At 45.0% G+C, this 70,812-nt stretch overlaps 3 protein-coding genes across 5 annotated transcripts; 1 reads left to right on the forward strand and 2 right to left on the reverse strand.

Moving 5' to 3' along the window:
• Nucleotides 1-6,560: 6,560 nt before the first annotated feature.
• ACP6 (acid phosphatase 6, lysophosphatidic) lies at nucleotides 6,561-27,476 on the forward strand. The gene is made up of 10 exons (XM_061408819.1): nucleotides 6,561-7,235; nucleotides 14,615-14,746; nucleotides 14,867-14,997; nucleotides 15,789-15,868; nucleotides 19,523-19,610; nucleotides 20,990-21,122; nucleotides 22,122-22,222; nucleotides 25,101-25,196; nucleotides 26,465-26,630; nucleotides 27,279-27,476. Exons 1-10 carry the CDS (start codon nucleotides 7,017-7,019, stop codon nucleotides 27,420-27,422), a joined length of 1,290 nt encoding a protein of 429 aa, XP_061264803.1. The 5' UTR covers nucleotides 6,561-7,016; the 3' UTR covers nucleotides 27,423-27,476.
• Nucleotides 27,477-48,100: 20,624 nt separating this feature from the next.
• Nucleotides 48,101-63,525, reverse strand: BCL9 (BCL9 transcription coactivator). Of its 3 annotated transcripts, none has more exons than XM_061408842.1 (7): nucleotides 63,441-63,525; nucleotides 62,397-62,491; nucleotides 60,556-60,745; nucleotides 59,569-59,668; nucleotides 53,284-55,525; nucleotides 51,804-52,064; nucleotides 48,101-50,461 (listed from the first exon to the last, which is right to left on the reverse strand). In XM_061408842.1, the coding sequence occupies exons 1-7, from the start codon at nucleotides 63,491-63,493 to the stop codon at nucleotides 49,344-49,346; spliced, it is 4,059 nt and encodes a 1,352-aa protein (XP_061264826.1). In that variant the 5' UTR covers nucleotides 63,494-63,525; the 3' UTR covers nucleotides 48,101-49,343. The 3 variants fall into 3 exon arrangements, with proteins under 3 accessions (XP_061264826.1, XP_061264816.1, XP_061264821.1); XM_061408832.1 differs by having other exon boundaries at nucleotides 62,175-62,491; XM_061408837.1 differs by having other exon boundaries at nucleotides 62,175-62,488; nucleotides 63,441-63,524.
• A 9-nt stretch (nucleotides 63,526-63,534) lies between these two features.
• On the reverse strand, nucleotides 63,535-63,741 carry LOC133242709 (uncharacterized). The gene has a single exon (XM_061408849.1). The coding sequence runs from the start codon at nucleotides 63,739-63,741 to the stop codon at nucleotides 63,535-63,537; it is 207 nt and encodes a 68-aa protein (XP_061264833.1).
• Between the last annotated feature and the right edge of the window lie 7,071 nt (nucleotides 63,742-70,812).

Below are 70,812 nucleotides of genomic sequence, written 5' to 3' on the forward strand. Positions count from 1 at the left end.
GGGAAGACAGACTGTTTGTGGGGGTCTTCCTCTGAACCATAACTTTACACATCTTCTTCAAATTCTTATTCTGATATAAAGACTCAGTTTGGACATGTTGCTGAAAAATGTACAAAATAACTTAGAAAAACCAGTTGAGGTCAAATGTTGTGAGGCCACTACTCATACCTGCCAACTCTTGATCTGAGGAAAGTTGATAACTGTCATGCAAGGCAGAGCTGATGGTAGGACAGCCAAGAGTTCTCCAGTTGGGAATTCCTTCTCTGAAGAAAAACAAGCCCTAGTCAAGTCTGAGGTTTGCAATTGGCTGACTGGATTTCCTTCATTACATTGCTCAAAATAGTGTATACATGTACATACACACTTAAAAGCAGTTCAGTGCTAACTCCTTGAGAGAGGAGTTGTACAAAAGAGGGTTAAAACTCTCAGTGAAGAAAGGCTAAAATGTGTCCTATTGTATAAAAGCTCTTCCCTTGCAAGAAATGGGAATAAAGCTGATTTTGTTCCATTTATCCTCTCTTTTTTTTTTGCAAAACAAGTCTAATTGTAAGATAGTCTTATGATTCCTAAGTAACATTCTGATCTTGTGTTTCTTCCTCAGGATAACCAGAGCAAAATGACAAGAAGCAGATTCAATAAAGCTTTGCTGTGGCTATCCAGTGGTTAACCTTATTGTTGTTCAATTTCTCAGTTGTGTACAACTCTTTGCAACCCCATGGACTGAAGCACTCCAGGCTTCCCTGTCCTTCACCATCTCCCAGAGCTTGCTCAAACTCATGTCCATTGAGTCGGTGATGCCATCCAGCCATCTCATCCTCTGTCGTTCCCTTCTCCTCCTGCCTTCAATCTTTCCCAGCATCAGAGTCTTTTCAAAGGAGTCAGCTCTTCACATCAGGTGGCCAAAGTATTGGAGTTTCAGCTTCAGCATCAGTCCTTCCAATGAATATTCATCCAACGATCTCATCCTCTGTTGTCCCCTTCTCCTCCTACCTTCAATCATTCCCAGCATCAGGAAATTTTCTAATGAGTCTAACTCATTACAGTCAGTCTAACGAGTCTAACTCTAATGAGTTAACCCTATTAGCCAATTCCTAACAGATAAAACAATCATAGACAAACATATACAAGCAGAGAAATCCAAAGACCTCAGCCTCTAACCCAAGGCTTTAGACTTTAATCCTCTTGAGCACTTTACTGGCTGTAACCTTTTATACTGGCTCTCTTAGGGAAGGACTCTAACCCACAAACTGGACTTGCCTCTAGAAATACTGCCACTAGAGCCCTTTACTAAGTGAGAAGTCCTTCAATAAGGAAATTCTGGCTTCTAGCAGCACGAGTAGCTTATGGGAACTAATTCAAGACTAGCCAATCAGCTTTCACATTTGAAATTCCCCCAACCCCTTAAACTTTTCCCTTATACTAGGTCAAGGAGACAGGTTTGAGAGCCTTGCCTCCTCATCAGTCAACCCCAAGATAAAGTTCTTTCTTTTCTCAAAAGCCAGTGCCTTTTTATAGCTGAGTAATATTCCAAAGGGGTAAGATGGGGAGAGGGAAATAGCAGCCCACTCCAGTATTCTTGCCTGGAGAATCACATGGACAGAGGAGACTGGTGGGCTGCAGTCCATGGGGTCACAAAGAGTCAGACATGACTGAAGTGACTTAACAACAGCAAGATGGGGAGGGAGGTTTAAGAGGGAGAAGATGTGGTTATCGGAGAAGGCAAAGGCAACCCACTCCAGTACTCCTGCCGGGAAGGTCCCATGGATGGAGGAGCCTGGTAGGCTACAGTCCACGGGATTGCTAGGAGTCAGACACGACTGAGCAACTTCACTTTCACCTTTCACTTTCATGCATTGGAGAAGGAAATGGCAACCCACTCCAGTGTTCTTGCCTGGAGAATCCCAGGGACGGGGGAGCCTGGTGGGCTGCAGTCCATGGGGTCGCTAGGAGTCGGACACGACTGAGTGACTTCACTTTCACTTTTCACTTTCATGCATTGGAGAAGGAAATGGCAACCCACTCTAGTGTTCTTGCCTGGAGAATCCCAGGGACGTGAGAGCTGGGTAGGCTGCTGTCTATGGGGTCGCACAGAGTCGAACGCGACTGAAGCGACTTAGCAGTAGCAGATGTGTTTATGCCTGTGGCTGATTCATGCCGATGTATGACAGAAACCGTCTCAAAATTGTAATTACCCTCCAATTAAAAAAAGAGAAGCCACTGCTATAGTATTGGCTTCTATGTGCATTGTACAGTGAGCCCTTGCTTGGTAACACTCAGAGTCCTGTTTTAGCCTTCTGTTTTTCTCCTTCTACTCTATTTGCTCACCTGGGAATCTTATCTGCTCCTTTTGTTTCAATTAATAATTATGTGCAGAGGAGTTCCACCTACATTTTCCTAGTCCAAATTTATCCTGAGGGATATAATCTAGAGGGCATTTCTATTTAAATGCCTCACAGGTAACCTCATAATGTACATGTTCAAAATTAACTTGCTAATCTCTGCTCAATCTCCTTCCAAAAGTCATTCTCTGAAAGTTGTCCAACCCAGGAACTAAGAAGTCATCCTTGTCTCCTTCCTCCCCTCTCACTCTCTATTGTTAACTCTCTGTCTTAAAGATTTCACACCTGGAGTCCTGCAACACCCTCACTGACCTTTTTCCAGTTTTGCCCCCTTCCAATCCAAAGACAGCTGAGCACTGTAAGAATTTATGCTTTTGAACTGTGGTGTTGGAGAAGACTCTTGAGAGTCCCTTGGACTACAAGGAGATCCAACCAGTCTATCCTAAAGGAAAGCAGTCCTGAATATTCACTGGAAGGACTGATGCTGAAGCTGAAATTCCAATACTTTAGCCACCTGATGCAAAGAATTGACTCACTAAAAAAGACCCTGACGCTGGGAAAGATTGAAGGCGGGAGAAGGGGCCGACAGAGGATGAGATGGTTGGATGGCATCACTGACTTGATGGACGTGAGTTTGAGTAAGCCCCGGGAGTTGGTGATGGACAGGGAAGCCTGGTGTGCTGCAGTCCATGGGGTCACAAAGAGTCGGACCTGACTGAGCCACTGAACTGAACTAATCCGGGGTGATTTTTCTGGAGGAAAAGATCACAGTTATACTAGCTATTAGATTCTAAATATTTACTGTGGTCAAGTTTAAAATTAAGCCCCAAGCTTCCTGTCAGCCAAGGCGAAAACGAAGGAAAAGTAATCTTTATATGTTTTGCTGTTTGTTCTAATGCTACGACTAAAACAAGGTTCTCAAGAGGAGATTCATATAGGGAGCAATAAGTGCTGTAATGAACAATGTCTTCAACACTATTCCTATGATATAACCTATAATTTCATCCCACAAGTATTTGTGGGGTACTTATGAGTCAAGCATTATGCTCACTATTGGAGATAAAGCAGTGAATGTGGTTGTTTCTTACCTAATCTCATAATTCAACCTGAGTTTGGACATAATACTAAAGCCAACCCTCTGAGGACAATTTGGGTGGAGGAGGGCTTATTTCCCAAGCCAAAGTTGTATGATGGTAAAGCCAAGGTCACAATATCAGTTGTTCAGTACCAACCCTTGGGGCTCTGCAGTCCCAGAGCATGATTTCAGGATTTCTAGTCTTTCTTTTATCTTTTTAAAAAAAACTTTTAATTTTGTATTGGGGTATAGCCAATTAACAATGTTATGATAGTTTCAGGTGGACAGAAAAGGGACTCAGCCATACACATACATTATATCCATTCTCTCCCAAACTCCTCTCCTATCCAGTTTAGCCTTTCTTTTAAAATGCAATTTATTAACATGACCAGGACCACTGCACACAACACACCAAATATTTGTAGGATTCCCCAAGTGTTGTCTCACATGTGCTGACAAACAGGGCTTTTATTAATAAACGACCTCAAGGAATCTATCTTTTTCCAACCTTACTCTCTCTGGCTTCTGGCAAAGATCTGCTGCTAAGACTGCTCCCCACGTCAACCACACACTTGCGTCCTGACAGCATGCGCTCCACCAGGTCAAAGGTGCTGCTCACGATGTATGACAAGACTGTGCTGAGGCTGTCAGGGAACAGCATGTGGACTAGGCTGACCTGTCCATTATGCAGAAGGGAATGGAACCCGGATGCCAACATTACATTGCCCTGGAGCTGCTCTGACATCCTAGAACGGCCAGGACTCCTGTAGCTGCTCATATGCCAGGGCCCTTCTGTACTCAAGTCATACCACATTTTCGCTCAACTGCTGAGAACATTTTTCCCCACTGAGGTTACATTTCATCACTCAGTTTCCGAAGCAGTATTGTCTAGTGCTGCTGATACCTTACTTAGCCTAGAAAAACAGCTTTCAGTTTTTAATAATATCAGAACACACAATAAGACTCTAAGAAGTGAGTCCATGGGCTAGGCCAGGGAGAAAACTGTGACAACATGCAGTGTTCCAAAATGACCCCTCCCAAGGGTAGGACATTCAGAATTTTCTAGCCTGATGTAGAAGTTTAGACTCAGGTCAGGAGCCATACTCCGTAAGTATGTTGCCTTTACATCTGACCAAGTTTGACACAATGATAGAATTCAGAATGGTAAAAGAACTGGTTGGATGTTGTTAAAAAGAAAACTACAAGCCCCAAATGGCATCGTTTGTGTTGCCAAAATCTTGGCTCTCTGTGTACCAATACCAGACAAATACAGAGACAGTTAAGGAGGAGAAGGAAACTGTGGCTTTATTATTTTGCTGGGCAAAGGGGGAACACAATAGGCTAGTACCTCAAGAACTGTGCCACCCTCCCTGGTGAGTAGGGAGAGATTATATAGTCAGGCAGGATATGTGATAAGGCAGTAAGTCTTCATTCTTTCTTCTTTAAAGTTTCAAAAGTGTGGGATTGCTGACAAGATTAGGGTGTGTGCAGGGTCTCAGGTGGCTCATCTCCTAATCCTGTCCTTAGGACAGTAAGGAGATCAAACCAGCCAATCCTAAAGGAAATCAACCCTGAGTATTCATTGGAAGGACTGATGCTGAAATTCCTATACTTTGGCCACCTGATGTGAAGACTCATTGGAAAAGACCCTGATGCTGGGAAAGATTGAGGGCAGGAGGAAAAGGGGGCAACAGTGGGTGAGACGATTGGATGGCATCACTGATTCAATAGACACGAATTTGAGGAAACTCTGGAAGATGGTGAAGGACAGGGAAACCTGGCAGTGCTGTAGTTCACAGGGTTGCAAAGAGTCAGACATGACTTAGCGACTGAACAACAACAACTGGTCCCTTTAATCTTGCTCAGGTGGTTTCATTACTCTTTCTCCTTTGATTAGTAACTGTTCTGCCCTTTGGAACTCAGAGAAGGTCATGGAGGCTGGAGTCTTGCCTACAAGGAATGACGGACAAAAAGGCCTCCAGGCCCAGGATCCAACAAGGCCTTGCTCAGCATCACTTGTACTAAAGTCCATGGTACCAAACCTAGATTTAGTATCTCTGTCAAATTGCAGTTTTAACCTCCCCTAGAAATGTAATGTTAACGGACCAGTCTGGAATTTTCTGGTTAAGCACCAGTAAATTAAGCTGTCACAGGGTCCCTCTCCATCAACTCCCCCATCCCCAGCTGCAGAAGAGGCAATCTGCATGATAAAACCCTTGCCAGTTCCCTTCTCCTCCCTCTTCCCACTAGGGGAATCCTTTTTTTCTTTTATTACTACCATCTTTTCTTTTGTTAATACTTTCTTGCTCCACCCTATGAAAAACCTTCCATTTTGTACAACCCTATCCAGCATCCTTCTAGTTTCTAGATGGGGTGCTGCCCAATTCATGCATAGTTGAATAAAGACAATTAAATCTTCAAATTTACTCAGTTGAATTTTTTTTTTTAATGTTAATATACTCAGACTCTCTTCACAACTTGACCTTTGCCTTGAGGACACAGATGTGTCCTGTTGCAAAGACCTGGAACAGAAGTTTGGAGCCGCGGTATATTCATGAGAAACCAAACCAGCAGCTGGTTTAGGCTAGCAAGGTGCTTACTCACTGGGACATCTACAGACAAGGCCTGGATTTTTCCACAAGAAATATTCTGGATACAAGTAACGCATCAATGGGCTTGAACTTCTATACGTTTGCAATGATCTAAACCTCTTTAAACATAGAAGTGGGATATCAAATGATTAAATATAAAGCCCCCACTCCCCGTGTAGCCAAGAGTAATCATTCAGTAAGTGGTGTCTTGGCTCTTAACTCAGTAACTTCAACTTCAAGGAAGTCCTCTGTGCTCCCTAGACTCCAAATAGATGATCTACATCACTCAATTCTATCTACCCCTTTCTTCATGTCTCCTACCCAATTAGCCTGGCAAGCTCGCCAATTCATTCCCACACACTGGCCACCCTGCCCCGGAGACTTACAACCTGCTAGCCTACCAGGCTAGGCCCACTGCGGAGGGCGGGGTAATACCTCCAGCTAGGGCCCACGGCGCGCAGCCTTGTGGGAGTTGTAGTTCTCGAAACTTACAGTCCCCGGACAGGCGTCACCATGGGACTCGTTTTCCCGTGCTCCTTTGCATGGATCCACTTGGGGCAAGTCCCTGGGTAGATGAGAAAGTGGCCGGCAGCTTGCTTATAAAAAAGTGGAGTTCAGCGGTCTTTGTTAATGGAGCCACTGCTACGGAGGAAGTCAGGGCGTGTTTCTGTCCCGCCAAGAGTGCTGGAGGCCGAACCTGAAATATAAGTTTAATGTTCCCTAGAGGACGAAAGATCAGGAGCTGAGCTCCCGGCTCCGGGTATCCCCGCCCAGTCTGCTGCAGGAGCGGCCAACACCGACCCGGGTTAAAACTCCCGGGAAGTCTTCGCTGCGCCCAATCTGGGTCCCCTTCAAAGCTGGGAGTCGTAGCCGTCGCAGCCTGGGCGGCTGGATGTGTGCACCCTCCGGTTCCTGGGAACTTAGGGGAGGCTGCTGAGCCCCGTCGCGCGCGGGGGACTTGTATTCGCTTTCCGCACGCTCACCCCGAAGGGCAGACGAGGGGTTTCCACCATGATCTCCCGGGTCTTCAAGCTGCGCATGTGGGCCCCCGTGGGCGTCCTGACCTCGCTAACCTACTGCCTCCACCAGCGGCGGGTGGCCCTGGCCGAGCCTGGGGGTGCGGACCAGCAGAATCCTGTCGACCGAAGCCTGTTGGAGTTGAAAATGGTGCAAGTCGTGTTTCGACACGGGGCGCGGAGCCCTCTCAAGCCGCTCCCTCAGGAGGACCAGGTGAGAGAGACCGGCACGGTTGGGGAGCGAGAACTGTGTGGCCAGCTAGTGGCGGGCCAGGGTCTTTGCCCCAACGCACACCACCTTTGGAATTTAACTCTCGCTGAGCGGAATTCGGACTGGGTCCTGACGAAGGGAAAACAGTGTGAACAAAGGTGCTTATCATGTACCCCCAACCCCCCGCCCCCCACCTCACCAGCCCCCTCGGACACCCGGATTGTGGGACAGCCCGGAAACTTCCCATGGCTGTGATGTAGCCCAGCTAGTAGTAGTGTGCTTCCCTAGGTGCGTATAAATTGCCTAGGGATCTTGTTAAAATGCGGATTCAGTAGATGTGGGAGCCTGAAACTCTGTATTTCTAGTGAATATTTGTGGGAACTTGAATACAAGGGTGTAATGTAGTTCTGTGTGACCATTTTAATGGTTGTCAAAGAGTTGCAGGGACCTTTGTGACAGGAACCAACCTGATTAGGATCACAGTGGATAAGAGGTTAATAATGCCTTTGGGAAGGGACCTCCCTGGTGGCTCAATGGTGGCTCCTGCCAATGCAGGAGACAGGGATTCAATTCCCTGGGTGGGAAAGATCTGGGCAGAAGGAAATGGCAACCCACTCCAGTATTCTTGCCTGGAAAATACCATTGACAGAGGAGCCTGGCAGGCTATAGTCCATGGGATTGTAAAAGAGTTGGAGTGACTTAGCGACTTTTGGGAACAGATTTTACCTCAACTTTCTCTCCGGGTTTGCTGGAGACCGTTTGAGATCCTGAAGATTTTTTGGGCAACAAGTGCTGTATCTTGGGGCTCTCCTTTTTCATTCTGGCATCCTAAACTTACTGTAGAAGGGATCTGAGGCAGGAAAAAACAAAATTAATTGACCAGTCTTAAAATCCCCCTGGTTTTGCTCAGGATAATTACGGTTAAAGAACAAATAGCTGGTTTTGAAGATGATTACCCTTTCTGGATTTGATTCTTGGGAAGACCCAGTAAAGATCTCTGGCCTTTCATAGCAGGCAGGCCTGTGATTAAAGAATTGTCTTCCTAATGAAGATAAATAGGCAAGCTGGAATTCCCAGGCATCCAGGTGGCAAACTTGCCTGTGGGATGCTTTTGCATTGTTGGTTCTCCAGGTTGATGTTGGAGCAGGTTCAGCAGGATGTCCAAATTGATATTAGGCATACTCATAACAGTTGCTTTTAAGAAGTCCTCAGGGTTCTACAACTCACGGTGTACAACTGAAAACCCAGTTTTTAAAGCTTGCCACACGTGAAATCAAACCTCAAAGCATTTCCCACATAATGAATCTTTGTAGGCACTTAAATTCTGTTATCAAGTTTCTAGTTAGCCTTTCTAGATGGCTATTCCACATTCTATCTGGAACCTGAACTTCACTCCTTTCCTTCTCTTTCTTTCCTTATTTGAATATTTGGATCTTTTCTCAGTCTCTTACTTTGCCTTTTTATATTAGGTCACTAAATTTTCCTTCTAGTTTTGTACATAGCCCATCTCTTATGTACTCCCCTTTCTTCTCCATTTATTCTTGGTACAGAATTGTTGTTCAGTCGCTCAGTTGTGTCCAGCTCTTTGCGACCCCATGGACTGCAGCATGCGAGGCTTCCCTGTCCTTCACTATCTCCTAGAGCTTGCTCAGACTCATGTCCATTGAGTCGGTGATGCCATCCAACGTTCTTATCCTCTGTCATCCCCTTCTCCTCTTGCTTTCAAACTTTCCCAACATCAGTGTCTTTTCTAATGAGTTGGCTCTTTGCATCAGGTGGCCAAAGTATTGGAGCTTCAGTATGAGTCCTTCCAGTGAATATTCAGGATTGATTTCCTTTAGGATTGACTGGTTTGATCTCCTTGCAGTCCAAGGTACTCTGCAGAGTCTTCTCCAACACCACAGTTGAAAAACATCAGTTCTTTGGTACTCAACCTTCTTTATGGTCCAACTCTCACATTTATACACGACTATTGGGAAAACCCATAGCTTTGACTAGACGGACCTTTGTGGCAAAGTAATGTCTCTGCTTTTTAATATGCTATCTAGCTAGGTTGGTCAGAGAAGGCAATGGCAACCCACTCCAGTATTCTTGCCTGCAGAATCCCAGGGACAGGGGAGCCTGGTGAGCTGCTGTCTATGGGGTCGCACAGAGTCGGACACGACTGAAGTGACTTAGCAGCAGCAGCAGCTAGGTTGGTCATAGCTTTTCTTACAAGGAGGAAGCGTCTTTTGATTTCATGGCTGCAGTCACCATCTGCAGTGATTTTGGAGCCCACGAATAAAAGTCTGAATGTGTAGGCCTGGACCTCTTTCAGACAGTATATGTGTTCCCTTAAGTAACCGGAAAAAGATTTAGATTCTTTTAGGGCTTTCTCCTGAGCCAGTGGGTGTGTGATGGGTATCTCTGCCTTTATGTTGGAAGGGGCAGAATGCCGGCTTCATTCATCTTCTATTTTTGTAGCCACAATATATGGTGCATTTGAATCCTTGGTCTCATTTTGCAATTGGCACCCCACTCCAGTACTCTTGCCTGGAAGATCTCATGGACGGAGGAGCCTGGTGGGCTCCAGTCCATGGGGTTGCTAAGAGTCGGGCATGACCGAGCGACTTCACTTTCACTTTTCACTTTCATGCATTGGAGAAGGAAATGGCAACCCACTCCAGTGTTCTTGCCTGGAGAATCCCAGGGATGGGGAAGCCTGGTGGGCTGCCATCTATGGGGTTGCACAGAGTCAGGCACAACTGAAGCGACTTAGCAGCAGCAGCAGCAAGGCACATTACCACTCAGGCCTGTTCACATTTTCAGATTTTATGTAGATGCACTGAACGCCTTTAGTTATTTTGTATAAAGCATAAAAGCAAGGGGTATAACCAACCTTTGTTCAATTTAGGCTATGAGTGGGTGTCATCAGCCTCCTGTGACTTGTTTCTGGCTATCAGGATTTTTTTTTCCAAGCTCTAGTTTGATAGAGGTTGTTAATGGGATTTTCTAGTCTTCCTGGTTCTGCTATTAATTAGAGTCAGGAAGGACTATTTAACAGCTGTTCTAAAACTAAAATTGCCTTTGGTAGATGTTTCCAGACTTCTGACTGGTTTATAGATAAACACATGACAAATCAATGCATTCATTATCTCACAAATCCTTAGAAAATATCATTGTTTAAAACTAGATGTTTTATTGAGCTTTTTTTTTAATGATTGAATGACTGATGAATTAACCTGTCTTCCTAAAAGTATTGTATCTGTGCTCTGGAAATAAAACTCTGGAACTTGATTGGTCATTTTTTCTGATTGTTAGATTAGATCCAAGTATGCTTTCCAAAGATGATTTTGACCCTACTTTTGGAATTTTGTCAGCTTCTCTCTGTTTCATGGCAAGATAGCCCCCAACCCAGGAAGACTCCAGTTTTTAGAAAATAAAGTCCAATGCGTTCAAACTCCACAGTTCATGAAGACATTGCTGCTAAGTCACTTCAGTCATGTCCGATTCTGTGTGACCCCATAGACGGCAGCTTACCAGGCTCCTCCATCCCTGGGATTCTCCAGGCAAGAATGCTGGAGTGGGTTGCCATTTCCTTCTCCAATGCATGAAAGTGAAAAGTGAAAGTGAAGTCACTGAGTCATGTCTGACTCTTCGAGACCTATGGACTGCAGCCTACCAGACTCCTGCGTCCATGGGAGTTTCCAGGCAAGAGTACTGGAGTGGGTTGATATTGCCTTCTCCATATGAAGACATTAGAGTCCATGTTTATTCTATAGTGTAAATGAGCCGGGAAGAATAATGTCAGGTGGGCTGGGAAAGATGATGTCAGTATCATTGTAGATTAACACTTATTCAAAGCTCAGCTAAGATAAGTGGTTTTCAGGAAGCATTACATAAAGGATGTGCCAGTCAGTCCATTAATTCCTGTGCAGTGGTGGTTCTTAACCTTGGGACATTGGATTCAACTGGGGAACTTTAAAAAATACTGAAGCCTAGGTCTCTCTCCCAGAGATTCTGATTTAATTGACTCAGAGCATCTAGTCATGGTAAAAGCTTCTCTGGTGAAGCTTTATAATTATCTAGACTGAGTAGCATTCAAAAAACTGAGACCCCATCCCTGGGAGATTTGGATGTGATTAACCCATGTGGGGCTCAGGCATCAGTAACTTTAAGAAATTTTTCCAGCTGTAGTAGTGTGGAGTGTGCAAGCTTTCAAATCATTAGTTTATTCTGAAAACTATACCTGGAAGTTTTTGTTTACTTTTATGTAGATTTTTTTTTTCCTTTTACCTGGAATGTAACATATTGATCCCTGTATAGTATTGTCTTCATGGAAATGTGCTTTGGTGAGATGCTATCATTCTGTGTCGAGGGAACAATAAGAAACAATCCCACAAAACTCATTGCTGTGACTACTGAAAAGATGTTCATTATATTACTCTATCCTCTTTATGAGGACCCTTGGGAGGAATTTGTCTGTTCACTTGAGAAATGGTGTGCTTCTCCTGAACAGTTGGCTTGCTTTTATCTTTAAGCTTGTCTAGCTGATCAGGTTTCTCCTTTTACGTAAAAGCCAGAAAGCTTAGTGCTGAATCTTTTGGCCCACCTACAGTAAGTATATAGATCTTCACAGCATGTATTAATATTTTTTGAGAAACTTTATTGCTTTATCCATTTTTTTGGTTACTTTTTTTGTCTTTCTTTTCGACTTTCTTTTCGACTTTTTGTCTTTCTTTTCGATTTTCTTTTCGACTTATCTTGGGAATTCCCTGTTGGTCCAGAGGTTAGGGTTCCATGCTTTCACCACTAAGGGCACAGGTTCAATCCCTGGTCAGGGAACTAAGATCCCACAAGCTTCGTGGTGCAGCCAAAAAATAAATAAATAAATTGGTTACCTTGCTATATTTTAGGTATTGCTACCACCTCCTTCAAGTTAGTTCTTGAAAATGGAGTATAAATAAATAAAATTATAAAGTTACTCTTTGCTACTGACTCTGGACGGAAAAACAGGAGCAAGAACGACAGTGTGTATGTGGGATGGACACTGTGTGTGGAACTGATGTATCATCCATTCTTGAGAGTCTGAAAATGGGTATTTTAGTCTTGATGTGACCTGGCCCTCAGGAGTCATCTCCTAGGAGAACCACAGGTCCTCTCTTGGTGGGTACACCCAACCGGAGAAGACTTTTTAGTGTGGCTGAGCAGGCATAATGGACCTGGTGTCAGGACCTGTGCTCAGACACTGGACTTACATGGGTGGATAATTCAGTCTCAGCTATAAAAAAGAAAAGAGTTTACAGTGTGATGAAGAAGAGAGACAAAACGGACTCCAGTTATGGGAATATGCTGGGAATGCTGGAAACGCAGAGGAGATATCCCAAACTTAAACTGTACAAAATTGAACTCCGTTTGTTAGCTGTTCTGTCTTGGCCTCAGTTTTAGTCAAGAAGTACCTCCTCACCCCTTACCACCTCATGCACCTGGACTCCAAATCAAAGTAATTTTTTTCTTTATTCTTTCTTGTTCACCTACCAATATAGCCTCCAAAAAAAAAAAAAAGAAAAAAAAAGCTTTTATCTACTTACTTGCCAGGATTGACGCAATGTCTTGAATTCTGTTCTGCTGAATTCCCTTCTGTTCTGACTGCCTTAGATGAGCCCTTAGGCGCTCGCTGGCTCTAGTACAGACATCTTGAAATTGGCTTTTTCTGTGTTGAGTCTTTCCAATTCAGTTGTGATCTATCTGATAGCCTTCAAACCATTCTGTAGAGCCTGTGGGCTAAAGGGATGCTGAGTGACTGGGGCTCTGAGTTCCCACTCCTGCTTCAGCTAGAGAAACTCCAGGCCTTTTTATGGCTGAGTAATATTCCATTGTATAAATGTACCACAACTTCTTTATCCATTCATCTGTTGATGGACATCGAGGTTGTTTACATGTCCTGGCTGTTGTAAATATTGCTGCTCTTTCCAATGGCTATTGTAAATATTGAGGTACATGTATCTTTTAGAATTGTGGTTTTCTCGGGGTATATGCCCACTAGTGGGATTGCTAGGTCACATGGTAGATTTATTCCTGGTTTTTTAAGGAATCTCCGTACTGTTTTCTATAATGGCTGTATCAGTTTACATTCCCCAGCAGTACAGGAGGGTTCTGTTTTCTCCACATCCTCCCCAGCATTTACTGTTTGTAGATTTTTTTTTTTGATGATGGCCATTCTGACTGGTATGAAGTGATACTTCACTGTAGTTTTTATTTGCATTTCTCTAATAATGAGCAATGTTGAGCATCTTTTCATGTATTAGTAATAAGGTTTTATGAAGCTCCCCTGGTGGCTCAGTAGTTCCAATGCAGGAAAGATGGGTTCAATCCTTGGGTCAGGAAGATCCCCTGGAGAAGAAAATGACAACCCACTTCAGTATTCTTGCCTAGGAAATCCCATGGACAAAAGAGCCTGACAGGCTATAGTCCATGGGGTTGCAAAAGAGTCGCACATGACAGAGCAACTACAAACAACAACAATAAGGATTTATACTCTAATAATAAGATAAAAGAAGGACCAGTGGAAGTGACATTTTTTTTCTAGCCAGTGATCCACAGGGTTTGGGGTGGAAATGGGGGAGCAGTGGGAAGAGTCAGGTTTGAGTTTTAGGGATTAGAATTGGGGTAACCTTGAGAGTCATAATAAATTGGGAAGAGGAGCTGGCATATGGAATTAGAAGGAAAGACTTGTTTTTAAAATTGAGTCATCACATCCAACTCAATGAGTGTAAGAATTTTATGGGCTGTTGGAGCTAGGAGGCCTATAGCTACTTGTTATGTTTTGAAAACCAATACAGCTGGGGCAGGAGCCAGATTACGGGGAGTAAAGGAAGATGGTAAAAAGTGAAGGTTTCTTAGAGGGCAGCTACTTGTTTGAGAAATTGGATGAAAGGAAGAGATATATATAGTAGTTCAAGGGGCATTAAATAGAGTCTTTAACAAGGGGCCACAAAACCCTGCAGGTTGATTCCTTAAACATTCTTACAAGTATATGGTCACTGAGATTGGATTATATTCATTCATTTGTTCATTCATTCATTCACCAAGTATTAGGTGCCAGGCCCTCTGGCCACTTCTCCCCTTTACTTCAGTCTGGGCTTGGTGCCAGAATAGACCCTCAGCAGTGAGTACTAGTGTGGCAATCACAGGACTTGGGCCGAGGACACCTGGAATAATAAATTACAGTCATTTCTTCCCTTAATTGGAGCTGGAGTGGAAGTTTCTTTCCTTCTTCCCATCCTTCTTGGGAAGGTTGCTTGTCTAGCATCAGTGTGATTCTAGCTATGTGCTGCCAGATGTTAACACTCTTAAGTTTCTAGAAACTTTTTAAGCAATGTGTTGTTTTTTTGTGCTCCCAGCAGGTAGAGTGGAAGTCCCAGCTATTAGAGGTCCCACCCCAAACTCAGCTTGAATACACAGTCACCAATCTCGCTGGTGGCCCGAAACCACACTCTCCTTTCGACTCTCAGTATCATGAGACCACGCTGAAGGTGAGCGATGCTTTCCTGCTCCCTGAAGCGCCTTGCAGAGCTGTGATGGTCTGCCCTGGGCTGAGGTTCTTTAGCAGGCTGTGAGATTTCTCCATTCTTCTCTCCCCTCCCACGCCTCAGGGGGGCATGTTTGCTGGACAGCTGACCAAGGTGGGCATGGAGCAGATGTTTGCCCTCGGGGAGAGGCTGAGGAAGAACTATGTGGAAGACATCCCCTTTCTCTCGCCAACCTTCAACCCACTGGAGGTCTTGTGAGTCATTTGAGAAAGGAATATAGCACCCAGTGTCAGGTCTTGAGTGTGAGAAAACCTGTCCTAACCCTCTGTGTGGTTCCCACTCTCATCCGAGGTAGTCTAGGTGGGAGATGTGAGGGTGATCTGGCTGCAGCCTGTCGCCCCATTGATCGCCAGGGTTGATTTGGCTCATCTGGCTGGCTAGGCTGGTGTCCCCTTCCTCTCTCACTGCTCTGCGTGTATCCCTCCTGATGCTGCGTGCTTGGTCAAAGAGGACGACCTTCCCTGAGAGAGGAGAATCATTCTTCAATCAAGGGTATACAAGAAGCTGCGTTCCCTTGCTAGAACCTCCTAGGCCATCTGGGGACAGTTACCCTAATATGATAGGATTCGGAGAACAAGTGGTCCCTGGAGGTCATGTTCACTGGCCCTCAGGTCCCTTGGGCAGCCATCCCACAGAGAGAGAAAGGGTATTTCCCAGCCCTGTAGCTCCCTTTTGGGGCTTCCCTGGTGGCTCAGATGGTAAAGAATCTGCCTGCCGTGCAGGAGACCCAGGTTCCATCCCTGGGTTGGGAAGATCCCCTGGAAAAGGGAATGGATACCCAGTCCAGTATTCTGGCCTGGAGAATTCTATGGACAGAGGAGCCTGGCAAGCTATAGTCCATTGGGTCGCAAAGAATCAGGCACGACTGAGTGACTAACGCTGTAGTAGTAGTTTAGAAAGCCTGTGAGTGCTCTGTGGAATAAGGTAGTGTGCACATGTAAATCTTCCTTCTATGAGTTTGTCTATGTTTTTGTTTTGTTTCCAGCATCCGTTCCACTAACATCTATCGGAACCTGGAGTCTACCCGCTGTTTGCTGGCTGGACTTTTCCAGCGTCAAAAAGAAGGTTCGAGTTCAGGGTCTACAAGTCAGCCCCTGTCCCTGAGGTGCCTTTTCGTCTTGCTTCCAAAGCCCTGCTCTCTCTTTCTTGATGTCTGTCCCACCTGGGTCTCTCTCCTCTTGCTCCTGGGGCCTCTGGTGTACCAGCTGTGTGGCGGGCCCCTCCCTGTCTGGCCTGCCGCTGCACCTGCCAGCCTGACCTCACCCCTACACCAACATGTCAGCTGCTCCGATGCACCCCTGGCTCCTGGCTTTTTCTCTCAAGTGTCTACACAAGCTGCATAAGGTAGCTGCAGCCAGAGTTTTTCAAACAATACTTGGGGCTTTTTGTTTAGTTGAGACACTGCTGGAAGGGAAAGAGAGTAAGAGGAACTCTTCACTGGGACCCGGGTCTGCTGCCACGGCCCTGGTCTTGGTGATAATCCACAGCATAACCCAGGTGGTGGTAACAGTGTCCCATATGGCCTCTCCCAGTTAAGGAGGTCTGTCGAGTTTGGGTTTTGACATATTCAGCCAGTGAATGATCACATTAGTGGGTTCTGCAACTTTCCACCCTCGAGGACTACGTTTATTATTTTCCCTGTATTTGAGGGCTTTTGACTATCCGGTGAAGCTGCATTTTGTCATTTGTAATAGATTCAAATTTACACTTAATTACTGGTCTGAGTTTCAGATCATCATGACCTTGCCAATATTAAAATACTCAAATGATGCCATAAGGCAAAGTTCTTGTTACTTTATTTAGCTTCTTTAGCAGTATCTCAAATCGAGGTAAAATTTCCATCAGGCTTTTAAAAAATGTGTAAGGTACAGAACCTCCAGACCAAAGGAGACTGGCCTTGCCCCTAGCTGGTTTGGGTATGGCTGCTAATTCTGGCTGACATTGGCTGAACACAAACAGCCTGAGTAACAGAGCACACAGGGTGGCCTGCTCCTTACCTTTTGGGAGCCCCTGAGCTTAGGAATAGTCTATGATGCATGGCCTTCTGAAAACTGTTCGCTTGCCCAGCTTCTGAAAGGCAAATGTCCTGTCCCCAGAACCACCTAAAGTAAAAGTAATGTAGAAAGGGTGTTTTTTGGTAGCAGCCTGGTCTACAGGTGGGCCTCAGACTCAGGCTGCCCCAGATTTCTTGCAAGGAAGGAAGTGGCATCATCACCAGCTGCTGGTGTGGCCGTCTGGTAGCCGCTCCCTGCGCTGGACTCAGACAGCCTCACACTCCAACTTGACTTGTGTCCTGACTACTTCCTTGCCTTAGCCAGTATCATGGGATTTGGATAGACCAAAGAACCCCGCAAGGTGCTAACATTGGTGGGAGTGGTTCAACTTTGGGATATTGTTTCAAGAGTAAAATCCTAGCGAAGTCCAAGAAGGTTTTGAGGAAGCTCCAGAGAATCAGGCTGGTGGGGAAGGGCTGGAGGGTGTTGTTCTGTATCATTTGGTCATTCATTCCTTCAACACATATCTGAGTGCCAGCTGAAGTATACCTTATTTATCATAAACTGAAGCTCTGTTATCCAGACAGTCATGGCAGGTACCAGGTAGGAATTACCATGTGTTAATCAGAGGCTTAAATCATAGTTACTATTATTCTCATATTTAAAGGACTTGCTATACATCAAACATGGTTCTAAGAGCTTTGCAGATACTGACTTAATTCTTGTGATGACCCTGTGAAGTAGGTAGCATCTCTATTTTACAGATAAGAGAACTAAGGCAGAGGATAATGGACTGTCTGAGGTACACAAAGCTAGTATATGGAGGAGCTGGGATTCAAATTCTGGCAGTCTGGTTTCCCAGTCCATACTTTTCACTCTTGTGCCATCTTGCTTCTCAGAAGACTTGGGTATCTGGAGAGGGCCTCTGATCATGAGGTCTGTTTTACAATGTGTCCTGCAGAACTCCAGGATTCTTCAGAGGGGTCGGGAACTACAGAAAAGGAGTGGGATGGGGCATGCAAGTACGCTGTGCTTCAGACCCCTACCTTGAAGCCCTCAACCCCTTTTCTTTTATTACCTTATTTCATAGTGGGAGAAAAAAGCTCCCACTGCTTTAGAAACAGTTGGAAATTGCTGATACTAGTCTCACCCCTTCAATTTACATGTGAGCCCCAAAGAAGAGAAGTGACTTCCCAAAGTCATCCTGCTGGCTGGTTGTAGATTCAGGGCTAAACTCATGACACAGTCTGATTTCCTTCTGTCCAGACCAACCAAGTATGTGACTTCTGGTATTCTGCTCAAGTCACAGTAGGCTGCTCTTTAATCCTGAGGTTTTGACTATCAGCAATTTGTTTGGGAATGGTAGGTCTTGGGGTTTGGATTCACCTGAAGGCTTCCCAGGTGGCACTAAAGAATGTGCCTGCCAATGCAGGAGACGCAAGAGATGTAGGTTTGATACCTCGGTTGGGAAGATCACCTGGAGTAGGAAATGGCATCATGCTCAGTATTCATGCCTGGAAAATTCCATGGGCCGAGGGCTTGGTGGGCTATAGTCCATGGGGCCTCAAAGAGTTGGATACAACCGAGTAACTGACCACATAATATAGTAATCATTCCACAGATTGACCTCAGTGAATTCCATAAAGCTCCTCTGCCATCAGAGAAGAAAAGGCTTGAGCTGTGTAGAACAGGACGCTGGTGCAGAGCAAAGCATGGAAAGGTGTTAAAGCACCTCCCTTGGGCATTGACAGGAGACAAGGGTACCTGTCAACTCTGAGCAGGAGCAAGCTGCTGCGAGGTGTGTAAGAAACACTGTTTGTAGTCTAATCTTTGGTTCCTGCTAGTGCATCTAGAAGCCTGGCTTTTCTTTTGGGCAAGGCCATGGGGTCTCAGAGTATTTGTGACCCTGTGGGCACCTTTCTCAGATTGTTTCATAAGTCACCATACTGGTGTATGCATGCATGCTAAGTTGCTTCAGTCGTGTCTGACTCTTTGTGACTGTATGAACTGTAGCCCGCCAGGGTCCTCTGTCCATGGGATTTTCCAGGCAAGATTACTGGAGTGGGTTGCCATGCCCTCCTCCAGGGGATCTTCCCAACCCAGAGATTGAACCCGCATCTTACTTCTCCTGCATTGGCAGGAAGGTTCTTTACCACAAGTGCCACCTGGAAAGCCCATATTGGCCTATAGGATTGGACTTTGCAAAGAAAGAAAATCACCTTGTTCTGCTAAAGTAAGGGATGGCCCATTTGTTAGAATCTCTGAGTGCTGGTAGTATCTTGAGGCAGGCATTTTTTTTGGAATGCATCATAGATGTGCCTGGAGTAGGAAATAGCTACCCACTCCAGTATTGTTGCCTAGAAGATCCCATGGACAGAGAAGCCTGGCAGGCTACAGTACGTAGGGTTGCAAAGGGTCATGACTGAGCATGGATGTGCCAGTCTGATCAGGTCTGTGCCTTCTCCAGGATATAGGTAGCCCAGCAGGAGAGGTTGTGCTCGACAGAACTGGGCTGCTGTGTGCTTTCTCAGACCCCAGGGGAGCTCCTGTTGGCAAAGCCAGGGCATATTGAAGGCATTCACTGTCCTTAAGGAGTAACCTGGATGATGGCCGGCCTCTGGGGGCAGCTCCATCTGTGTATACAAAGAGAAGAAGAAGGGGATGGAGCTGCTGGGAAGAACAAACTGAAGCCTCTTCCCGCCTGTGCTTCCCACCTTCCTTCCAGGACCCATCGTCATCCACACTGACGAAGCAAGCTCAGAAGTCTTGTACCCCAACTACCAATACTGCTGGAACCTGCAGAAAAGAACCAGGTAACTGCCTCTGATTCTTGTTCCTCAGGGTGGGGGTACAGGCAGCATTGTACCACCTTTGCCAGCAGACCGGCTGTGCCAGTGGATAATGGGTGGGAGAGATGGCATTACTTGGGTCTGACATCAGCTATCTAGGACGGGAGGCAGCTGTTGCTCACAGGACAGGCTCATGGTGAAGGTACAGGACATCAGGGAGACCCACACGCTGGGCTGAGAGATGGTGTATACAGCCACGCGTGGGGCTTCACCATTTACCAAGCGTTGTCCTTTGTCTTCAGTCCTGGGCTCTCAGATGGGGTAACTGAAGAAACTTATGGAAAAGATGAGTAAGCCAGTCATTAATTGCAAATCTAGATGGGCACGCCAAAGAAGACACAGATTCCCCTTCTCTTACCAACGTGCTGCTGTGTAGGATAGATTGGTTTGGAGCTGATGGCACTATTCAGGTTTCAGGTATTTTGGGATTGCACTTACAATATGTAGAGTGTGTTCCCCAGAAGAAGTAGATGTGTTTTCAAGCAGACCTGGCCATGCTTGCATTGTTTTGGGTATAATAGAAGGGAATGCTAGAATGGGATTTGGAAAATCCATTATTCTAGCCCTGGTATGTACTAAGTCAGTTGGCCTAGTAGAGTTTCAGCTCAGTTCAGTCACTCAGTCGTGTCCGACTCTTTGCGACCCTATGCACCGCAGCATGCCAGGCCTCCCTGTCCATCACCAATTCCCGGAGTTCACCCAAACCCATGTCCATTGAGTCGGTGATACCAACCATCTCATCCTCTGTCACCCCCTTCTCCTGTCCTCAATCTTTCCCAGCATTGGAGTCTTTTCAAATGAGTCAGCTCTTTGCATCAGGTGTCCAAAGTATTGGAGTTTCAGCTTCAACATCAGTCCTACCAATGAACACCTAGAACTGATCTCCTTTAGGATGGACTGGTTGGCTCTCCTTGCAGTCCAAGGGACTCTCAAGAGTCTTCTCCAACACCACAGTTCAAAAGCATCAGTTCTTTGGCGCTCGGTTTTCTTTATAGTCCAACTCTTACATCCATACATGACCACTGGAAAAACCATAACCTTGACTAGACGGACCTTTGTTGACAAAGTAATGTATCTGCTTTTCAATATGCTGTCTAGGTTGGTCATAACTTTCCTTCCAAGGAGTAAGTGTCTTTTAATTTCATGGTTGCAATCACCATCTGCAGTGATTTGGGATTTTGTAGAGTTTACCTATCTTTAAAATGACAATTATACTAGCTAACCCCAATGAGTTGTTGAAAGTTAAATAAGATCCTAAATGATGAATGAGATGTACTTTGTAAACTTAATAACCATACAGTATAAAGAAATATAAGGAATAACTTTTTAATTTTTTTCTGCAGAGGCCGGAGGCAGGCTGCTTCTTTGCAGCCAGGAATCTCAGAGGATTTGAAGAAAGTGAAGGAAGGGATGGGCATTGCCAGTAGTGATGAAGTGGACTTCCTCGTCCTGCTGGACAACATGGCTGCTGAGCAGGTGGGCTGGCTGTCCTCGGGCTCTGGGAGGGTGGGGGGAGCCTGGGCAAGGCTTGGTGGGCTGGCTCCTGAGTTAGAAGCGGGTGGAGGCCTCCTGGCTTGGAGGCAGCTGTGAAAGAACTTGCTGGCAGAATGGACCTGGGAACTGGGGGGTAGGGTGGACTCCTCACCAGATTAGGAGTGTAGACATTTTAACTCTTGACCAGAGTTCCTTGAAGCATATTCACTAGAATACCCGTGATGCAAGTGTGTATAATGTGGGCAGGCAGGGCTGGGGTGGGTGGTGAGTAGGGAGGGATTGTGGTCTAAAAAGTTTGGAATGCCTCTTTATTGTATCACTTTTTGGAGAGTCTATATGCACGTCAGCCTATTAGAGAACCCGAGAGCACTGTGGTAAAGAAAACTGGTTAATCTTTAATTCTGTTTTTCTCAAGCTTGTTTAGCCCTAGAATCTTTTTTTTTTCCTAATAAATACTGAAGGCCACACAATGGGAAATGCTGCTCCAGATTCAGAAGTCAGACACCCAAAGACTGTGCAGCCTGGATCCTCCTTCCTTCTCTTGTGAAGATGACAGTGTGCCTTGAAGGCAGAAATGTACCTTATGCTTATGTGTAAAATAGGTTTAAGGTTATAAAAAAAAAAGAGTTGATAAAGTATTTATATGGCATACTTTTTAGAAATCATTTTGGGGATGATTAAGGCCGAGTAAAAATTTATGAATTCCTTGCCTTGTATTTTATTTATTGATTTGTTTAGCTTAAAAGAACACAAATTTTTTTTACTTTGGAGTAGATGAGCATCAGAAAGAGAGGAAAAAACTATTTTTCTCTGGGCCTTCAGATCTGGAGGAATAGCTTCCGACAGGCCTTGGGGACATAGAGCTTTGAGCCAGTCTTTTTCTGAGAGAAGACAATCCCCTTGGACTCCATGGAAGCGGGTCCGCCGCCAGGCTCATTGGATGAGTATTTCTTTCTAAAACTGTACCCATGGCCCTTTCAGGTGCACAGCCTCCCGAGCTGCCCCACGCTGAAGAGGTTTGCATGGATGATTGAGCAGAGAGCTGTGGACACAGCCTTGTACATCCTGCAGTGGGAAGACAGGTGAGGGGGGCCTCTTCAGCTGCCGGCATACAGTCACGCTTGGTCAGGCCTCCCAGAGTGTGGGGAAGGGGACTCGTCAGGCCGGCTCACACCTGTCAGCTGGCATCTCTGTGTGCAGAGGCTGAAATCACCCCCTTCTGCTGGCCTTCTCAATAGACTCGGCCCTGGGTCCTTCCATTTCTGGAGCGGGGACTGGTGACGTAATGTTTTCATTCACTGTTACACAAAACTGGGAGCTGCCACTCAACCAAGTTTCTCTCTCTCTTTTTAAAGTATTTATTTTATTTTTATATATTTATTTGGCCACACCAGGTCTTAGTGGCAGCATATGGGATCTAGTTCCCTGACCAGGGATCAAACCTGGGCCCCCTGCATAAGGGAGCATGGACTCTTAGCCACTGGACCAGCGGGGAAGTCCCTTGATTGAGTTTCTCTTAATCACCGACTTTTTCCTTTGCTTTAAGGAAAGGTACCCAGGGGATGCTGAAGGAAGAATAATTATTGCTCATTTTATACATCACGTTACAGTTTACAAATCATTTTCCTGTTCTTGCCATAAGGTTGGCGTCATTATCCCTGACAAGTCCAAGTCCTGGCTTTAAAGATGGAGAAACTGGGCCTGAGAGATGTGGGCCACCTTGCCTAGGCTCAGCTAGAAAGAGGTGGAGGCAGGACTTGAACCCAGATCTTCTGACCACCAATCCTGTGTTTTCTCTGTTTTACTGGTATTTAGGGCTCTCTTTTAGAAGGCCTATTTCCTGACTATCAGAATGGAGGATATCTCTCTTCCCAAATATAAAAAAACACCTTTTAATGGTTGGTTCAGAGCATTCAGCTTGTACTCTGAATAGGTGACTTGGTAAGAGAGGGGAGTATAGAGGGGAAGTCCTGAGGAAGAGAAGTGGGAGGAAAAAGCCGCTAACATTTCAAGAATTTGCTTAATCTTGCATAAGAGTAGGAGCCTCTGCCTGCTTTTCTCCCAATCAGTGCATCCATTTTGCACTTGCCTCAGGCTTCTGGAAGGTTCCAGCCATACCCTCTCAGCTCGCTGCCACTCCTGTGACCGACCACCTTCCCTCATCTTTTCCTGAAGTGGCCCCACTGTTCCTAAATCGTCGCTTGCTGCCTTCCCCTCCACCAGCACATACTTCCATATATTTTTGGCCGTGCTGCGTGTCCGCTGCTGTGTGCTCAGGCTTTCTCTAGTTGCAGTAGGGGCTGCTCTCTAGTTGTGGTGCACGGGCTGCTCACTGCGGTGGCTTTTCTTGTTGCAGAGCACGGGCTCTAGTGTACAGGCTTCAGTAATTGCCACCAGGGCTCAGTAGTTGTGACAAACAGGCTTAGCTGCTCTGCGGCATGTGGAATCTTCCTGGACTAGGTATTCAGCTCATGTCCCCTGCCTTGGCAGGTGGATTCTTGTCCACTATACCACCAGGGAAGTCCATACACACATATCTAATAAATATATTAGGCTTTGCAGGCCGTGCATTATCTGTTGTGTCTGTTCATCTCAGCCCGTGTAGCATGAAAGCAGCCATAGATGATACACAAACAAATGGGCACAACTGTGTTCCAGTGGAACTATTTACAAAAACGAGCGGCTGAGTTGGAATTGGCCCACAGCTATTGTTTGCTTTCTCCTGCATTTTAAACAAGATCTGAGTCCAATCCACTTTCTTTTCCATTAGCCCTGGTTTCTTAAAACTGATGTTTCTTCAGGAACAAATGGTTCTAGTTTCACAATGCCATCCAACTTGCCTTGGCCTGCACGAATTCTTTGGAAAGTATATGCTGCTTATAGTATTGGTTGTCTGCTGCTGCTGCTGCTAAGTCACTTCAATCGTGTCAGACTCAGTGCGACCCCATGGATGGCAGCCCACTAGGCTCCTCTGTCCCTGGGATTCTCCAGGCAAGAACACTGGAGTGGGCTGCCATTACCTTCTCCAATGCGTGAAAGTGAAAATTGAAAGTGAAGTTGCTCGGTTGTGCCCGACTCTCAGCGACCTCATGGACTGCAGCCCACAAGGCTTCTCCATCCATGGGATTTTCCAGGCAAGAGTACTGGAGTGGGGTGCCATTGCCTTCTCTGATTGGTTGCCCACTCCTCAGCTATTGTTTCAACTTTGCTTGATTTGTAAAAGTGGCCAGTCACCATGAATAAGGATTGGTCTAAGCCAGTCATGGCAACTCTTTTTGTTAGTGATTGGGTTCTGAGAATTCTGGGAAAGATTTTTCTTCTCTTGGATAAAAAGTGAGAGTCACCCAAACTAAGCCTTTCTGCTGCTTACTAGCCCCCATGTTCCTGCTTTGTTTGTTGCTTCTCAAATATGCTTTGAGTTGAGGTAACCACCTGTGATCATGAGGGGACCATCCTGAGAATGAAAGTGGTGGAGCCACAGTGCCACCCCAAGAGCACTAGTGCTGAGCTTGTTAAATCGAATAAATTAAGAAAAGTCCTTGTGGTCTCAATGCCAAAGAAGGGGAGCTGGCACACAGGAAGTGTAGTGTAGGCGATTTCCCTTCAGATGGCTTTTCTAAGGGCCTTCTGGAGTTCCTGGAATTCAGTACACCCTGTCCTTCCCAGTTTGGGCCTAGTTCTCTATTGCTTATCCTGGTTGCCATCCCCTCACCCCTCCCGTCTCAGCCATGTTCATACCAGGTCTGTGCACTGCTGCTGTTTACAGTCTCGGCGCGCAGAGAGCCCTCGGACTTGAGGCGGTGCTGTTTCCGCCCTTACTGCCTGTCTCTGTCCTCCTTGCATCCCTTGTCTTTTCTCAGCTCTCTGATTGGGCTCATGAGGTTCCGGGGGCAGAAGCAGCCTGCATCCCTTGTGTGCCCAGTGCCCACTGGGTACTTCAGTACTGTTTACTCACCACAGGGAGGGCCTTCAGATGGCAGTTGGCCCATTCCTGCACATCCTGGAGAGCAACCTGCTGAAAGTCGTGGACCCTGCCACTCCTCCCAGCAAGACCAGGTACTTGGCTGAGCAGCTTGGCTTGGCGTGACTGAGGAGGGTGGTGGCGGTGGGGCTCTGGCTACAGGGAGGGAACCCAGGCTCTGGGAGGGTGAGAACCAGGCCGTCGGTAACTGAAAGTAGATGTTCGAGGCCATGTGTCCCAGAGACATTCACGACATTTCTACCTTTCTTCCTGACACGTCTGTCCTACCATGTTTTGAAATTTTCATTTTAGTAGAAAAGAACCCTAAATTAATTTTTTCCATTTTTTAAAACGAATTGAACATGCATCCAATGGAATAAGTAGTTAGGACATCACAACTCCGGGAGGATGGACAGGGAGGCCTGGTGTGCTGCAGTCCATGGGTCGCAAAGAGTCGGACACGACTGAGCAACCGAACTGAACTGAACTGATTTGGTATTAAAATAGCCCCAAACAATGATAGTTGCTTAATAGATTGTTTAAACACCTTCACTGAGTATATTGGAATATAGGAATTCTACTGGTCATTTAAAAATGTTGGAAGTGGCTTGTGAACCTCCATAGCCACTTTTGGGGTGCCTGGAACTCCAGGTTAGGGACCATGGATTTGGAATGTGTGTCCAAGGCCCTTGGTAAACAAAGTGTGGTCTGCAGATAAACAGCTTCACCATCACCTGAGATTGTTTGATTCTCCACCGCAGCCTGACCCACTGAATCAGAGTCTGCCTTTTAACAAGACTCCCAGGTGGTTTCTAAGCCCCCTGATATTGGAGAAAACACTTTGCGACCCCATGGACTGTATCCCACCAGTTCCTCTGTCCATGGAATTCTCCAGGCAAGAATACTGGAGTGAGTAGCCATTCCCTTCTCCAGAGGAAACTTCCCAACCCAGGGATCTAACCTGGGTCTCCTGCATTGCAGGCAGATTTTTCACTGTTTGAGTCACCAGGGAAGCCCATCTACGCCAAAGGAGTTTTTGGGGTTTTTCCCCTCACATTTATGTATTTGGTTGTGCCGGTCTTCATTGCAGCACGCAGGCTCCAGTAGTTGTGGCACATAAGCTTAGTTGCTCCACAGCATGTGAGATCTTAGTTCCTGGACCAGGGATCGAACCCATGTCCCCTGCACTGCAAGGTGGATTCTTAACCACTGGACTACCAGGAAAGTCCCTCAAAGGAGATTTATACCAGGCTCAACTGATTTCTAGATGTCACCTGGTTTCCTCACTTAAAGGAGGCAGGCGATGTCCTGGCCTCCAGAGTCCTGCGGTGAAGAACTATGGAGAACTGTTCTCTGCTTGCAGGAAGCTGTACCTCTATGCAGCTCACGATGTGACTCTCATGCCTCTCTTAATGACCCTGGGAATTTTTGACCACAAATGGCCCCCATTTGCTGTGGACCTGACCATGGAACTCTACCAGCACCGGGAGTCTAAGGAGTGGTTTGTGCAGCTCTATTACCGAGGGAAGGTAAGACCCCTGGGGTATGGTTGGGAGGTGGCTGGGCCACCCGGCCCACCTGGTTTAGCACCAAGTCACCTGCTTGGGCCCAGGGAGTCTCCACTGGTACACGAGCTCTCTGGATCCTCTCATGGCTGTGGCCCAGGGATAAGGCAGAACTGGGTCCGTAGTGGCAGGCTGGGGCTGGAACCATGTCCCAGTTCTGCCACAGAACCCTTCTAACAACAGGACCACCCTTCTCTTCTCCTGAGCGTCTCTCCCAGGATGTAACTCCTGACTGTGAGGCCTGTTTTGAAAATTAATGATGAGGTCTTTGGGAGGTGATGTGTAGTATCAGCACCTCTGGTTCCTTGGCCACTTCAGCAGGTTGCTGTCCAGGGCAGAGGCTGAACACTCCCTAAGGTTAGACCTTCAGCCTTCCCAGGGGTATAACATCAATGTGTCTTCCAGTCAGTTCAACCAGCAGTTATTGAGTGACTTTCATGAGCAGGGCATAGTGCTTTTAATCTGGAAGCTGACTGATTAATGGGGGTTTCTTGGCTGTTACATGTGTACGTACACATCTGATTGGGTCAAAGCCTTTCAGAACTCTGGACACAGCTGAAAACAGCCAGACAGGGTCCCCAGTGCCCCTGCTGAGTTACGTCTCTTCCACAGGAGCAAGTGCCAAAAGGTTGCCCTGACGGGCTCTGTCCACTGGACAAGTTCTTGAACACCATATCAGTTTATACCTTAAGCCCAGAAAAATACCACATGCTCTGCTCTGAAGCACAGATGATGGGACTTGGAAATGGAGAGTGATTGATTTGTACAAGTAAGATGTCTGGATTTTTAAAATAAAACGCCTTTACACAATGCCTCCTGCTGTTTGGTTTGGGGAAGGCAGGAACAAGGGTTAATGGACTTTAACATAAGGTAAGGGTATTTCTTTCCTATAGGTATATTAAGGTCTCTTCTTGAAAGGAAAAGGGTATAATGTTGAGACCAAAAGGATATACCCTACTTTGTGGCTTGATTTCCATGGCAGCTGCCTGTGACATGAGGCTTCCCTAGTGGCTCAGATGATAAAGAATCTGCCTGCAATGTGGAAGACCCGGGTTCCATCCCTGGGTTGGGAAGATCCCCTGGAGAAGGGCACGGCTACCCACTCCAGTATTCTTGCCTGGTGAATTCCATGGGCAGAGGAGCCTAGTGGACTATAGTCCATGGAGTTGCAAAAGTCGAACATGACTGAGCAACTAACACTTTCCTTTCTTGCCTGTGACATAAGCCATAGAATCGCGTGTAGTTGTGGACCTCAATTCTTTTCCTATCTTCATTTCACACACATATATTGAACACCTACTAAGTAGTGGTCGTTATAAGGGTGAAAGGTTTCTTCCCTCAAGTTTTTTCAGTCCAGTAGGAGAGGCAGATAAAGTATATCAGTGATGACGATACAGTATGGTTCATCCTGTGATAAGGTACCTCGAGGGCTATTTGGATTCAGAGAAGACACCCTCAGCCCTGATTGGCAGGGGCTGGGGGGAGCAGTTAAAGGTTTTTTGGCGGGTTTTGCCCTGATCTGAATAGAGAAAAATGAGTGAGTAGTAGTTAACCAGTTAAGTAAGGAGAAAAGAGTGTCATGTAAAAGGTCAGCTAACCAGGTAAGCAAGGGGGAAAGGGTGTCGTATGAAAGGTCAGGGCGCACAGCTGGGCAGTGAGGTGGAGCCCTGGGCAGTAGGGAGGTCACTGGCTTCTGGTGGCTGTAGCTCCAGAAGCGTGGGTGAGGTCTCTGCGTGGTGGGTCAGGACCACTCTCAGCATATGTGCTCCACCTTGACCTCGGCCTCCAAAGTTACCTGATGGTCCCCTATTTCCTTTTCAATTTTCTCATTCTTCCCCAGAATCTATCTCAAACTTTCTCTGATCTCAAACCATCAATCCCTTTACTTCTCAGAGAAAACAGCAAGCACAAGAACCTCTCTGCTTCCCACTGTCTATATGGTGATGACTCCCAGATCTCCTTCTCTAGTTCGGGTTTTTTCTTCCAAGCTTCAGACTCTCATGTCCACTTGGAGGTCTCATAGACACAGAATTTCCCCTCTCTCCTCCTAGACCTGCCCTCCCTGCAAGCCTGCCTTATTTGAATGGAAGACACCTCCACCATCCACTCAGTTACTAAACCAGAAATCTATCCTTATCTCCTTCCTGTCACATTTTTCTATGTCTGATCTGTTAAGTTTTATCAATCCCACCTGTTTATGAATTAAATACATTCATATTTTCTTATCCTCAACCTTCAATATCCCTTCACCCTACAGATTGCTATATTTAATTCATTAAGAAAGTAAAAGCAATCAGAAGAGAACTTCCATCTCCATCACCCCTCCCCAACCTGCTAACCCAGCTGCATTGGTACCTACAAGGCCCTCCTTCCTGTTACTAAGAATGAACCATTCCTACTCCTATTGAAGGCCAACCCTCCAGCTTTGCTTTGAACCCTGTAATTATTTCTTTCCTGTATTGTTAATTTTCTTTTCCTACCAGTTATTCCCATTAGCTTACAAACATGCCATAAAATCTGCTGTCTTGAAAAATGTTTCCCACATCTTTGAAATACTGTGCTATTTTCTTCTCCCCTTTATAACAAAACTTTTCAAAAGAGTTGTTTATACCCTGATTCTTCCCTTCCCCTTCTCTTTTGAACCAACTGTGATTTGGCATTCACCCCTACCGTTCCATGGAAACAGCTTTGTTAAAATCATCAGTGACCTCTGAGTGCTAAATCAGTAGCCAGTTTTCAGTCTTCTTACTCAGCTTCTCATTAGCACTCTTGGAGTAGTTTCTTCATTTGGCTTCTATGACAAATGGTTTTCCTCACTTCTTAACTTCTCAGTTTTCTCTGAATCTACCTTTTAAAAATCTCTAAATGTTGGAGTATCTCAAGGCTTAGTCCTTGGACCTTTTTTCCTGCACTTACCACACCCCACACACACACACCGTTGGTGATGTCAAGCTATTCTGTAACTTAAAATATTATTTACATAATGTCTCCCAAATTTATACCTTCATTCTGGACCTTTCCCCTGAATTCTGGTCTCATTTCCAACGGTTTACTCAACATGCCTGCATGGATATTTAAGATCTTTAATGTGCGTTAAGCTTGCTGTTGCCTGTGCTGAGCTCTGAATTCTCACTCCTCTTCTACTTCTCCACAACTTCCCCAACAAGGTAAATGGCACTACCATTAACCCAGTTGGTTGGGCCAAGAACTTTGGAGTTACCCTTAATATCTGTCTTTTTCTTCTGTCCTACATCTAATCCATCAGTAAATGCTATTGCGCCTTATCCAGAATTGACTGCTTCTCAAGACTACCATTGCTGCCGTTCCAGCAGCACCACTCACCAGGACTGTTGCCAGGTCTCCTGTTTCTGTGCTTTCTCTCTCTGCTAATTTATTCCCAACATAGGTGTGGCTTTTAAAATACGAGTCAGATCATGTCAGTCTTCTGCTCAGAATTCTTCCCAGGCTTCCCATCTCAACAAAAGAGCCAGTCATAATGGTGGTCAAGGCCTTTATGTAACTCCCTTTCCTCCCTGTCTCTTCTCACTGGACTCCAGCCATACTGTTCTTGTCTCCCAAGAAGTCCCAAGGCATATCCTCACCTCAGGCTCTTTGTACTCACTCTTCCCCTCTCTGGAAAGTTCTCCTAAGCATGGACATTTTTAGCTCCCTCTCCATTCAGATCTCAGCTCACTGTCGTCTCTGGGAAACCCTTCCATATTGTCTTATATGAGACAATATGGAAGATCCACCCCTGTACTCTACCTACAACCCGATTACATTGTCTCCTTGTGTGATGGGCTGAATTATGTCCACTTAAAATTCATATTTCGAAGTCCTAACCCCTAGTACCTCAAATGTGACTGTATTGGAGTAGAGCCTTTAAAGAGGTAATTAAGGTAAAAAGAGGTGATATGGATGGACCCTAATCCAGTGTGGCTGGATAAGGAAGAGAGCGTTAGGACTCTGACACAGAAGGAAGGCCATTCGAAGACACAGGGAGAGGATGGACATCTATAAGGCAAGCAGAGAGACCTCAGAAGAAACCAGCCCTGCTGACACCATGATCGTGAACTTCCAGAATGGTCAGGAAGTGCATTTCTACTGTGTAAGTCACCTGGTCTGTTGTATTTTGCTCTGGTAGCCCAAGTAAACCAGTCCACCTTGTCCTCTTTCCCACTGTGGTTTTTCTCAGTGCTTGATATTACACATTTGTGTATTTATTTCTCTCTCTGACAAGAACGTGAGCTCCGTGAAGGCGGACTTCATCTTGTTCACCCATGTGTGCCCAGCTCTGAGAATATTGCCTGGCGCCCGCTAGTAGTCACAATGGTAGAGTGAGTGAGCACATCCCCTCTGCCTCCGCTCTCCTGGGCTCACACTTATCCGCCCAGGTCACCCAGCACCTTTCTAGTGGGTCATCTCCTTTGAGATGTGGCCCCTGCTTGCCCCTCCAGCCTCATCCTTCATGCCCCCTCACGCATCCCCAGACTGAACTGTTTCAAGAAAAGTAAGTCTTGCCCTCTGGCCCTTGTGACACTCTTCCCTTCCCTGACCCCCGACACACCCTCTCTCGCCCAACTATCCCTCTCATTTTCTTTTTTTTTTAAGGAGAGGGAGAGACTTTTTTTTAAAAAAGAAGTTGGCTCACACAGTCGTGGAGACCAGCAAGTCTTTAGGAAGGGGACTCAGGTAAGAGCTGATATTGCCATCTTGATGGCTGGAAACTCAGGCAGGATTTCTGTGTTGCTATCTTGAGAATTCCTTCTTCCTTTTCTCGTACTTTTTTTTTTTTGGCCACACCTCACCGAATGTAGTAGTTCCAGGACCAGGGATTGAACCCACGGTCCCTGCATTGGAAGTGTGGAGTCTTAACCACTGAACCACCTGTGAAGTCCCTATCCCTCGCATCTGGATACCTCCCGTGTTTCTGTCTGTCTGTCAGTAGAGGGCAACTGTCTTGTGCTTTGTTATGTTCTTAGAGCCAAGTTCAGGACGTGGCACAAGGTGGACTTCAGCCAAGATTCACTGAGTGGGTTCCGATGGCTCCCTATCCTTGTTTCTGCCTTGCAGGAACGGGGCTTCTGTGCACTCTTCCCCACTCACCACCAGGGGGAAGCATGGAGTAAGGGAAACAAGGCTTCTGCTGGGTTCACATTCTGATGCTAACAGTTGTTTCTTTGTGACCCTTGGAGAGGTGTCTGAGCCTACTTTTCCTCTCATGTAAAATGGAGATAATTATTAACTATTATCAACTTATTAACTAATTAGGGTTGTTGTGAGAACTGAGTAAACGTAAGAGCCTTCAAATGCTCCTTTTTGCCCCACTGGGCTCAGCACTAACAGTTTCCTCAACTAGCCAGGCGCTTTGCACTGCTCTTTCCAGCCGCCTTCTCTGCAGGCCGTGCTTCCCTCCACCTGCCCTTACCAAGGAGAGCACGCCTATGTGTGCAGGAGAGCCCTGGCCGCTCTCTGGCAAGTTGTGTGACTGTGGGCAAGACATTTAACTTTTCCGAGCTTATTCCCAACTGCAAAACAGTGATGTTACTATTTCCCTAACCTGACAGTTTGTTCTGAGGATGGATATGAAAAGCACAGCATAGCCTAACCTGCCCTTGGCCTCGACTGGCTTTTCTTAATGCTTTTATGAGTGTTGTTAAGGTTGAAATAATTTCCAGAGGGGATCTCACCCCTCTTCCCCCATATAACCGAGCCTGTTCAGATAGGCTGACTTCTTGGGAACCTCACCTGACAGACCCTCCCGAGGGCCTCATGGCTTATCTTAGAGGAGCTCTGGCTCTGGTAGGCACTGGGATGAAATAACTGGCAAAGACAAGGCCAGGCACTGCTGTGCTGACTCTCCTTTAATAGTTTCATGTAGATAGTTTAAAGCTGAAGCTCCAACACTTTGGCCACCTGACGTGAAGAATCAACACATTAGAAAAGATACTGATGCTTGGAAAGATTGAAGGCAGGAGGAGAAGGGGGCAACAGAGGATGAGATGGTTGGATGGCATCACTGACTCAATGGCCATGAGTTTAAGCAAACTCTGGGAGAGAAGCCTGGCATGCTGCAATCCATGGGGTTGCAAAGAGTCAGACACGACTTAGTGACTGAATGACATAGTTTGAAAGGGCAGCAAGGACATCAAAACTGAAAGATCCACCTGGAGAGAGGGAGGAGGAAAGAGTTTTTATTCCACCCGCACCCCCAGACCTCAGGGCACTGGGTCCTGGTGTGCTGACCTGTTTATTATAAGAAACTTGCATCTTTGCAAGTGATACCTGGCACCCTTTCTCCTCAGCTGGACTCATCCAGGGCACTGCTCATATACCTGTGAAGAAGGCTGGGGAGTTTAAGAACAGCCTCTTTAATATATGCCAGGGAAGTATCATTCTTCAGCTTTGGGGCCAAGAGCTGTGGTTTGCTGTGCACCCTGGCTCTGCACGGGCAGGTGTGGGTCCCTTTGGCTGCCTGGGGAATTCTCTGGGGAGAGGGCTGTGTGCTCTGCTCAGACCCTGCCCTCTAGTGGCCAAGGGAACCGGCCATGCAGTCCTGACCGTTCCAGTCCTCCCCATCAACCTCTAGGACCCTGGTCCCTGTCCAAGGGTGAGTGCGGAGAGGAGAGAAACACTTTCCCCAATTCCAAGCCTGTCTTCCCTGAGCTCAAGTCTCGCCTCTGCAGGTAGTTTCCATGTGACTTAGGACATCCTACTAACTTCCCGTTAACAAGCCTGCAGATCCTCATTTGTACACTGGAACCCTAATACGGTGCCTTGTTCACAGAACTACCCCAGGGTTCACACAGGTCAGGTGTGTAAAGCATGCTGTAATGTCAGAGTGTTGTACAAATGTGAGGCAATTGACAAAAAGAAAAAAAAAGGTTAAAAACAAACAAAATACACGTAAGGCATTGCTCAAAGTATTGCCAGAAAAGCCCCTCTGTGGCTCCGTCCGAGTGCTCCTCTGGCAGTTGAGGTAGTGGGTGCCATGTCCTGCATGGCGTGCCATTGGTAGTATGATCCTGGTGACTATTTTTTTTTAATAATATTAAAAAAAAAATTTTTTTTAAGCAGACCTTTTTCTTTTAAAAAAACTGATTTTTTTAAAATTTATGCATTACTTTTGGCTGCACTGGGTCGTCATTGCTGTGTGCAGGCTTTCTCTAGGTGCAGTGAGTGGGGCTCCTTTCCAGTGGTGCATGCGCTTCTCACTTCAGTGGCTTCTCTTGCAGAGCACGGGCTCTAGGGCCTCCAGGTTGAGCAGCTGCCGCACGTGGGGTCGGTAGTTGTGGCACGCAGGCTTAGTTGTCTCACAGCATGTAGGATCTCAGTTCCTAGACGGGATTGAACCTGTGTCCCCTGCATTGGCAGGCAGATTCTTAACCCCTGGACCACCAGGGAAGTCTTTGCTTTATTTTTTTGGCTGCGTGGCATGGCATCTTAGTTTCCTGACCAGGGATTGAACCCATGCCCCCTGCAGTGGAAGTACAGTATCTTAACCACTGGACCACCAGGGAAGTCACCCTTGGTGACTGTTCTAGAGGTGCTTAAGCACTCTTGTGGGGTGGTGAGAGCACCCACCTTGGAGTAAAGGGCCAGGGGCTTGAATTCCAGCTTTACCACTTTCTTGTACTCTGTGACCTTAAGTAACCCAACATGATCAAGTCTTTCTTCATCTGTGTATTGAGGATGAGGATGCTATCTGTGGGTTAGAGGGAGCAAGTGGTAGAGGATGTAAAGCAAAATAACTATGTAAAGGGTCTGGAATGTGGTAACTGCTTAAGTATAAACCTTTGAATCCTCATCTTCATGTATTTGGGGCTTAAAGAAATTAGAATTCAACAGCTCACTGTATGCCCCTAAAATCTGAGTCGCTCCTTGTGGTGCAGGGATGTTTAGAGAGTGCAAGCATGGGCTTTGAAATCAAAGGTAGGGCCTGGGTAAACCAGTGAAGGAAGTGTGCCATGGGGTAGGGCTGTTTATGTTGGTTGGAAAGTGGGGCATTTTTCCCTGAGGCAGGCTTTCTGCAGAGGAAAATCTGGATTGGAGAGAGAGATTAAAAATCTCAAAGGTAAAAGGAAAGATGTAAGGAAATGGCCTGCACTGAATCACTGCAAAGGACAGTATTCATCAGAGAATTAATTTGGAAGGAAATAGAGTGTGAAATAGCAGCAAGGCTTTCAACTCTGGGCACCATGGCCTTAGAAACCCAGTCGGTGTTTCAGAGGCTTGCCAAGGCCCAGCCTGGGAGCTCCCTCCAGAAGAGCAGCCGGGGGATGCCCAGAGACCACAAATGGCTGAGCTCGGAGGAACTGATTGAGTGTGTAATTAAGGGGAGGGTTGTATAACACTTGGGTAAGTAGAACTTGATGGGGTCAAACCAGCAGGGCTTCTGGGAGATGAGAGAGCAGTCCCTGGAGCCGTTAGTAATGGAAGCCAGATGCATAACGTTAGACACAGCTTACCTGAGCTTTGTGGGGAGAAGAATGGAAGAGATCAGGAAGGGGAAGGGTTGAAAGAGTGACTGCTCTGTAGATGTAAGTGTCCACAGATGCTTAATACTTTAGTGCGAGGAGTGAGATAACATTCTGGAACAATGGGGAAAATCCCCAGAAACTGAAGATCAGAGAGGCTATGATGTGGCCAGGACACTGGAGATGTAATGGATGCTGAATCCTGACTATGGGTCCAGAGTGTGTCTTGACGTACACCAGTGAGCTAGGTAGGAGCTTCCAGGATGTAAAGGGGGCATTTTGGATCATGCATGGGGATTAGGACAGGAAATCATTCATGGCTTATTCGTGGACAAAATGGTCACATGTAAACCAGGTGGCGCTAGCCGTAAAGAACCTGCCTGCCAATGCAGGAGACATAAGAGATGCAGGTTCGATCCTTGGGTCGGGAAGGTCCCCTGGAGGAGGGCATGGCAACCCACTCCAGTATTCTTGCCTGGAGAATCCCATGGACAGAGGAGCCTGGTGGGCTACAGTCCATGGTGTCACAAAGAGTCGGACATGACTGAAGTGACTTAGCACACATGTAGACTGGATACTAAAGCAATTGTGCATATTCATAACTGCTTGATTTCCTAGAGCTACATCCCTAGGAGGCCCTAGTACATAAGACCACTCGTAATAGGCCCTCTGCTCACCTCTCCAGCCTCATCCCCTACCTCTTTTTTTTTAACTTATTAATTTTTTTGGCTGTGCTGTGTCTTCATTGCTGCTTGCCCTTTCCTCTGGTGTGGTGAGTAGGGGCTACTCTCAAGTTGCCGTGCATGGGCTTCTCATTGAGGTGGCTTCTCTTGTTGCGGAGCACTGGCTCTTGGGCATGCAGGCTTCAGTAGCTGCAGCACATGGGCTCTAGGGCACAGGCTCAATAGTTGTGGCACACTCGCTTGGTTGTTCCATGGCATGTGGGATCTTCCCGGACCAGAGATCAAACCCGTGTCTCCTGCATTGTCAGCTGGATTCTTTACCACTGAGCCACCAGGAAAGCCCTCATCCCTCTGGAGGGCTTGCTGTTCTTGATGTGTTGGCTCCTTCTTGTCATTCAGACCTCAGCTTAAATGTCACTCCTTTTCATATGAGGAAATTTCCTTGCGTGTTAATATATATGTTTAATTTAGTGTTTGCTTTTGCAGAAACACAATAGAAACTCAGTGGTTAGACAGACAGGCTCTGGAGCCAGACTGCCTGCACTGATGCTCCGTCCTTTAGGATCTGTGTGGTCCTGAGCAAGGGTCTTAACTCTTCTTTGCCTCAGTATACCTAATCAATAAGATGGGAATAATGATAGTACTGTATTTACTTCATAAGGTTTTGTGAAGAATAAACATGCAAAGTGTTTAGAGCAATGCTAGGGATATTGGAAATGCTCAATAAATGTCAGCTAGTAGTAGTAGCATTCGTGTTATCCTCTGTCTCTCACTCTATAATCAGTAGGACCTCTGTCTGCTTTGTTTGCTTCTCTGTCTCTCCAGCTCAGAGATCATGCCTTTGCACATACTGTGTTGACACATATTAAATGAATAAATTTGCTGAATTAATAAAACAGCGAATGCAGCAGTCAGTCATTCTTCAAGGAGGTGTTGCGTGTTGTATGGTAGGGCTCTGTCCTTTCAGACATGTTTTTCAATGGTTTGCAAAAAAACAACACAACAGAATAAATATATAGAATATAGACTAATTACATTTGCTAAAAGCATAAAACTGGAAGAAATAGGTAGTTGAATGACTGAATGAGTGAATAAATAAGTGTGTTAGATGTCCATATTGATATCTTTTTTTTTTTTTTGGATTCTGGGCCAAATATTGCAAGATAAAATTTACTGGGGATAAATGCTAAGTTCTTGATTTCACAATCAATTGCCCACAACAGGATAGATGTTATAGTGAGCAATTTATTCAATGTGAGTCAATGATATGATGCATTCCTCAAAATTCTAAATGTGCTGTGTCTGTGCTGGTCCCTGAGATGAAGGAGGTGATGGTCCTATCCTGCCCAGCTCAGAGCACTCCCAGAGAGCTGTGCTCAGAGAGCAGAGAGACAAGCAGGTCAACTGGAGAGGGACCATCTCGGGGAGAATGGAAGGGCTCAGGGCACATCAAAGCTTTTATTTATGTGTGTCTTAAGGACCACACTCAGGCCAGTATGTAAGCTACAGGGACATACGGAGCAATATAAGGATAATCCATGAAATAGTCAGAGCTTCCGTGCATGAACTGGGCTATGTGTGAGGGTTCCTGTTGCTGCAGGATTTTGAGCTTACGCGGGCATTTAGCCAGAGCATGGGAGAGGGTCTCACACCAGCCAAGTGGTGGAATAAATGACCTGTAAACTCTACCCACTCTGAGAACCTGCAGTCCTATAATTCCACAGCATCCTTCATTCCCTATGAACAGTCTTGAGTTAGAGGCAAGCCTCCTTTTGTCTTTCATGTGGTCAGGGCCGGGGTTTGGTCCTCTAATTTGATGATTCTAAACTTTTTAAAGAAGAGAGGAGTGCTTGGGAATCCGGTGACCTCAGTATAACCCTGTTAAGAATGTTGCTACCATCACCTTGGGCCGCTTGGGCTTGGAGACTCTAAAGATGAGTAGCTCTTGAAAGTACCTTCTTGCTACTGCCCCCACCATCCCATCTTGAAATGTCCACTCTGGTGCTTCTTTCTTTAAGGCTTTTCTGTGCTGTCTTTCAGAGCCTAGAAGAGCAACAACAGGGCTTCCTGGGTCTCTCTTTTGAAAGAAGATAAGGAATTTCAAGCTAGAACCTACCCATTGCCCAGCCAGCACACCTCTTATGAGCTTTTGAATTTACTCACTGGAGCAGCCATTTCAGACCTTCTATTTTGCATTGTGAGTCCTGGGATGAATCTCATAAATGCTCTGATAACTTAGGTTGTACTGGGCATATGTACCTATGTTAACTGATACGAGCCTCATATGAAGACTGTGACATCCCATTATAAAGCTGCTGGCTCAGAGGGATCAAAGTCAATGATCCAGGGAGAGGCAGAGGCTGGACTCATTCCCGCCGTTGACCTTGAGGTCAGCTTGGTTTTCTCCCCTTTTCCCCTACACCTGTCCTCTGGGGTATGGCTTTCCTTTTGCTTTGTCTCCTTCACCACTTGTGATACCTTCCTCTTTTCACTTTCCAGTATCTTCCTTTCTCCAAAGCTGACCTCCACCTGTGCTTTGGTTTCTTTTCTGCTTCTGTGATCTTCCTGTCAAGGGTGGCAGGAGTTCTCTTGTATCCTCCATCCCTCTCATTCAATTGATTCCTTCCTTTCTGTCTTAAAATAGTAATATTTCCATTATCTTAAACTTTATTTCTCCTTTCCTTCTAGCTATCATCTTATTTCTCTTGTCAAGCTGAGTGTATATAACTCACCATCTCCTTGTCTGTTTCACATTCAAACCCTTTCCCCTGATACTTACCTTGCAGTCTGGCTTTTCTTTTTTTTTTTCTTTACCAAAACTGTACGCTAGAAGACCAAAGCATCATTTAATTAATTTTGAGACCCATTCTTAGTACCCTCACATTCTTCAATTCCTTAGGACCGTTTGGCCCTGTGGACCACTTCCTACTGCTTAAAAGCCACTTTCTCATGCCTTCAGGATTTATGCAACTCTATACTTTTGTAGCTACTCCAATGACTTGTTCTTTTTTATCTGGACAACCATTTTCTCATCAGTTATGTAAGAGAGGTGAGTTAGATCTAAAGGTCTAGGAAGATCATTTCTTCTTAATCGATGGATTTCAGTTTCTTTTGCTGGAACTTCTCCCCGCTTCTGATTGTGCCAGTCCTTCGTGACTTATTTCTTGGCCTTCCATGTGACTCTCTTCTCTCATTTCCATTGAGAGATAATCCATACTCATCTCAGTTCCTCATAGAGGAATTCACATCTTTATAACCAGTCCAAATGTCAGCCTTTATTTCCAACTGTCCACATGTAGCTGCCACATCATCACTTTACACTCAGCACTTCCTCAACCCCCAGCAAGCACTTCTCCCCAACTCCCACAATTGTTAATCCATGAAAGCTGAGGCTTGGGTGAGGTGGGGTGTGGAGGGGAAGCTAAGGCTTTTAAACTATATTCTGAGAATATAATGAAAAAATCAAATATAGGCACCAATATCTGGGGGCAAAGATTTAATAGAGGAGAGAGACAGGACAAAATCATTTAACTCCAAATTCTGCTCTCCTTCCTAATAAGTCTTTCCTAGCACTTATTTTTGCCTTTTTATACAGTTCATGAGATTCTCATGTCTAGCATCCTGGAGTGGTTTGCCATTCCCTCCTCCAGTGGATCACATTTTGTCAGAAGCCTGCTGTGCTTCTGCAGCCCATGGGGTTGAGAAGATTTGGACACAACTTGGCAACTGAACAACAACAAGAAATTACTTATTTTTACTTTTAGTTCGTTTAGTGGTGTCTGATTCTTTGTGACTCCATGGACTGTAGGCTCCTCCTCCAGTCTCCTCTGCCCATGGAATTCTCCAGGCAAGAATACTGGACTGAGTTGCCATTCCCTTCTCCAGGGGATCTTCCTGACCCAAGGATTACACCCTAGTCTCCTGCATTGAAGGTAGATTCTTTACCATCTGAGCCATCAGGGAAGGCTTCAAGTCTCTCCTATAAGGAGAACCAATCTTCAAGCCAAAAATTACCAAACATTGTTAGGAGGAATCAAAACCTGAAAGAGGTGAGGATATAACATCCAGTTGCTTTTAATGACTTCAGATATTGATATCCATTGAGTGATATCCCAAGGTAGATAAAGAAGTTATAGATGTTACTTCAGAGAATTATCTATGATAAATTAAAATGCTCTCAGATTTTTTTTTTTTTTTTTTGGTCGCGTTGGGTCTTCACTGCAGTGCACAGGGCTCTTTGTTGCTGTGCACGGGCGTTCTCTAGTTGCAGAAAGCGGGGGCTACTCTCATTGCACTGTGTGGGCTTCTCTTTGTGGCGGCTTCTCTTGTGGCAGGGCATTGGCTCTAGGGCACACGGGCTTCAGTAGTTGTGGTGCGTGGGCTCAGTTGCCCCACGGCATATGGGATCCTAGTTCCCAGACAGAGATGAAACCCATTTCCCCTGCATTGTCAGATCAACTCCTAACCACTGGTCACCAGGGAAGTCCCAAGATACTCTCAGATTTTTCGTCTCAGAGAGCCAAAATACAAAGGCAAATGTGGTCCTTGTATTAAAATGCATGAAATGTTAGACTCTACAATCCGAAAAACAAGAGCTCCTTGGCCCCAGTAGAGCCTAGAATGGATTCTTAAGTAGAAGTCTGTGAGCACTTAGGGAAGAAAGCAGTAATTACCATTAGGAATCAGTAGTTACCTGAACTATTTCTTTTATTTAGGGTAATAAAGCAATAAGTCAAAGATTCCCAAGAAATTGATAAAATCTTTGGGATTATTTTATGTTTCTCAGTCTTACATGTTGGCAGCTTCCTTTTCTTCTTTCATATTATACCTGTGTTTGTAATCACCTGTTCAGTGTCTGACTTCTTCAGTCAATAGACTATGAACTTGGTGAGAGCGGGGTGGGGCCATTTCTGACCACTTCACTGCTGTATCCGTAGTTCTTAGCTTTGTAGGTACTCATTAAAAGAATAGATAAGACAACTAATTGCTTAATAGGAAGATGGAAAATGTGAGTTGGATGATGGTAGACTTGGGATTATGAAGGTATGCTTAAAATACTAATGAATTACTGAATTGATGTCAGTCTAAAGATTAACTCTGACTGTAAAACTCTTAAAAGAAAACATAGGGAGAAAGCTTCATGACTTGGGATTTGGCAATGATTTCTTGGATATGACACCAAAAACATAGGCAAGAAAAGAAAAAAATAGGTGAGTTGGACATGATCAAAATTTTGTGCTTCAAAGAACACTATCTCCAGCAAAAACGTAGCCTGTGGAGTGGGAGATACAATCATGTACTGGATAAGGAATTGATACCTAGAATATATAAAGAACTCCTTCAACTCAACAGACACTAACAATCCAATTCAAAAATGGAAAAAGGACCTGTATAGACATTTCTCTAAAGAAAATATACAAATGGCCATAAACACATGAAACAATGCTCAACATCACTAGTTATCAGGGAAATGCAAACCCAAACCACTTCATACCCATTAGGATGGCTATTATTGTAAAAAAAACAAACAGAAAATAACATCTAGTGTTGGCAAAGATGCAGAGAAATTGGAACTCTTGTACATTCTGGGTGGGAACGTAAAATAGTACACAGCCACTGTGGAAAACTATGGCAATTCCTCAAAAAAAGCAAGCTTAGAATTAGCATATGATCCAGCAGTTACACTTCTGTAAGTCAATGAAGTTGACTTACATTAAAGACTAAAGAAAAAAAGCTAAAGGGAAAGGAAGTTAAAGCAGGGATTCAAACAAATATTTGTATACCTATGTTTATAGCAGCTGTATTCACAACAGCCAAAAGGTGGAAGTAAGCAAGTGTCCACTGCCTATCAGATAGAGTGAAGTCAGAAAGGGAAAAACAAGTATCATATATTAATGCATATTTATGGACTCTAGAAAGATGGTACTGATGAACCTATCACAGCTTCTGTATCCATTCATCTGTCAAACCGAATTTTTCTTATTTATCACTTGTTCACCAGCACCTAGCATAGTACTTGCATTCTGATCAGTAAATATTCGTTGAAAGAAAGGCAGGAAGGATCATACAAAATCTTTGCTGGGCACCCAGACTCACACCGATCCTTCCTTTGGTTCTTGACTTCGTGGAGTAAGTGAGATAGAATAAATAATTGCCACAAAGGACACAAGTAGGATGTTGTACTACAAAATGATGGTGTGTGTGTGTTGGGGGTGGGGGAGTGGTATTTTGTTGGGGTAACCAGAAAAGGCCTTTCTGAGGAGCTGAGACCGTAGGATGTGAAGGAGTCAGCCGTTGGGAAAGGGGAAGGCCAGAGTCAAGAGCATGCCAGTACAGAAAACCAGTGTGTAATTCCTGAGGCAGGAAGAGTGTGGCACATCGGAGGTACTGGAATTAGAGTGGTTTGACTGGAGCATAGTGAGTGCGAGGAGATGGGCATGAGGTGAAACCAGAGAATGCCTGGGGCCTGGTAGGCACTGTTAAAGATCTTGGATTTTATATGAATTATATTGGAAAGCCATTGGAGGGTTTTAAGGAAGGAACTGATGTATATGATTTAGACACTTTTTAAGATGACTCAGGCTACTCTGTGGAGAACAGATTGAAGGAGAGCAAGAGTGGAAGTAGCAGTTAAGAACTGAATGTAATGGACCATGTGAAAGATGGTGACTTCATCTGGAGGGATGGAGAGAAGTAGATAGATTTAAGATCTTTCTTGGCAATGGACATAAGAGGATTTGCTTATGGTTTTACGTGAGGCGTAAAGGATGAAAGATGACTCCCGTGTGTCTGACATGATAACTGGGTGGGTGGACATATATCATTTACTGTGGTGGGGAATAGGGTATGGAGATTAGATTTGGGGGAAATGCAGAAGTTTAGGACTTAGGTTTGAGGCGCCAGCAAGACACAAGGCAGTGTTGAAGGTGCCAGGTGACTGTCTAGAACTCCTATGGATAGGCTGAGAGGGAGATGGAAATTCTAGACTTAAAATTACACAGATGGTATTTAGTGACTTGTGACTGGATGGATTAGAAGAGTGAGCAGAAGGCCCAGGGCCGAGCCCCGTGCATGTTTGTGTACTGATGGCAATAATCTAAAGGAAGGGGAGAGGTTAATAATGCAGGAAGGGGGTCAGAGGCATGATCATAAGACCAATAACTGCATTCTGTATGGCCCTTGTTTTGTTGTTTAGGGGCTTCCCTGGTGGCTCCAGTCTGTCTTTATTAGCTAACTTAGTAATTATTTCAATATGGACTATGAACATGAAATATGGTGATGCTGAGAATAGAATGTGGTCCTGTTTTGCCATTATTGCTAGTGTGTATCTCTTCAATTAGATGCCGGTTCCTCGTAGGCAGCTGTTGTACTTTCTTTTTACTCCACTGTGCCCAGCACAGTGCAGGATAGAAGAGAAATGGTCAGTGCTTCTTATAAGGCCCTTGCTGAAACCATGGATCTTGGTACATAATGCTAAGACTGCTTCATACTTCATATGGCTGCGATCCTGTTTTTCCTTATTGTTATTATTACATTTAAACCACAATGGTTATATTTTAAAGCTCTTGCAGACACTAAGCATAAGAGAAATAAAGAGATCCTAGGGATTGTGTAGCTTCCTTGACAAGGGAAAAACCAACTCATCTTTACAATAGTATACTGACATTTCAAAACTGGCATTTAATTATTTACATTCTCTAGTATATTATAAGTACATATACATTTGTATAAGTAAATCTGTGTGTGTATATATAAAAAATTTTAATAGCTCAACTACTGACAGCTAGAATAGAGAACTTCACCAAAGCTTGGGAGACCTCCTGCTGTTTGGAGAACAAAATAAATCACAGTAATCTGTGATTCCCTGTAACCAAATACATTTTGAGTGAACGCAGTGGTGATGACTCAGTGTCTAGCAAGGTGCTGGGCCTGGCCGGACAGTGTTTGGTGCTGGGAACTGGGCAGCCAGAGGTTAGCGCCCCAGAGCTCACAAAGCACATCCAACAGCACGTGCTTAGATCAGACTGACTCATGGGGGTGGTGGGAGCTCCAGAAGAAATGCATGTAGAGCTGTGGGGTTTCTATGTGGGAAATGGGGACGATAAAAGCTCCTGAAAGACTGGCAAAGAGGAGAAACAGGCTCCCAGAAGTCTTCAACAGAACTTAAGCTGTGGGGAAAAAAAAAATCTTGAAAAGTTAAATCCACCCTGGATAGTAATTTTGTTTAGTTGCTAAATTATGTCCAATTTTTTGCAACCCCATAGACTGTAGCCCACCAGGCTCATCTGTTCATGGGATTTTCCAAGCAAGAATACTAGAGTGGGTTGCCGTTTCCTCCTCCAGGGGATATTTCCTACCCAGGGATCGAACTGGGATCGAACCCGCATCTTCTGCTTTTGCAAGTGGATTCTTTATTGCTGAGCCACCAGGGAAGCCCCAACACTAATTAATGAGACACTAAATACCATTAAGATTTCTAAGTCCCTTTCACCTTTGAGCCTAGCTCTGCCACAGGACAAAAGAAGAGGGAGGCTAGCACAGAGCTGTGGGCAGGCTGTACAGTATGAAGAACCAGACTTCCAGAATCACGCATCATGTCCTGTCTTGTCTCCCTTCCTCCCGCCACAGGGCAGACCTGAACTTTCTTAGGGCTGGATTGTTTTTAAACCTGTTCTTTGGAACCCCAGGGTCCCTCATAATTGCTTCAGGCTCTGAGATGGGGTTTGCAAGGGAAGCCTGAGTTCTTGTATGTTTGATGAAATAACTGGACTTTTTTCATGCTTTAAATATGTGTGAGACAGTCATTTCTGAACCGTCTCTTTATCTTCTTTCTGTGATCATCTACTTACCATCTTCCCCAGGCAGTGTTGGTTGCCAAGCACAACTAAGCACTGGGCCAGAAAGTTCCCAGTCAAGTGTGGTTACCTACAGGCAGAAAACAGATCCCGTCTGTTACAGCAACCCAGATAAGGAGCCGTGTCAGAGGCTTTGTTGTTTATACAACCCTTAGAGTGTATCTTCTTTTTAACTTAGTTTATTATTTAACTCCCTCCAATATAAAATATTGGGCCACAAACTGGTTTCTGTGCGCTATAAACTCTTTGCTTTAAATGTCATTAAAATTTTACCACCAAATTAAGCTCCCTTGACTTTTCTTAAATAGGTGTTTGTGACTTTGAAAAATATGAGTTGTCTGGGTTAGAGAAAAGAAAGTGGCAGTAGGCTCAAGTTATTAAGCAGCAGAGGAAATATGACCCAATTTGATGTTTTTTTAAAGCAAGAGAGATGAGTCTGTGAGTTTAAAGATTTTGTAGAATAAACAAGTTTTTGCAAAATCTTCCTGTGGTTCTCTCACTCCATCCCCACCCTGTCCTCCACACCCAGCCAGTAATCTTTCCGCAGAACCTATCTGATCACCAGATTCCCTTGCTTAAAGCTGTGAAGTTCAAACTCCCTGGGCCACCCTGGGTTCTCCCATGACCTGCTCTCTCTGAGCTCATTTCTTCTCTCCACCTCCCTCCCTTAAAGAGCCACCCCATTGCAACAAGTAGGCCTTTGCTGCCCCCATGTCCTGTTTAAAAGCTCACCAGCACCCTCCACTGCGAAGTGCTTCTTCCTTCAAGAGATAAGTTCAAAACCACCTTTCATGGTTTCCTGAAAGGAAAACCTGGACCTTCCTCTCTGGCCAGTAGCACTCAGCTGGCACTTTCCCCATGACAGCGATCAGAGTATGGAATGTCGATTTACAACACGTGTTTCCTGGCCCCTGTCTTAGCGCAGTTCTTTTTTTTCTTTTTTTTTTTTTTAGCGCAGTTCTTGACCCACAATAGACACTGTCTAAATGGTTGCTAATAAATGAACCCTTGGGTTAAATACAGCTTTCCTCTCCTCTGAGCACTTTGAAGGTACTCAGAAAAGGAAAAGGACATGACTAAAGGGTAGATGGTTTAAATGGAACACAGCACCATCCACCCTGTCTGGGGTCACTCCTGGCTACTGGGATGGAGAAAGCACGAAGAGAGACCTGGATCCCAGCACTGCTCTGGAGCTGCTGAGAATTCTCTTATTCTTAACAGGGCCAGCTGCTTCATTTGTGGGGCCCAGTATAAAAATGGAAATATGGGGCCCCTGCTCAAAGATTATTAAGAAAGTCAATATGTGACAGCAGAGCATTAAACCATTCTGGGGCCTGTGCAGCTGCCCCAGTAACAGAAGCTGTGTCATGATCACAACATCTAGAAGTACAGGAGAGTAGGGAGGATGGCAGAAATTTTGGATCAATTTTTTAAACAATAGCTTTAAAATATATAAAATTGTTTTAAAAACTTATTTTTCTTGCCCCTTCATAAGGTGTCTCCAGTTTTGTTTGCTTATTTTCATTTACAGGTGCAGATTCTTTTAAAAAGTAAATCACTTTGTTTCACATTATTTTAAGGAAAATACCACATATGCTTCATTAGTTCTTAAGAAATGCCATGATCCACAACCTTACCACTTAGCTTTGAATGAAGCAACACATTATTGCACTTCCTTCATTTAATCCCAAAATTTCAGGAGGGGCAGGGGGTGGGAGAGACTGGCTTGGCTTTCATGGGATTATGTTAACATGAAATATTTTTATCATCCTTTTGTGAATTTTAAAAAAAACTTTGCATCATTTATTCTTCATGCAAAAGCATCCAATCTGCCAAACGTGACTTTATTTCATAGCAAGATTAGCAAATTGGAAATTGTGACATTTAAACCCTAAATTAAGTTTATCATATCAGATGGATGATGAAACATATATGGCTAATATAAATGAATGAAGATTTATGGTCTTTTCAAAAGCCAACTACTTTGAAATGGTTAAGTTGATTTGCACTGCTGCAAGTTCTCCAGCAGGGGAAGGACATGCAGAGTGCCACATGTCCAGCATCTCCCAGTGGGGGTCTACAAAGCGCCTACCTGTCTTTGTCTCCCTCCTTGGGACAGAGGCAAAGGGACCACACAGCATCAGTGACCACAGCACTGAGATGCAACAGGGAGTGGGGCTGCCCATGAAGCCAGACCAGTGGACCAACACCAGGTCCCAGCCTTCCTTTTAGGGCTGTCCTCTTACGTGCCCCCATGCTTAGCTGTTTCCCTGTCCTTTTTTATTAGTTCAAAACCTAGAGAACCTAGGGATAGGGCTAAATCCCTGAAACAAAATACTTGTACTCTAATTTCTCCACAATGTAAAATTTTCACTGCTTAGGTTCATCTGTAATCTGATTGTGTCAGAATTCTTAAACCAGTGAGCTCGGTATTCTTGTCTCCAAATGAGATGATTTACTACCTACTTCCTATAGCCCCTCAAAAGTTCGCAAGAGAACGCATGTGGGGTGGAGGTGGCTGGTAGAGGAGGTGCTCAAATCAAATCCCACTTTTGTGGTCTGGGGCTTTTGTGTTACTGAGAAGACAGGGTTGCTGAGGGTAGAAGAGAAAGTGACTCTCAAAACCATTTCACGGACAGAAACGTTCATAGGTCAAACTCAGACTGCGGGGCTCCGGCAGAGCCTAATCTGTACAAGTCTGTCTGCAGATGACTGCACCTGCTGCTCCTTAGATTCCCTCACCTGCGAAGAAACACGCACACAGACACCCACTTGCTCAGCTGAAGATGCCTGTAACTCAGAAGAAATACATACACCAGAAGCAACCTAACTGCACAGAACACACACACAGCCGGTCCCTTAGACGCTTACCTTGCAGGGCTCATACACTGGCGTGCTGAAGGTGTGTGCGTGGAAGGGAACTGTGTAGACTGAGCAGGGCTGGCAGGAGGTGACCGTGAATAGGCAGAACGGACCACAGAAACCCACATTTGCACACACAGTAATAATATTTTACTTTAACAAGCTCCAGGGACATTTCATAGCTTTTCAAATGACTCTAACTTTGGCCTTCTTAAATACTTCACACCATTACACTGGCCCTCACAAAAATTCCTAGTAAAGACCATGAGCTGCCTCCAGAGATGAGGCCATGGGGACCAGGACTGCTCTTCTGCCTACAGCTAAGATTTCATGCCCGAGACAGGAACAGCACTGGATCAATCTACAAGAGTAGTTACTCCTCAACAGCAAGCAATATGCTTCATCTGCAAAAGCACTTTTCTATACTTTCCCTAACTTTCACCCTGTTGATCAATTCTGATACAACGGCGCTACGTTTCTGGGTCAATGGCAACCACTATGCCTAATACTCAGCAAACAAACAGGAATCCAAATGCACAAAAAAAAAGGCAATCCAATTTTGTAAGAAACAATATATTTTATTTTTCTGACACCACAGCTCTGGTGAGTGGTTTTGTACCAAATTTAATGGAGGTTACACAGAACGTTTTACGCATGGGAGGGGGAGGAAAGGGAAGGAACCACAAAATTAAAAACAGAAAAACAAAATCCTGAATAGCTTTTAGCATCTGTTCCACTCCCACATTAATAAAATTCACTTGGGAATTCCTAATAAAAGGAGAACAGAAAATAAGGTGGGCAGGGAAGGGTAGGATGGGGAAGAAGACGAAGGGCAAAGACAGTCGAGCATCCCCAAGACAGACCTTTCCCTCCTGGAGCCGGGACGATGCTCGGCATGGAAGGTGAGGCTTGCTTAGATTTATTTCCCCAAAGTATCACCGTGTATTGCAGCTGCCAAAGGGAAAGAGAGGAGGGAAGCAGGGGCTCACCAGTGAGGGACACAACAGGGGGAAACTCACTCAACCAAGAGACGGGGAAGGAGAAGGGAGGGAAAACAAGAGAAAAATGTGCAGGTGGGTCTGTAGACTGGGAGAGGCAGACAGTGCTGAGAGCACTTAAACTGAAAAACCAATGTCCTAAGCGTCATTATTTTTAAAAAGAAAAATCTCCCCCTCCCCCCACCCCTCGCTGAACTTAGTTCCTTTTTTTGTGCTTTTCATTAATACTCTGCTCTGAGGTTGTAGTTTGGTTTTTCTATACACTGGAGTTGAAAGAAAATAGTCCAAAGGTCTGAAGATGGATTCTCCACCTAAAGTAAACAGCCCAGCATTCCTGTTCTCCTCTTGTCCCAAAGACTAAAGTCTCTGCTAAAATCCCTTTTACAATATAGTACAGTACACAAAAAAATAAAGCCCCAAGCAAAAACAAAACCAGAAAAGAATCCTGGGAGAAGCCAAGTCCAAAGGACGTAAACATACAGAGAACGGTGCGACACGTGACCCATGGCGATTCTCAAAGCACGGCTACAGATTCCCCAAAGGAGGTGCCATCACGGGATACCCAAGTCCACAAAAATAATTTTTAAAAAATAAATCTTAAAAAAAACACACCTGTTGATTAAATGAATAATTTGTTTTCAGATAAATCCATACATTCTCGAGTTCCCCCCGCCCCCAAAGCAGCCCTTGGGTCTCTGTTCTCCTATTGCATGACCAACAGTGCTCCTGGAACGCCCTCATAGCAGCTCTCAGGACCTGGAATCTCATCTCAACAAGGATGGGCACATCCAGTCTTAGCAGCTTAAAACATCATGTTTCCTGGGTTGCCAGGTCCTTGGCTGAATCCACCCATGCCCACGTCAGCGGCCATGCCCCGGGGCCTCATCTGTGGGGGGATCATGATGTTCTGTTGGGGTCCCATCATGCCCTGCATGGACATCATCATGCCTGGAGAGCCCACAGGCCCAGGGTGAGTGTAGAGCCCAGCAGGCCCCCGATCCTTGCCAGGAATCATGCCCACGGCAGCAGCGGGATTGCTCATCAGGGTGGGCTGGCCGGGCATTGTAGATTGTGCTGGTGACATCATCCGATGGTGAGGTCCCATCATGCCTTGCTGGAGAAAGGCTGGTGGTCTCATAGGGTTGTGGCCTGGCATGGATGGAGCTGTACCAAGAGGGATGTCTGGAGTTCCCACGGGCCCTGGACCTCCCATGCCAGGTAATGCTAGTCCCATTCTGGGGGCTTGTTCGCCCATCATCCCCTGCATGTGCGAAAACCCAGGTCCGGGACCCTGGGGCTGTTTACGGCCTGGGACTTCCCCTCGAGGGAAATATTGCAGTGTCTGGCTAGGCTTCTCAGATGGGATAATGCGAGACAGGTCAAACTCAGGTATTCCGGTGGCTCCAGGTCGGATGACCTCCTGTAGATCTGGGTCTGTAAACACTGAAGGCATGCTGTTTCCCAGGACAGCGAAGGAGTCAGGACCCCCCGGGCCTCCAGGCTTGCAAAGTGCTGCATCTGCTGAACTTTGGGGCAGGTTGCTGGGGCGGCCAAGAGGCCCTTCTCCTGGGAAACCCATCCCTCCTGGGAAGTTGCCCTGCCCCCCACTGGGGCCATTGTGAGGAAACGGAACCTGCTGTGGAGGAGACTGAACTGGAGGGAAACCCTGGGGAAAACCCATGCGTCCTTGAGGTACCATTGGAGGCTCCTGGGACCCATGCCCCATGATAGGATTGTGTGACATCAAACCAGGCCCCATAGGGACTCCATGAGGAGGTATGTTGGGTCCCATGGCGTTCGGAGAGGGCATCTGATTGGAGTGAGAAAGTGGCTGGGTCATTCCCATTGGGCTGAGGGTTGGCATTGGAACCACGGGGTTTGGACCTGAAATTCGAGGATTCTGTGTATTAATGCCCATTCCTAGAAAAATAAAGATATCAAAGGAATCAATTTCACCAAAAGTAACTCAGAAAAACTATTATAAATCAAATTAACAAAAAAAGTTACTATGCATCAAATGTGCATGGGACTGAGCTGAGAAAATGCACAATGCACAATCTACCCTCAGGAAGATTACAATACATTTGGGGGCACACAAACCAACAGCTCCACAAGACAATGTATTTATTACTGAGCTTTAAACTGTATGACATATATGTATATAGAAGACACCTAGAAAGAAAGTCTCCTGAGTGAAAAGTTACAAGTTAATACACAAATGAGTACAGTCTTCTTCATTGGAGGTACTGAATTGGGAAGAAAACAATTTGCCTAGATGACCTGCAGTACGGTCCTTTTTGGAGAAAGAGGATTCATCAGTCCTACAAGTCCAAGAATCAGAAGTAACAGCAACGAGGAAACCAAACAGGCCTTTTTCAATTGATAAAGTGGCATCACCCTTTCACACTGCCTTACAGGGAGAGCATTTAAAACTCTAGATTATATAAAATGGTGAAGAAAAGCTAACTTTTAATGGAAAACACACAGGTTCTACCATGGCCTCTGGGACATTTAAATATTTGGTCTCTCCATGAAGTTAACCACCGAGTATGGTAAGAATGATGCTTGTGCCATCCACGGAGCATGCCCTCACCTGACTGATGATAAAAAGCATTCTTAACAATCAGAATGGAACTGGAACGAGAAACCCATGGCTGAAGTTATTATGGTCTCTTTGTTGACCACCTTTGCCCTCCCACATCATTTCCCGTTAGTGAGATTTGGGGAGATGGGAGGTGTAGGAGTGAAGGAGAACAGAATGAGGAGAGAAGGGAGGAATTTTTATTTTCTCTTTAGGCCTAAAGAAAGTGCTTCTCTAGGAAACAGAGGTTTTCTCCATTGTCTGAAATCCTGTGGCTGCTTGTGGTTTGAGGCTGCCCTTTCAGGAAAATAGTTGAGGACTCAAGACATTCCTATCAGCATATTAAAAAGATACTGCTTTCAGTCTCGCTCCAGGAGGAGCCACCTAAAAATAAGCACATCGAGGTACACAGAAGCATCAGAACTTCTGTAAGAAAATGACAAGAACTCTAAAGAAATTTGCTTTCTTATCCACAAACACAGAATAAGCTAATCCAAAAAAGTGTTATTCTCTTCCTCTAGGCAAGACATTTAGTTTTACTGAAACTAACTCAGATGATATACTTTTTCAATCTGCTGAACATCCAGCTTATTGAGGTCTACAGATATCAAGAAAACACCTCAAGACGTTTTTCTTTTGTCAACAGCAATAGGGCCATATCCTATCTTCCTGATTTCTTACCTGGCATATTATTCATTGATGGCAAGTTGGGAGAACGAGCTGGAGGGGAGTCATCATCTGAGCTGGCCACGGTCTTGATGGCGTCGTGGTATAACGGGGTAGAACTGGGCATTGCAAACTTGGACATTCGAGACATCATAATAGACAGTGGGTTCTGGGAAAGGGTCGGCTCTGGAGGCATGGTGTAAGGTGTACTAGAGGGAAGACTTCCCGGGATACTCACAGAGACAGACTGGCTGGCTGTAGGAGGTGGGGGGCCACCTAAGAGAAGGCAAAATAAAACAGGGCAGGGAATTAGATTCTCCTGAAGGTTCTTGGGCCTGTGATTCTGAACTAGCAGGGAATGAGACAGATGAATGGGACAGTGTTATTAGACCCAGGACATGAATCATCAGTCTTCTAGTCAAGCTCCGTGTGTGTGCAGAGGGAGATGGCAGCATACGATGGAGGTGACAGCTCAGCAGATGGCAGGACAACGCACCAAGGATGCGTGAGAAATATTAGCTCAAACTTGGGAAAACCACGCCTCACAAATTCCTTCACTGAAAACAATGGGAAATAAGTGGATCTCTTACCCTTGCCAACCACAATTCAGAATTTGCCTCTGGCGTTAAGTGTGCTTGGAAGCCAGATGAGCCATCCCACCTCAGGTACTGACCAGAGTATCCTACACATGCTCCTGACTGATTTCCTCCACCAAGATGTCTGCACTCAAAAGGTCTGAGGGGGCCACTCTGCTGGACTGCTTTGTAAAGAACTGCTACCCAATGGAGAGGCACACTTTAACCTGGTAGGATAAATCTCCTACCTCATTCTGATTCTAGTCTTTCTCAAGTGGAGACAGCACAGACCTAGTATTTATACCTCAGTGCTCATCTACTGACCGCCTCCGGTCCTGTTCACAAAACCACCATCATCAGTAAGAACTTCCCCCAGGAAGTAAATACTAATAAATTGCAGCTGATCTGTGAGAATAGCAGTCTAACATGGAGAAGGTTTCAGAAACTGTTTCAATGGTTGACACATATTTACAAGAACCACTCAAGTCTCTCAGCAGTCTCCCCTCTTTGCTTGGGATGACACTCACTCTCTTAACACAAAGACAGACCTCTGAAGTAAGTGGGGCTGATGTTTAAAGGAAACACATTTATCCTTTAATCTTAACACATTTGTTAAGACATTTGAGTTCCCTGTGAAAATGTAAATCGTTCAGTGAAATGATATGCATTTCCCATTCTCCTCCCAGTCCTATCCCATAAACATATCTTGCACTAAAGCCCATGAATCTTCACCAGGATTGGACACTTGAGCATAACCCCATGGGAGTACCAACTCTGCACCTTGCCACAAATACATCCATCTTGGCAAAAGCCCCCTCCTTTGGCTGCATAATCAGGACACCAGTTTTCTTAAAGTATGTAAACCAGGCTTTCACAATCTCTGGCTATAGGTGCAACTGTGAGGATGAGAACATACTGACCTGACTCTACACTTGCCAGCATGGCTGGGGAGGCCATGGTGAGGGGCGCTTTGTGGTTTGGAGGGATCCCAGGACTCTGAAGAGGAGGTTTTGGAGACGAGGTCCATCCAGGTGATGGGGCAGGAAGTGATGGAGACTTGAGGTGAACAGGCGAAGCAGCAGCAGACCCCAAGACGGGCGGGGACTTAATGGAAGCAGCGGCAGCTGGGCCCGCCAGCATGCCTGCCAGCTGCGATGGAGTCTGGGGGGACTTGAGGTTCCCCGAGGGTGAGCCCAGCATCGGTGACTGGACTTGGCGCATCGTGGGAGATTTCAGAGGGTTGATGCCTGGGGAATGCACCTGGCTGCCTGCCACAGATATATCCACGGGCTTCCGCCCCAGGCCGCGCTGAACGGGAGGAGCTGTGTTGAGGCTAGTGGGGTTACTGGAAGGGTTGAGAGGTAGTGGTGGCATATGACTGAGCCGGCTGTTAGTCCTTTGGTCGGGCCCCATGGGTTCTCTGAGATTCCGCAAGCCACTGTTGCTGCCTGGACCCTGAGACATGGGGAGGAACGGCCTGGGGCCCATGCCATACTCTTGCTGCGGGTGCTCACCGAACGGCAAGGGCACCATCTTCTGCTGAGCAGGCAGCATGTCCGCGCCACCTGCACGGAGCTTCAGCATCTCCTCGGGCCCCGCCCCAGCCTCTCTCATCTTCTGAGGTATCATCTGAGAGTTGGATCCCATGCTGACATTTAAACTGACATCTCCCTTCATCCCACTGGGAACCATCCCAAACTCGAGTTCCCGGCCAGGGCCCAGCTGCGGGGGCATTCCTTTTGGAAAGTCACCCCTGGAAGGGCTCAGTGGGCCCTCCACTGGTATTCGTGGGAAAATGGGATTATTCCCTGGCTCCACATGGCGCTGGGAGCCTGGGATCATCCTGTTCATCTCCATTCCAGGCCTGATGCCTTCCACGCTCATCCCCGGGGGCAATCCCAGCTGCTTCTCTGCCAGCTGCTGTTGAAACATCTCTTCAGACAATCCTTGGGGGTTTGGGAAGCGCTCCCCTCGGCCAGGACCACTGAAGACGCCCTGGCCAGGCGGGAAGTTTCGACCGTCTGGGATTTTTGGCACATCGTCTGGCCAGCTGACTGCAGAAAGACCTGGTCGCGATGCCGGGTTGGGGACATTGGGCCCCTCCATCTCAGAATTCATCATTCCTGCAAATCCAGGGAGGCGCATTTGGCTCCCTGGCATGTTGGGGTGGGGAGCCATGGCTCTTGGGGGCAGAGAATGGGGCATGTTGATCCCATCGGCAAAGGGCTCTGAGCCCCCAGGCCCCCAGGCCTCACCAGGGGTCATCTGGTACGGAGGGGGGGGCCCTCGGACCACTCCCCGAGGCCCGTGCTGATGGACCATCATGTCCTGGAGGGAGCACTGCTGCACGACCACTTGCTCCTGCTTCCTCCTCTTCTCTTCGTAGAACTCCTGCTGCAATTTCAGCCACGCTATCTGCTCAGGGGTCATGTGATCCAGGTGGTCGGGTCCGATGGGCCCAGACTGGGAGTTCATGGAGGGTGGAACCATTTCATCTGGAGAAAAGGGCACATCTCTGTGTCCTTGAGGGCCAAATGGAGCCCCCACGTCTGTCCGGGGCCCAGGTCCCTTACCTAGGCTTTGGGATTGAACCATCATGGCCTGTATAGGCCCTTCTGGTTTTTTCTGAGGTCCATCTAATACCCCAGTGTTCTGCTGGGGTCCCCCACTCTGTCCTCCTGGGAATTCCTTCTCATCGGGGAAAAGCATTCGCTGGATATCTCTGAGCGTTTGTAAGGAGCGCTCCCGGTGCTCCAGCTGCTCCTGAGATAGTCCATCAGGGTTCTCCCCCAGTGTGGGGGGCTCTCCACTGGACACCGGCGGAGGCGGGGGGGCTTTGGGATCTGCTGAAGAGCTATTGCTCCCCTGGGAGACAGGGGTCACGGCTCGGTTGTTGGGCGTTGAGTTTGGCCCGGTGCTGTCTGGGGGCAGTGGAGTGGAGCCGGCAGGGCTGCCGACAGAAGGGATCAGTTTGTTTTCTACCCCAGGACTGTCCCGGTCCAGGGGACGCGGGGGGGCGGCAGGCTTGGGTGCTGGTGCCGGAATGGGGGGAGTTGGCTGCAGCCTGGTGTTCTGGGAAGAATTCTGGTCCTGGTTGGCTGGAGCTGGGGGCTGTTGTGGGAGAGGTTTCGGATCATTTCGAAGGGCAGATATCTGTGTGTTCTGAAGATAAACGAGATTTTAAAAATCATTGGTAAATTGAACAGAAGGGCAATGAAAAGAGCATGATATGTTATAAAGGACTGGTCCCAGCCACATAAATCTACACTGACACTTGGTATAGAAACTGCTCATGTACAAACCCCATGGACATGAAGACATTTTGATTTCTTCCCTCACATTTTACTGTCAAACGGTATCCTCTTTCCCAAGCTGAAGATTAGGTTTCAATAACTTTATAAGCATGCCAAGGGAAAGCCACTCTGCTGGAGTGAATACATCTGAGTATCTATTTCGAGGAACAGGTTTGATATCACATGTCTACTACGTGTTTTTGATTCAGGGAGAGATTAGTTTCTTGGTATGTGGGAGGCTGTACCTAACACCTTTTTCTTTCCCTGAAAGTATAAATGGGTATGTAGACTTCTCACTGTCAATCAAAGAGCCTGACGTTTTCAACTGAAAAAGAAAGTCCCTGTCACTTCCAGCTCAGTACTCCACCAGCCAGAGGCGGCAGGTGAGGCTGCTCCACTTCACCGTCTCCCCTGGCACGGTGACTAGTGAAGCACTCCTCTCCTTTAGTTTCCAAGGGGCCTGACATCTCCGATTTCTGTTTTCAGTTTGTGATCACTGATTCAATATTTGATAAGAACTTGCACATTAACTGCAGTAAGATAATCTGTAGGCAAGAAACATCTGTGAAGAAATCTGAGGCTAGCTTGTGGTGTCTCTTGATCTGTTCTTTCCAAGAGACAGCACATGGCCCTTTCTACAGGCTGGATGAGTGTCTTATTATTTATTAAGTACCAATACCACATTTAAGTCCTGGATAAAGGTAGGCTCGCCTGTAAGAGGTGACATGGATGTTGTCAGTGTTTGGAAGAGGGATATAAAATGTTCTGCATCTATGCCTTGGCCCTGCTGGAGGTTCGGGTACTAGAGAAGGGCAGTACTGAAGAATAGAAGGGCCCAGCCTACCCCTCCATCAAGGGATCTCGAGAGCAGCAGGATCCCTTTTTGATGTTCACTTCCTTCTACCTGTTCACTTAATCCAGTCTGTATTTCCAAACCCCTAAGGCTCTTACTTACATCCCCACCTACTCTCTGGAATGTTTCTCAAGGTACACATTTGTACAGAAATCATTACATGTATCCCTGAACATGAACAGCTCACATTCTGTGGACATGTACATAAATGCTCCACTTGCTGGTATTCTCCATGCATCTATGCCTGCAGACCAAGAGTGAGGTGGGGCGGACTGGCTGAACCTAGATGACTCTGGACGTCACAGTGTCCTCGGTGTCTCTGACTATTTAACTGGAGTCTGGAGGTCACCTTAATTTTCTCTCCAGAGCCAGTTTACGTTTGGTTTTGTTGGCCAGGCTGTGTTTGTGCGTTAAGGGTGGATACTCATTTCCTAGAAGGGTGACTGTGACGGAAGAAATGGTTTAGTACCACTCTTTTTATTTTAGATTTGGAGCAATGGTGACTGGACTATTCCCAATACCCTCCTTAACTCCTCTTCTGATTTCATTTTAGTACTAGAGGAGGTGGAGGTAAAAACTGTATGAAGATCTGTCATTAAGTCAATAAAACACTGGTTTGAGCTGCAATTGTGCCCTATATATTCCAGAACAATATAAAATATAAATACTTCTAAAGTATAAATTAAAAATATATACACTTAAAATATTACATATACACTTCTTCTACCCTTTAGTGGAGATACAGAGAGACATGAAATTCCTTTGCTTGGTCTAGGAAAGCCCAAGCCCTGCTATGTCACAGGAAGGCAGCCTAAGTTCTCATACAACATGGACAAAATGTCATCTATTCTATACTGAATTATCACCTCATTTAACTTTTCCCATGTTTAAGACTCATCCCAGTTTTATATTTCATGCTTCCTGAAAGCAGGGATTGTGTCTTGAACCTCTAGTGTCCTCACACCACTGGGTGCAATGCCTTGACAATCTGAGACACAAGGAACACCGTTTGGTTCAATTTGAGACACTACGTATGTTAAACAACCACTGCACGCATGTTCTAATGTAGTTTACAGCAGGTGCTTAAGTTCCAGAGAGGAAACAAACATTAACTGTAATTTTGAAAATATCAAGCAATTAAAAACATTCAATGGTTCTCTCTGAAATAAATAAGAATCATTCTGAAAGCCACTGAGACTCTCATTATGGAATTATCAGCATGTACTCCAGTCCTGTAGGGCGGTAGTAAACTGTTTCTTCTGTCACAGTCTATAGGAAACCAGTGACCACCCTTAACTGTTGTTTTTCCTCTGTTCTTTAAGTAACTCAAGAGTGCCTGTTATTTTTTTTAATTCTGCTGTATATGCAGGGTCTGAATTCAGAATTTCCCAGAGAGGGCCACATTAAGGAAATCCTAAGATAGCCGTATGTCTCCTTTTTATTTTGCACCTCTTCTCTTCTAGTAATTCATCAACATATCAGCATGCTACCAGAAAAGGCCAGAGTGATGTGCTTAAAACTACACAACTAGGTTAAATGCTCAAAATATAGCTGATACCAAGACTATCTCCCTACTGAACCCTCATGGATTGTTGGTGGGGATGTATACCAGGGTAGGCACTACGGAAAACAGTGTGGAGATTCCACAAAGAATTACAAATACAACTAACATATAATCCAGCAATTTCACTCCTGGCTCTTTATCCAAAGAAAACAAAAACACCAATTAGAAAAGATATCTGTACACTTATGTTGTTCACTGCAGCATTATTTACAATAGCCAAGATATGGAAGCAACCTAAGTGCCCATTAATAGATGAATAAAGACTATATGGTGTACACACACACACACACAAAATGGAGTAGTACTTAGCCATTAAAAAAGAATGAAACCTTGCCATTTTCAAAAACATGGATGGACCTAGAGGGTATTGTGCTAAGTGAAATAAGTCAGAGAAAGACAAACATGTGGAATCTAAAAAAAACAAAGCAAATGATTAAACATAACTAAACAGGAACAGAGTCACAGATATAGAGAACAAACAGGTCATTTAAAGAGGAGGGGGGCCATTGGAGGAGGACATAAACAGGTGATGGAAGTTAAGAGTACAATCTTTCAGTTACAAAATAAATGAGTAATAGGTGTGAAATGTACAGTGTGGGGGATATAGTCAATAACTGTGTGATACCTTTGTACAGTGATACATGGTGACTAGACTTATGGTGATCACTTTGAAATGTATAGAAATATCATTTCACTATGTTGCACACCACAAACTAACACAGTATAGGTCAGTTAAACGTCACAAACAAACTCAAAGAAAAACAGATTAGATTTGTGATAACCAAAAGTGGGGGGACTGGGGGAGAGGGAATTGGAGGAGGGCAGCAATAAGGTATAAACTTCTAGTTGTAGGATAAGTAGGTACTAGGAATGTAATGACGGAGAAGGCAATGGCACCCCACTCCAGTACTCTTGCCTGGAAAATCCCATGGATGGAGGAGCCTGGTAGGCTGCAGTCCATGGGGTCGCTAAGAGTCGGACACGACTGAGCGACTTCACTTTCACTTTCCACTTTCATGCATTGGAGAAGGAAATGGCAACCCACTCCAGTGTTCTTGCCTGGAGAATCCCATGGACGGAGAAGCCTGGTAGGCTGCAGTCCATGGGGTTGCACAGAGTTGGACACGACTGAAGGGACTTAGCAGCAGCAGCAGCAGGAATGTAATGTATAACACAATAAATATAATTAATGCTGCTGTATGTTCTACATAAAAATTAAGAAAGTACACCTAAGAGTTCTCATTACAAGACAAAAAAAATTTTTTGTCTTAAATTTTGTATGTATATAAGATGATGATAATCATTTTGTAATGTATGTGAGTTAAAGTATACAGTACAGTTGGCTGTACACTTTAACTTACACAGTGCTGTCCACCAACTACATCTCAATAAAACTGGAAGAAGGAAAAAAAGATTATCAGTGAATTAATCATCTCCCACATTTAGAGTCACCTTATAACCTTTAAACCATTATTCCACTTGTAAGATGACATACCAGAGGGGCTGTGCTTCTCTCTGTCTTGCTGTTAGAGATGTTCTGGATGTGGAAAGAGACAATAGTTTCAACCTGGCCCTTCAATACAGCTTCTGCAGCCCTACAAAGAGAGAAGAGAGGCACACACTAGGACTTGTTTCTATTTCACTAACTGAAATTCTAAAGCATTTTAACCCCAGACCGAACTGGTATGAGAGAGGAAGAAGTATAAAGAACCACCGGCAATGCCCAGTGAGAAGAAATCAAGATAAAAAGGTTTTCATTACTTGTCTGTCATTTACTGTAACTCTTCTGAAATTTAAAAATAGCCATTAGCAAATCTCAAAAGAGGCATTAAACAACCCCAGGGTTTTTTCCTTTAAACCCGTCCACTCTGGTAGGTGTTTATAGAGAATCCTAGTTCAAAATCCCAACCCAAGAAGGGTAAAATGAATTCTCACACCTTATCATAATTTAAGGTTGCCAAGATTCACTCTATATCTTAATTTTAAAAATGTTAGATGAAAACAGTCAGAAAACTATATAGTGTATATTCACATTTTAAATAAACAAATATCCAGTGATGCATCTGTCTACTAGAAACGTTCGTAACAGTTACTTCTGTAAATTCTTGAGACTTTTTATTTACATTTTCTAATTATTCTAAAATGGACATGTATTACTTATTATGCCATTTTAAAAAGAATGTTGAGTTGCAGAACAGTGTGTGCTGTGCCATCGACCCTTTTCCTGTTTAAAAAAGTATATATATGTGTATCTGTATAAGCCTAAAAAGTTTCTCTGGAAGGAAAGCAAAGGAACTACCACCAATGGTTGCCTCTGGGAGTAGGGGAGTGGGGGTTTTATATTTTATTTTACTGTTTTCTGTAGTGTTAACCTTCAGTAATAAAACAAGTGGGCAAAAAAAAGGTCTCTTCAAAGGGAATAAAAATTTAGACGCCCAAACACGCAAGCCACACCAGCATCAAGACACAGCCATTAACTTACTTATTAGCCATCTCAGTAGAAAACACATACACCACTTTGGCAGGAGTCTTCTGAGCAGGTGTGGGCTCTGGGGCAGTAGTCTGGCCATGGGAGGGGGTGGAAGACCTAGGGACTGTAGCATTTGATGGGGTCATCGAGTGTGGTGTGTGCTGGGAATCCTGGGACTTTATGTGGTCAGCAGAATTACATTCTAAAAAAATAAAAAGATTAATGTTATAGAAAGTATAAAGCTTTCTTTTTTCTGCCAGCATTTATAGCATCATAATGCAAACACCTTGAAAATTTCAAGGAGGAAGTATCTTGTTAAGAGGAAATTCCTCTATTCATAAAAATACAAATACACTTCTCCCATTTAAATGACTAAGTACAAAGCACTCTTTCCCACATCCTTACTGCTCTACTACACATTCTTTGAAAAGTGTGCAGGTGCTAGTTGCTCAGTCGTATCCAACTCTTTGTGACCCCATGGACTGTAGCCTGCCAGGCTCCTCTATCACTGGAATTCTCCAGGCAAGAATACTGGAGTGGGTAGCCATTCTCTTCTCCAGGGGATATTCCCGACCCAGGGATTGAACCCAGGTCTCCTGCACTGCAGGCAGATTCTTTACCATCTGAGCACCAGGGTTTAGATATTAGCATAAATGTCCCTACTTCCTGGAAACCTTTTTTGGAACCTCCTGGGCTGGATGTCCCTGCTAGTTACACCCATAGCCCCCTAACTTCCCTTACTTCAGTGTTTATCAAATTTCATTGTAATTTTTTAAATGATCTGCTATCTAGGTGCATTTAAACCCTTGAGGATAGCAACTGTTTCAGTTTTGCTGACCGTAGCACCCCTAGCACCCAGCATAGTGCTGGTGCTCAAAACAGGCCTCCCACAAACAACCTGAAGAAGAAAGGAAAGACAGGGGAACAATTACAGAGGTACTCATTTCAAATTTGGGTTGGGGAGTCACCGTTTCACTCCCTGAATGTTAGTTTCACATTCTGGCCTACAGTTAAGATGTTTTATTTTACACTAAGTGAGGGAAAGCCTAGAGCATAGCCATGGGTCCCATGCCCTTCTGGGCTCACTCCACTGTGGTACCTACTGGATCTCTACCACATGGAGCCCCTCATTCCCGCCATGGTGAAACTGGCTGGGACAAATCTGGACTTGTGCCAGGACAGCCTCTTGTACCTACAACTGGCAAAATGGCAGCCAGAACGCATGCAACCCAAGTCTTGAAGGACTAATTTCATGGAGAAGAGGAAGAGTTGTCAGAAAAACTGCTCCAGTGTGGGCTCTGGCATAGATTAACTGGAGCTACTGGCTTGACACTCAAGTACACAAAAGCACGGAGACCAGAAACATCCATAAGTACATGGTTAGAGTCGTGCAACATTCTCAAACACTTGCATCCTCAAGGGCAAGAACTCAACAAGGTCGTTCCAAACTATTCTTCAGTTCGTAGGAAAATGACCAGAAGGAGTTCAATCTGCAACTCCGAGAACTCCTGGATCCAATTCCTACTCTCCCCACCTGGCTACTATTAGGCTCTCCGGCATCCATCCATGTCAGAGGCCCTCCCTCAGGAATACCTACTTCCCTCTGAGTCTCAAAGATCTTATAGACATACCTTTCATGTCAGAGTCATCGTTTGGAGTCCCAGGATCTCTCTGATCAAAGGAGTCGGCGGAAATACTTCGCTCCCTTTTCCCCTTGCCCTTGGCACCATTTCCAGCCCCATTCTTCAGCCCCATGCTCCCACCTGGGCCAGGGAGTGCTTTAGGGGTATGGCCCCCACTCTTGGAGTCACAGGGGGATGGCTGGGATTGGCTGGCTGAGCCCCCCTGTTTACCCTGATTGGAGAATTTGGAATCCAGCTGGGGGTTTCCAGATGGGGACATCACTGTAGGGGGACGGACCATCACCTCCTGCTTTGACTTAGGGCTACTAGAAGAGACAAATAACAAAGGGAGATCAGACACCGGACAAGACTGGGCAGCACAAATCAAAGAGGTCTGATTTCTATCACAGGTCAGGGAGACCTGGACAGCTAAAGTAACCACCCCACCTTTCACTTAAGCCGCTTGCTTGTTCTCTTCTCCCCATTCTCATCTCAGAGCTATCAACAGAGAGGAGGATTTGGGCAGAGTGGCCTGCCTCGTCTCAGGAACCCTAGAGTCACATGGGGACCCATCGCTAGGGCTTCTGTCAATAAAGGACAACGGTTTCTATGTACATAGAGAAATGACTCTCACACTAAGACTAGCTCAGAGTAAACAAACAGACATCGTTAAGATCAAAATACTACCCACCCCTCAGCTGATGAACAAGGAACAGCTGTAACAAGAGACTGGCTTCCCTGCTGGAAAATACGAGCAGGTCTGGGAGAGAGTGAGGAAACCCGCTGGTGACTGGCAGTCTGGGGAAACCCTCCAGGACACTAATCACCAAATAAGAGTATCACACCAGAGCAGACACACTAACCACTGCCTCCAGGGGAGGAGGAAGAAATTCTTTTAAGATATCAATTTTGCAGAACAGAGGAAAAAGCTTCACAGTGGGGGTCAGGGGCTGGTGTTTTAGTTCCAGAACCTTAGGCCTCCTCAACATTCCAGGTCTCAGTTTCCTCATTTGGCAAGTTTAGCACATTGTACTGGATGGTTTTTAATGTTTTGTTGAGGAGGGGGGCTATAATGAGGAGCAGTCAGGTAAGGATGGACAAATGAGTAACAGGAGAACGCTAACCTAAACTCTGACTCACTATTCTATCACTGTTTACTTGAGTCTTTTGCTTTTCCCATTTGGGTCTCATGATTCAACACACTGTTCCACCAGTTAGTGTTCAGGGTCCACTATGATGTCCCAAGGGGCAGCTGGGCCAGGCCCTAGGCCTCACCTCTGTGTGTTTCCTGACGGAGAGTTCCTCACTTTAGGGTTACTGGAATGCATTGATTGAAATCCTGAGCTTGCAGCCACAAACAGGGACGGGCTCACCGAGTTCCTCTCGGGCTGCAGCAGAAACAGCTGCTGGGGGCAGTGGCAGGGGCCCACTGCGTGCTGGGTGCGTCCCTTAGCGCTGGCTGCCTGCACGCCTTTTTCCTCTTTGTTTTTCTCCGCTGTGGAAGTGGGTCCTGTCCCCTTGCGGCTCCAGCATTCTCTGGGTGTGTGCCTCCGGCTGCCAAAGGAAAATCTCGCATCTCCAGGGCACACTGGGAAGAGAAACAGACATCCAACACCCTTGTAGCAGGACCAAGGCTAAAGCCCCACCTCGACAGTACAGAGGCAGATGGTTCCTCAGCTTCCCTCAGGGTGAAAGGAAAGGGCGATGTTCATATTCTGGCCAAAAGGCTCTAGTGCTACAGCAGCGGAAGAGTGACTAAGACTTTCTGCCAGGCATACAAGCCTCCCACCCAAGCATCATATACCAGGCATTTGTAAGCAGATGAGAAAAACATTTTTATCTTTAGCTGTGTATTCTCCCTTACATTTCTCTACTTCCAAATACAAAACCCTCAAAAACTTGGGTTTTTCTTTCTTCCAAACAATGCTCTGAAACCACTGGGTACTCCAAATCCATAGCAACTATCTGGTGCTTCACCTCTGATGGCACTGAAATGTAACAAACCCATCCCAATTTCAAACCATGAAACAAATTACTCTCTGTTTATATTCTCAGGGCCTCAGGGTGGGGAAGACATTAAAGGAGGTACTTCTGAAATCAACTATTGAGCCAATACCAAATACAATCAGTTCTGCCCCCTGATTTCTATGATCTTTCTATTAAATTATGCTGAGTATGTGTCCTGTGTTCTCACTGCTTAATGACAGGAGCTGTAGGCATGGGTAAGCAAGGGAATGATCCATAATGCGGAGGTGAAAGAACATCTTTGAAGACTAAGTTATTTTTTGAGCCAATTTGCAAGGCTAATTTGAAGCATAAAGGTCAAAAAAATATTCCCCAACCTAGTAAGAGAACAAATGAGAAAGCCCTTTATTTAGAGAAACCTAAACTGGTTCAGGGAAAACCAAGATACACTTCCATTCACTGCTCCTTCCAGGGCAGTTTCCAATGTGATTTTTTTTGGTAACCATGGTCCCCTCACCTCCCTCCCTCCTGCTATCTTTACTGATGAGGTATAGGACTGAAGGAGAATATTAGATGCAGGATTAAAGGCTAAAGAATCAAAAGGAGTTAGAAGTCGCTTCGGTGTTACATACACTACAAGAGGTTCAAGAACTGGACTAAAACTGGGAGAAACCCTTATATTCTAAGACTCAGCAATGAGTATGATTGTTGTCAAGTATTAAATGTCTATTTCCTCATTTAGAAATAGTCCCAGCTATTTTACCTGAGACCATGAAAGGAATTTATGGATTTTCTGAGTATACACAATCACATTTTTTTTCTTTTAAATGAAGAAGGCAGGGAAAAAAACTAGAGTAAAATGCTATAGAATATTTCTACACTGATCTTAGGAAAAAGCATCCTAAAAACATTTGAGTCTCAATTATATTTAGGGTTGTGTGTTTATTCCCTACCACCTTTAGCTCCCTGCCGCCAGTTTAGATTCTAAAACTGATTATTGCTCTGAAGCTCAACATAATATATGATCATAAACCATACTGTACCTCTCCCTAAACATCAGCAATCACTGGTAAAACAGAAGTAGTCAATGAATCTTCCATGGACAAAGCCAACAGAAAACATTTACCTCAGGAAAAGAAAAGAAGTTACCACCGATATAGTCCCTTTTGATACTTTCTGTCTGTATCACACATAGGAGCACTCCAATCATGTGTCAAACTGAATAGTCCCATGTGTATGATTTACCTCCCTATGACGACTATGCTCTTTGAAGACAAGATTCTTGTTTTAAATTTCTTTGGTTTTTCTATAATACTCAATATAATGTACTAAGCATGTGGTTAGACCCTAGGTGAGTTACAGAGCAGAAACGCCTGGCACTTGTGTTACACTCCTTCTAAAGAAACTCTGAACATTAAAAGTACCAAATCAACTAGGTCTGCCAGGCATTTCTGATGAGCTGGTAGCAAAGATTATTTCTAAATAATAATCATGTGAACAAAAAATACTTATTTTCAAAGTATTTCCACATTCAGTTTTTTAAACTCACTATACCGTGATCAATGGCATTTTATAGATGAATGGACGGAGCACACGGGCATGAATGCCTTCTCCCAGGTTTCCAATCAGTGCTCCCTGACCTGCTCTTTCCTCTAAGCCACCTCCTTGCCACTACTTTATGATGGAGAAAGAGCATAGAAGGTTCAAACAAGTGCACGGGCTCACTAGAGATGGGAATAAAACCCAGCTGTTTTAACCCTTAATCCAGAGGAGCTGTTGAAATAGGTCACCCTAGTTTTAGCCTATCTGACCCCAAAAACAACTGAGCAAGAAATCTGCCAAGTATCTCACCAGATAACCCTAAAGAATAAAATGTAATTCTTTCAGCTCCTGCGTGTTCAGGTTAGTGCTCAACTGTTTACCTTTCAGGACTGAAAAAAGGGAAGATCTTCCTCTGAATGGTTAATTTTAGCCAGAGAGAGGTATTTCCCCAATATAACTAAATCTTCTAACTCTAAGATCTGCTTATAGAATGTTTCTCTCTTTTCTCTATAAATAATACTTAAAATATTTACTAACTGCACATCAGGTACTCTTATAAGCACTCTCCATACATATTAACTCATTCATAACAACTGTAGAAGGCAGGTCCCATTACTATCCCTGTTTTATTACTTTTTCTTTTTGATTTTTTTTTTTGCAGTATAGTTGATTCACTATGCTGTGTTAGATTCAAGTAGACAGCCAAGTGAATCAGTTACACATATACATATATCCTATCCCTGTTTCAGATATGAGGAAACCGAGGCTCTTGGAACAATACATAATTTGCCCAAGTAAGTTGGTCACACCCTAATTAAGTGGTGGAGCTGGAGGTCAGCCAGACACTCAGGCTGTGCTCTTCATCACTGCAGTACTTCATGAAAAGCATGGACTTGGTGGACAAGGTAAGCCAGCACATAGAAAATGCTTGGTAGCACAACATACGCATTTATGTAAACTAGTACCATGACTTCTACCATCCTCTAGCAAGCTCACTCACCTGTCCTGCCCAATGGCATTTCAGACCTTCACCACTGCCAACCATCATCTTCCTCTCCCAGCGCATGGCCTTGCCCAGGACTTAACAGGGAGAAGAGAAGTCACCAGACAGGACTCCTTACCATCAAATCTTCAAACCTCTTTTTATCATTGCCTATCCCCTCTTTTTTCTCTATTATTGCAATCAAAAAAAAAAAAAAAGCCCACTTTTCCCCCAAAGGTTAGTGCTACCACAGGTGGTCTAGCCCCATCCCTTTCAGCTGACTGAGTACTCACTCTCTTCCATGACCACCCTTCTATGTCCTGCATCACCTGGATATTTCCAATCAGCTTCCAGACATGTTATTCCACCTTCCAGATGAAATAATAATGATAAAGCAAAACAAAACTGGCAAGTTTCCTTACAGAGTTCACAAGACACAGTCTTCATTTCCTTACCTGCCATTCACCCTTTAACATCTTAAACCAACTTCTACCCACAGATAACAAAAACCATGACTTTTGTTAAAGTCACCACTGACTGCTTTTCTAACCTCATCGTACTCCATCTCTTAGACTATGCCAGTTGAGCACTCCTTGAAACTCCTCTCTCTTGGCTTCTATAATACCACACTTTTCCAGTCTTCCTCCTTCCTCTTAAGTCACTCTTCATCTGCTTCCTTTGCTGACCCCTTCTCTACCCAATCTCTACAATTTCAAGTTCCTCACAGCTCTACCCCAGGTCCTATTCTCTTCTCATTCTGTAAGTTCTTTCCATGCCAAGAACTCCCGAATTTCCATCCAGCTCAGCTTCTGCTCTGCTGACCTGTATACACAACTGCCAACTTGGCATCCCACTAGAAGTCTGAAACCTAACAAGGTCAAAGATGAATTCTTCATCCCTATATAGTCTCCCTCCCCAACGTATTTCCCCTTCAGCTTTCTACATTTTAGTAAATGGCAACTTCATCCACCCAGCCGCTCATGCCAGAAATTTAGAGTCATTCTTGACACCTCTCTCCCTCACCCCTAACCTTCCCATGTCAAGTTTGAATATTTTTGCTGAGTAAAGAAAATCTCAGTTTCACTGTTTCTTCTTCAGAGATAGAGGATACTGTAAAGCCACTAATCTAGATGAAATGCTCCATTACATTCTTTTCATAGCATCCTATGTTTTTCCTTCAAACATTTCTCCTGTTGTATAATTATGTGGTCATTTGCATTAACATTCATCTGTCATGCTAGGCTCCATGAAGGTAGGAGGATCTGTAAAGGATCAAGGCTGATTTATTCATCCTTGTATTCCTAGTACTTGCTATAGTATCAGATACATGCCATTTGCTCAAAAAGTATTTGTTGAATAAAAGTTGAAGCTTTTCCCCAAGATCATCTCCTAAGCCAGGCCTGCTTTCTAGGGCCCCCATCCATCCATCAGGCTACTCACCAAAACCCCAAGGGTCACGATAAGGCAGTGCTCATCCTGGAGGTGGGGAGCTTGGGGAGTCCAGGAACCCCTGTCTCAGAGGTGACCCTCACCTGGATGAGGATAAAGGAAAGAAGAGTTTCTAAGGAAGGAAAACAAAATCATCAGTGCCACTTAGTTACTATTTGAAGACCCAGTTTCCTATCTACAGAGTATTAGTTTAAGAGGAAGTTGTCATCTCCCATGTAAACAGCATCAACTTCCAATTATTTCAGGGTATATCATCCAACCTGCAGATACCTCAAGCCCCTTGTAACTTTCCCTCCTTCCAAAGTGTACATTTTCTTTTCAGAGACTGGAAAAATATTAAGGGCAAAGAAAATCGATTTGTCTACTTTTCTGAATATTTAGTAGGGAAAAAAATCCTCACATTTTTGCTTCTTCCCATTCCTAATTAGTACAGAGAATTGAGAGCTGACTGTAAAGGTGAAAGAGACAAAATTCCAGACACACTTTTGAATTCACAAAGCACATACCATTCACAGTTCCTCCCTACTCTCAACTGTAACTTTACATGGCAAGCATTCAGCAAGAAAATTTATTTTCACACACTTTTGGGAGAACATATGACTGAACGACAGGGCCACAAGATCTCCTTTGCTTGAGAGCCTACTGTGTGTAAAATGCTATACCAAGTTGAGCTAGGTAAATTGGTAAAACACTAAGTAACTCAGCAGGCAGAACTATTTCCAACATTAGTCCTTGTAAACTACAATGATAATGCTGAGCCTCCCTCTTCACCCAGAATTTATAGTTTTGAAATAGCAGGGAAAAACCAAGTTCCAGACTGTCCTAAGGCCAAATTTCTTAGGAATCTTTAAAAGGAGATTCTATAAGGTTGCCATGAAACTGTCAATAAATCCACAACTTGGTCTAACTTAGCTCAGAATCACCTCTACAATTCCAATTTCAACTTTTCCAATGATCCTTTCCCACTCTCCTGCTCTAAGAAGTCAAGTTTATTACAAGTATGTCATGTTTAACAAATTTCATTTCTATGCTATGACCACTACGCCATAAAAGGCATAGTATCAAACTTAGAATGTGGAACTAGAAGGCCCTGGGATTCCATTCCGAGCTCATTCTTAAGTTCTGGCATACCAGCTACTAAAAGGTTTCCTTCTCAGCAAAGTACACAATAGGAAGAACCAATCTTTCCCAAATATGTGGAGAAAAGAACACTATACTATAGTCTTATGTAGAAAACCCTGGTCCTAACAAAACGCTAAGATATGTTTTCATACTCAAAGGGTAAAAACTCATCTAATGGCCTTCAAGCTAACAAACTTTAAGCAAGCAAATAAATTTGTATCAAGCTCAAGGGTTCTGATAAAATGTAACTAATAAAAAATGAACGTCATCTATCAGCCTTTAGAATAATGGCTACCCAAAGTAAAACTTTAGCACAAATGTCCCTTCTTTCTGAAACTTTGGTTCCAAACCATCCCCAGGAATGTCCTCCATGGCCCCAGAGCATTATAGTCATGACACTTTTAAAACACTTTGAGAACTGTATCCTTGTTATGTACAGCCAGGGAACCTCCTGAGGAAAGGGTCATCATCTCAGCACCCAAAAGAAGAAACTCAATAAATGCTAGTTGATCCGTGTATGATGAGCGGGGGGCTTGTGTACTGCTACTTCTGTTTCGCATCCCCACATAGCAATGATGACATGATAAATACTTGTTCAACTTCTCACCATCTGCCTTTCCTAGGAAATACGTTACTGCAGAAGTCCCTGTTCACAGAAAAGTATAAGGTAATTGCACTTACAGCTATGACTTGCATTTAACTTGATGACCACTGCCTTGGGATCTGCTACAATAATGAACAAATATAGTTTTAACTTACAAGAGACCCTATGGAAGCAGAAACAAAATCGAAAATACACTGACTGAATAACAGAAGTTACATGTTCACAACCAGGCTCTTTACCTTTCAAGATGTCCAACTTGCTCTCTCTTCTAACATTGGGACACAGCGATCCCAAACAGAAAGGAATTTTTAGGTCAAAGTGGAGTGACACCAGCTAGTCCCACATTCAGTCCTACAGGAATGAGAAGAATGGAAAAAAGTTCATACCCCATCACACCAACAGCAAAGAAAACCACAATTCCCCAAGGCTCCGTGACCAAAACAATATCTGGAAGAAAGAATAATAAGAAAAAAATTAGGTCAAAAATGGGGAAGGCAGGCAAAACCACTAAAACTCAAAATGCAAGTAGCTAGAGCACTCTAGCCCACATCTATCCCACTGAACACTGGGAAGTCTAGAAAAGCAAAATCCATCAGACACAAAAGCCTCATTCTAGTCATTGGCTTTAACTTTCTCCTCAACCAAGAACAGTTATCACAGGTTGCAAAATAGACTTTTATTTCATATCTTCTCTATGCCCTTGTTCTTAGCATTGTGAAGATATTGAGGCTTATAAGGCGAGTGGCCATAAGATAATTGACCTTTCAAAAATCAGCTGGTCTATAGCAGGAGCTCTTATCCAGGGATCCACGACCTCCTAAGCAGTCTGTAGAAAGAGGAGGAGAGGCAGCTGTGAACTTGGCTGGAGAATATTTTGATCTTCATACTCACTAACCTCCAAGTAAAAGTTAGCACCACCTTCAACAATGAATGCAGGTAACAACCCTCAGTAGTATTAGCTATTCTGTGACTATGTCACCAAG

The sequence above is a fragment of the Bos javanicus genome, chromosome 3 (genome assembly GCF_032452875.1).
Source record: "Bos javanicus breed banteng chromosome 3, ARS-OSU_banteng_1.0, whole genome shotgun sequence".
In the NCBI taxonomy this organism is placed as follows: Eukaryota; Metazoa; Chordata; class Mammalia; order Artiodactyla; family Bovidae; genus Bos; species Bos javanicus.

What these genes read in the sequence shown, in the direction of transcription:
- ACP6 (XM_061408819.1), top strand. Translation starts at nt 7,017, where the DNA reads ATGATCTCCCGGGTCTTCAAGCTGCGCATGTGGGCCCCCGTGGGCGTC. An exon ending in TTCAACCCACTGGAGGTCTT is followed by an intron (nt 14,998 to 15,788) that starts GTGAGTCATTTG and finishes TTTTGTTTCCAG; the next exon opens with CATCCGTTCCACTAACATCT. An exon ending in TTTCCAGCGTCAAAAAGAAG is followed by an intron (nt 15,869 to 19,522) that starts GTTCGAGTTCAG and finishes CCTTCCTTCCAG; the next exon opens with GACCCATCGTCATCCACACT.
- BCL9 (XM_061408832.1), bottom strand. Translation starts at nt 63,493, where the DNA reads ATGCATTCCAGTAACCCTAAAGTGAGGAACTCTCCGTCAGGAAACACA. An exon ending in AGAGAAGCACAGCCCCTCTG is followed by an intron (nt 55,526 to 59,568) that starts GTATGTCATCTT and finishes GTTTATCTTCAG; the next exon opens with AACACACAGATATCTGCCCT. An exon ending in GCTGGCAAGTGTAGAGTCAG is followed by an intron (nt 52,065 to 53,283) that starts GTCAGTATGTTC and finishes GCCTTCTCTTAG; the next exon opens with GTGGCCCCCCACCTCCTACA.
- LOC133242709 (XM_061408849.1), bottom strand. Translation starts at nt 63,741, where the DNA reads ATGCGAGATTTTCCTTTGGCAGCCGGAGGCACACACCCAGAGAATGCT.